Consider the following 72,089-nt stretch of genomic DNA (forward strand, 5'->3'; position numbering starts at 1 on the left):
TGCGTCCGGAGCCTGTGCTCCGCAACGGGAGAGGCCACAACAGTGAGAGGCCCGCATACCGCAAAAAAAAAAAAAAAAAAAAAAAAAAAAAAAAAAAAAAAAAAAAAAAAAAAAATCAATGCAATCATGGTGAAAACCAACAGCCTGCAGTCACAGTGTAAACTAAAAGCCTGATAACCACCAGAGTGGGAAGAATGGTAGTGGAGCTCCTTCAAAGCCTCTTTCCCAGATCAGTGTCATTATTCGACCTGCCTTATGGTTCCATGGAAAATGCTATATTCAAGGCTGTGGTTTTTTACCTGATCAGAGCTCACTCAGTGCAAAAGCTATTTCCCCAGGAGAATTTGTAAAAACAACTAGAGGCAATTAAATAACTTCATGGCTGCATGAGGCAGTGGATAACAGCTGGAGTAAACAATAAGCGAACCAAAAATTTTAAAAAGAAAGGCTGGGGAATGAGATGCCCACAGGGGTATTAAGAAGCTCCAACACATTTCTGGTAATCTAGAAGCCCACATGATACATAGGCTATGTACATGTCCAGGGCTGTGCACATGCTCAGGAAAGATCTGAGAAGGTCCTAAGTTCTCACTGTGGGCTGACCTTGAGGCTCTGCACAAGTAAGAAGGCAAAATTATTAACTGCCTAACTGAGTGTTGAAGGTTTGCTCCAACACACACACAGGACCCTTCCGCAGGACAGGGAGGTATTGATTACAGGTGTTTAAGAAAATTTACATCCAATCATTAGCTGACTACTAAGCTAACCAAATATAGGCTTTACTGACAACACTCAACAAAGAATTAGTTCAGAAAATATACTAAGCAAACAGCAACCCTGGGGAGGGAAGAGAATCTGATTTCTAGAGCTGTCACATTATATTCATTTAAATGTCCAGTTTTCAATAAAAATTACTAGACATAAAAAGAAATAAGAAAGCATGGTCCATACCCAGGAAAAAAAATCAATCAACAGAAACTGTCCCTGAAGAAGACCAGACATTGGAACTACTAGACAAAGAATTTAAAGAATCTGTTTTAATAAATATGTTTAGACAATGAAAGGAAACCATGCCTAAATAACAAAAGGGAAGTATAAGAATAATAACTTATCAAATACAGAATATCAATAAAGAGAAATTATTTTAAGCACACACACAGAAATTTCAGAGTTGAGAATACAATAAATGAAATGAAACATCTACTAATGTGACTCAGCAGCAAATTTGACCAAAAGAAAGAAAGAATCAGCAAACCTGAAGATAGGTTGATTGAAATTATTCAGTAGGAAGAATGGGAAGAAAAAAATGAGGAAAAATGAACAGAGCCTCTGAGACCTATGAGACAATATCAAGTATACCAGCACTTTGGATTAGGAGTCCAGGGAGGAGAAAAGAAAAAGAGAGGGTCAGAAAGATCATTTGAAAAATTAATGGCAAAAAACCTCCCAAATTTGATCGAGAAAAGTTAATCTGCATAAAAGCTCAATGAAATCCAAGCAGAATAAACTCAACAAGATCCACACCTAGATGAATCATAATCAAATTATTCAAAGAGAAAGACAAAGAGAGAATCTTGAAAACAGCAAGAGAGAGGTGACTCATCACATAAAAGTGATTCCAGCAAGACTAACAGCCAATTTCTCATCAGAAACCACCAGAAAGCAGTGGGAAAGGCATATTAAAAGTGCTGAAAGGAAGACTCTCAACCAAGAATTCTATACCCAGCAAAATTATCCTTCAAAACTGGAGAAATTAGGACATTTCCATATAAACAAAAACTAAGCGAATTAATCACTTGCAAACCTGTCCTACAAAAAATACTAAAGAGACTCTTTCAGGCTAAATTAAAAGTCACTAGAGAGTAACCCAAATCTACATGAAAAAAGAAAGATCACTGGTAAAGGTAATTACATAGATAAATATAAAAGTGTAAGTGTATGTTTTGTTTGTAACTCTTTTTTCTCCTATATGATTAAAAGAAAACTGTATAAAGCAATTATTACAAATCTATGTTGAGGGGCACACAGTGTAAAGATGTAATGTCTATGACAATAATAGCACAAATGAGGGAGAGGTATCAGAACTATATAGGAACAAAGTTGTTATATACTATTGTAATTAACTTGTTCTTCTACCTCATCGAGGTCATCAGACTTTTACTTCTATATTTTCTCCCTTTCTATGAATCACTTATTTAGCTTTGAAATGATATTGCTCTGGATAGAGAATAGTGAGAAGATAGGCGAGAGATGAGGTTTGGAAAATCAGGAAAGGATCCTATTATATACAGACTTTATGGACCTGAAAGGAGCTGGGACTTTATGCTATTGAAAGATTTTATTCTATTGAAATTTTATTAAAAGCCATTTTAAACAGAAAAGCCATTTAAAACAGGAAATTATAATTTTAAAAGATCACGCTGGCTCTTATAGAAGGAGAAGAGTGTAAACAGGGAGGGAAATAAAGAGAATATTATAGGAATCTGGGAAGATGACAGCATTTTGGACTTGAGTGATGATAGTGAAGATGAAACAGAATTAGTAAATTTAATATGTATCTTGGAGATATAATGAACAGGATTTGTTGATGGATTAGATATGAAGGATGAAAGGAAAGGATGTATCCTTGATGACATTTTAGTTTTTGGCTTGTGTAAGTGACTGATTAGTGATGACATTTACTGATATGGAGAAAATTTGGTAAAGACTGGTTTGGGGTGAATGATCAGGAATTCAATTTTGAGAGGATTCTGAAAGGTAGCAGTAGCAGTAGAAGCATAGTTTTTATTCTCACCAAAACCCACCCATAAAAAGAGATGAGTCCACTAGATAGCAAAACTAAATGGGCAGCAGGTAAATTAAAACTAGATGACAAGGTATCTCACAACTCTCAAAATACTAGTGGGTGGAGGCATACCACCCATATCTATGAAACCTAATGTGTATGAACATGTGTGCTAGGGGAAGCAGGGGAGTCACTTAGACATCTACCAGACTTGACAACAGGAAAACCAAAAGAGACTACAGATGCCCAGTGGAAAACATGGTGTACAATTTGAGCAAAACAGTTGAAGTGGAAAAAGTTTTCCCACTTGCAAGTGATTATGCATGGGACCTGAAGGGGATGGTATAGACCAAGTCTTATGAACTCTAAAATCTAACTAGTAATAGTTCCCTTCCAGGACAAGGCCCTGCACTGAGGAAACACAGATGAGAATAAGTTCCAAATTAAACAATACAGAGGCAATAAAAGCAAATAAAAGAATAAGTAAAAGCACAGATGAGAACAGAATTGAGAGATCTCAGAAAGTACTAGCTTATATCTTTTTACACTTCATACAAACAACAAATTCACATTATTTTTAATTATTATTAAAAATATTTTAATTATTATTAAAATAATTTACATCATTATTTTAAAATCCAGGAAAACTAACTCACACAAATGAGCAACAAAAAAGATTTTGGATATATATAGCTACTGTAAGAAAAGCGAGAATAGACACTGGAACAAATTTTTCTATGAAAACATACCAAAAAGATATTACCATGCAAAACTGATGAAAATTAGAATGTAATATTTCAAATCAAATTGTAAAAAGTAAGAAGGTTGTACAGAATGTGAAAAGGCAATATAAATAAAAGAACCTAGAAATGAGATGATAGAATCAGTGAAGCCAGAGGACAGGGAAGGCCTGGCAACATCCGCCACTGGACAGGTGAGGCCCTCAAAGCAGTAGCCAGAGAGCATCTCATCTAGGACCACTGTGAGTGGGAGGGACATTGCAGGCCTCAGGCCAGGAAGAACTCTGGAGGATGCTTTGACCACTCCTCAAGGAGGCCATGATCTGGCCAGGCCTTCCTGGAAAAGGAAGAAGGAGGAAGACTTGGGGCTCATCAATAAGGGCATCCATACCCCAGAGAGGCAAATTATCTGTGTTTTAAGGTTTCAGTGTTTTCACATTTCATCCATTTTGTAGCATGTATCAGTATTTCATTCTTTTTATTGCCAAATAAGATTCTATTGTATGGATACAACACATTTTACTTATCTATACGTCAGTTGACAGACATTTGAATGGATTATTTCCACTTTCGAGCTATTATGAATAATGCTGCTAAAAACACTGATATAAAAGTTTTTGTGTGAAACCTATTTTTCATTTCCTTGGAAGTGAAATTGCTGGATCATATGGTAACTCTGTTTAGCCTTTTGAAGAACTGCCAGACTGCTTTCAAAAATGGCTGAACCATTTTACATTCACACCAGCAATGAAAGAGGTTTTGATTTTTCCTCATACTCCCAACACTTGTTATTATCTGTTTTATTTTAGCCATCCTAGTGGGTGCAAAGTGGTTTAGTATTTTTTTCTGAGCAACTGCAATGGCATTGGTCTTTTTAAAATATATTTCTTATTTATTTTATTTTTGGCTGCATTGGGTCTTCATTCCTGTGCATGGGCTTTCTCTAGCTTAGGCAAGCAGGGACTACTCTTCGTTGCGGTGCTCAGGCTTCCCATTGTGGTGGCTTCTCTTGTTGTGGAGCATGGGCTCTAGCCATGCGGGCTTCAGTAGTTGTGGCACACAGGCTCAGTAGCCATGGCTCACGGGCTCTAGAGCACAGGCTCAGTAGTTGTGGTACATGGGCTTGGTTGCTCCATGGCATGTGGGATATTCCCAGACCAGGACTCGAATCCATGTCTCCTGTGGCAGGTGGATTCCTAACCACTGCACCACAAGGGAAGCCCATAGTATTGTATTTTAAAGTTCTGTATCTATGTGTTCATTGCTAGTATATAGGAATAGAGTTGATTTTTGTATGTTTATCTTGTATCCTGTGATCTTCTTAAACTAAATTATTAATTTTAGGAAAGGGTTTTTGTTTTCATTTTTGGCTTTTTTTGTGGATTCTTTAGAATTTTCTATGTATACAATTATATCATCTGCAAATAGGGAGAGCTTTGTTTCTTCCTTTCCAATTTGTATGGCTTTTATTTCCTTTTCTTGCCTTATAGCATAGAAATTCCAGTACTATATTGAATAAAAGTGGCAAGAACGAACATCCTTGCCTTGTTCCTGATTTTAGAAGGAAAGCATTCAGTCTATCACTATTACGTATAATGTTACCTGTAGTCTTAAGTGTGGGAAGTCCTCCTTCTATTCCCATTTTCTGGAATTTTTATAATGAATGGGTGCTAAATTTTGTCAAATGCTTTTCTGCATCAACTGATATGACCATATGATTGTTCTTCTTTAGCCTGTTAATACAGTGGATTACACTGATTGAAACACTGAAACAGCCCCACCTCCCTGGAATAAACTCCACTTGGACATGCTATATAACTCATGCAATATATTCATGAGGGATATTGGGGTTTTTTGGGTTTTTTGGTTTTGTACTATCTTCATTTGCTTTTAATATCAAGAAAATAGTAGCTTCATAGAGTGAATTAGGAAGTATTCCCTTCTCTTCCATTTTTTGGAAAAGGCTGTGTAGAATTCACGTTAATTCTTTTTTTAAACTTTTGTTTGGATTCTCCAATGGCTTAGAGATTTTCTTTTTGGAAGATTTTTAATTACAGATTTTATTTCCTTAATAGTTAAAAGCCTATACAAATTAGCTTTTTCAAATTGGGTGAGTTGTGGTAGTTTGTATATTTTTTAAGGAGTTAGTTCATTTCATTTGAGTTATCACATGTATACATGTAGAGTTTGTTGTGGCATTCCCTTGCTATCCTTTGGGGTGTTTTGTTTTATTTTGTTTTTGAAGTATAGTTGATTTACAATGTTGTGTTACTTTCAGGTGTACAGCAAAGTGATTCAGTTATACTTATACACATATTCTTTTTTTTTTAGATTCTTTTCTCATATAGATTATCACAGAATATTGAGTAGAGTTCCCTGTGCTATACAGTAGGTCCTTGTTGGCTATCTATCTTATATACAGTAGTGTGTGTGTGTTCATCCCAAGCTTCTGATTTATCCCCTCACACACACACCCACGTTTCCCCTTTGGTAACTATAAGTTTGTTTTCAATATCTCTTTTACTATCTTTTTGATATCTGCTCAGTCTGTAGTAATAGTCCCTGTTTCATTACCTCTTTGGTAGTATTGTTACTGGTTTGTTAACTTTATTGGTCTTTGCAAAAAATCAACCCTTTCTTACACTAATTTTCCTCTACTTTTTTGTTTTTAATTTTTTTATTTATGCTCTTTATTATTTCATTCTTTCTGCTTGCTTTGAGTTTATATCACTATTATTCTTCCAATGCATTAAGGTGAAAGCCTAGGTTATTTATATGAGATGTCTCCTTCTCTTATGTACATATTTAAAGACATAAATTCTTCTCTCAGTACTGTTTTAGCTATTTGCCACAATTTTCATTTTCATTCAGTTAAACATTATTTTTTATTTCCCTTGAGACTTCCTCCTTGATCCATGGATAACTTATACAACTTATAACTTATACAACTTGTATAATTTCAAATGTTTGGAGACTTTCCCATTCTTTCTATTACTGATTTCTAGGTCGATTCCATTGTAGCTGGAAAACACATTCTGTATAATTTCAATTCTTTTAAATGTGTTAAGGTTTATTTTATTGCCCAGAAAATATGTATTTTACTGTCTGTGGGTATAGTGTTAAACAAATATCAATTAGATCTTGTTGGTCAGTGGTGTAGCTGAGTTCTTATATATTCTTGCTGATTTTCTGTCTAGTATTTCTAATAATTGTTGAGAGAGGGTTTTTAAAGTCTCCAAATATAATTATAGATTTGTCTATTTCTCCTTTCATTTATATCAGTTTTGGTTTCATATATATAGCAGCTTTGTTAATAAGTACATATACATTTAGGATTGCTAGGTATTCTTGGTAAATTGACCTATTTATCATGATATAATATACTTTTCTGTCTCTGGTGGTTTTCTTTGTTCTAAAGTCAACTTTATCTGATATTAATATAGCAACTAGAGCTTTCTTTTGATTAATATTTGAATGATATACCTTTTCTATCTTTTTACTTTCAACCTGCCTATGTGGTTATGATTGAAGTGAATCTCTTATAGATAGAATATAGTTTATAATCCAAGCTGCCCATCTTTGTCTTTTAATTGGTATATTTAGACCATTTACATTTAATGTAATTACTGCTAGGGCTTAAATCTGCCATTTGAATTTACTGTTTATTCTCTCTGTTTTGGGGTTTTTTTTTCCTATTTTCTTTTGTCTGCCTTCCTGTGGGCTACATTTACATTTTTTAGAATCCATTTTGAATCACCTATACCTTTTTAGTACCTCTTTGTATAGCTTTTTTAGTGCTTGTTCTAGATATTACATTATATACCTAGATAATGTAATTATCCAGAGACATTATCTAGATATTATATTAAATATATATACATATATAATTACATACTCTATATAATCACAATTTACAGGTGTCATCATGTTACCAGTTTGTCTGAAGCATGGATACCTTACCATCCTTTATGACCCTTAACCCTCCCTCAATGATAAAATAATTGTCTTAAATAATTCCTCTACATCCATTTAGAACCACAAGTGTTGTAATTTTTGTTTCAACCTTCATAGATAATTTAGAAAATTTATGAGGAGAAGGAAAGCCTGTTTTACTTACCCATGTTTTAATTTACTGTGTTGTTATTTCCTTCCAGATTTTCTAAGGTTTCTTCTTTTATCACATTGTTTCTGTTTAGAGAACTTACATTTTAGGATAGATCTGCTGGTGAAAAATTACCTTAGTTTTCTTTCACCTGAGAATGTCTTGATTTCCCCTTTATTCCTGAATGATATTTGTGTGAAGTTTGGGATTCTGGGCTGGCAGTTCTCTTCTTTCAGCATCTGATAATATTGTGCTACTTCCTTTTGAGATGCATTGTTTCTGAAAAGAAATCCACCATTGCTTGCAATTTTTCTCTGGTGCTTCAATTTTTTTTTTGTACTGAGAAATTTACTTGTAATCATTACAGCTTAAGGTATTTATATCAACACACCACACCACACTGTACACCCTAAATATATACAATTTTTAATTGTGAATCATACCTCAATAAAGTTGGAAAAAAGATAGTTTACTTTTTCTCCTCTGTTCAGATTGGGTCATTTATATTTTTCTATCTTCCAGTTCACTGATTCTTTCCTCTGTCATATCCATTCTGCTTTGAGTCCATCCACTGAACTTTTTGTTTTGTACTGTTATTGTATTTTTCAGTTAAAATTTTTCAGTTAATATTTTACTGTATTTTAACTTATATTTTTCAGTTAAAATTATTGTACTTATTGTATTTTTATTGTATTTTTTGGTTATCGTATTCTTCAGTTAAAATTTTTCTGTGTGATTCTCCTTTATATTTTCTATTTCTTTGCTGAGGATCTCTACTTTTTCATTTGTTTCAAGTATGTTTATAATTTTTTATTATAGCATTTTTATCACAGCTGCTTTGAAATCTTTGTCAGGCTCTAACAGCTTTGTCATCTTGGTATTGGCATCTATTGATTGTCTTTTTCATTGTGAGAACTTCCTGGTTCTTGGTATGATGAACGACTGTGAATTAAGAACTTGGACATTTTCTGTTATGTTAGGAGACTGCATGCATACTATTAAGTCTTCTGTTTTAGATGACTTTCCCTAAAATTGTTCTGGAAGGGAAGGGAAAGGTGATGCTGCCTCATTTCTTCTACACAGAGGTAGAAGCCTAGGTTTCCACTTAGCCTCAATTGATACCTGCTATGGTGAGGGCAGGTCTCCTCATTACTGTAAGTAATCAGGTGGAGTTCCAGCTTCCCATGAGGTGTCCACTGACAGTACAAGGCCTTCTTACAAGATTGGAAGGATAAAAGTCCCTACTTCTCTGACACCACTCTGGTGAAATTGATGGACCACACTGTTACAGCCTTTTAAAAATAAAACTCTAGGTTCTCCACTCAGCCTTTGCTGGCATGGGTAGCAGTGGGGCCACAGTTTTTGTATGGTATTTGACTGCAGCAGAGCAGTTAATACCTGAAAGTTTTCTGATTTCCTAGGCTTCCCCATTTCCAGGTCATTTGGGTAGAAATATACTGCTTTTATAGGACTTTGTCTGTAGTCACTGGCATTTCTATGTTGCTGACTTTTCAGATTTAATTCTGAGATATGTGAGGCAAAACCAAACCCAAGAGCTCACCACCATATCATGCCTTAAGTCCCAAGTTCCCCAGCAAGTCTGTCTTTTTTTTTCTATCAGTGGCTTTTTATGTTTATTTTATATGTTAAGTCCAAGGTTTTTAGTTGTACTTAGCAGGAGGACTAGGGAAAACACATCCGGATGTGGAAGTTCTTTAACTTTATTATAAATATTTGGGCTACAGTTTTTTTCTTGAATGTCTTTGGGAATGTTACTTTGCTCATTATTCTCTTTTTTCTTATAATAATTCGTGTAAGACCTAATGACCGACCTCTTATGTTGTTCATGTTTCCGTGCACTAAGTCTTCCTGTGCTCCTAATGGGAGCCTCCTTTCTGGAGGAATGGAGTGAACCAGAACAAGTTTCTGAGTTCATGGTTGTAGGGCTGACATTTCTATCATTAATGACCAATAATTCAAAATATGCCCAGAGTTCTTTCTGAAATTTGCTTTCCCTTCTCTTCTCCCATTCTCATCTGAATCTTTTTTCTTTCCCTTTGCCCAAGTGTCAATTTGATTCTACTCCCTATAGTTTCTCTTCAGTATGGGGTTTTGTCCTGGAAGAAAATTTAAGCAGGTTGGTTTTAAGAGTTCATAGAGCCTAGGCTGGCTCAGCATTGTCAAGTATCTGTAAGTCTCCCTATACTCATATATGCACATTGGAACATAAAAAGCTCTCTCTCTGTTTGAGCTGGTTTTCCCAGATTAGCTGAGTTTCCTTTCACTCCTGAGTGAGATCCTTTCTTTTGAGCGTGAGTATTTATTATCAATTTCAGGATTTTCTTCTGCAGTTTCAACCATGGCAATATTTTACTGTAGTTTGGAGTTTGGGGGTACCTGGTCACCTAGTTTTGTTAAGATGTTACCCATGGGATTTTGGTCTTGTAATCCTTAGTTTATATGTTTGTTTTGTGGGAGGATTCAAGTAGATTCAAACACTGTACCACCACTTCCACCTGTCCTTCTTCAAACTCCTTCTTTAAAGAGGTATAAACTCCCTCCTCTATGTCATCCTGTTTCAAAGGTTCATTTGCTTTCACAGTTGAATCTACTCTTGCCAAAATCGCCAATTACATCCTTGTAATTAAACTTGCTTTCCTGTGTCTTCTCTCACCACTCCAAATAATTTATTCAATTCTTCAGCTCAACAGTAGCATTCAATTCCTTGAATACACATCAGGGCCTTTGCACATGCTGGTATTTCTGGCTGGACATACTTTACTTTCCCCCACCAGGTTCCTTCAGTCTCAGTTTTCAATAAACATTCACCCATCCTTCAAGACTAGGTTGTATCTCTCGTATGCATTTCTTACTGTGTACTCAAGCTTGTAATAGCTATTAGAATAGTGTTTCACAATTGGCCACTTACCTCTCAACCCTCACTATAAATAATTCCTTTAAAGGTTGGAACTATGTTTTGTTCATCTCCATATCCTTAGTCATAGAGTAATCCATGGTACATTCCTTCAACAAATATTGAATGAATTAATGAAAGAAAAAGTAGTTCTTTTCTGAGCCTAGACTTTTCAGTATAAGTGTATGTTTGCAAATAATCTCATTTTTATTAATGGATGTGTTGTTTTATTGAACATAATGGTAATCATCTACACTGAAGCAAATTTATAATAGCCCCAAGAAGTAAAATTAAAATCACCTGCTCTATAACCTCAATATTCAATAATAACTGCTGTTAAAAATTTTAGGTGATATTCTTCCAGTCCCTCTTCTGTGTGTGTTTATGTGTGTATAATGGGGGAAATCTTGAAAATATTAAAATAATATATTTTTCATTTTACATGAGGCAGTTTAAAAATGAGACTTTTTCAAATATGAGGCAATGTAGTGCAGTGAAAAGTGTATATACACTGTGAAGCCAGAGTGCCTCAGTTCAAATCCTGATTCTACAACTTATAAGCTTTGTAAACATGGACTAGTTACATAACTTCTCTGGGCCTCAGTTCAGTAGTTAAGTAGGGATAATCCATCCTGTGGGATTGCAATGAGGGCTAAATGAATTAATATTTGAGAAGTACTTAAAATAGTGCCTTGCACATAATCAGTGCTATAAAGGCACATGTTAAAGGCATAAAATAAATAATCATGATTCTCTACATGCTTCTCATCATAACATCTTGAAAAATAACATTATGTAGACCAAATCCCAGCCAGACTAGAAAGAAAATAAAAGAAAAAGAAAACACTTCTGTGTCTGAAAGAAAGGGGAAGTTATAGGGATAGAGCAAGGAGGTCAAATTCCAAACCTCCATGGATTAGGGGGAATAAACTGCAGAGACACTCAGATAAATATCAAAGAATAGCAGAACATCAAAGCTAGCACCCCACTCTTCCAGGTGTTGCTTGGGAGAGGACGCAAACTCTCTCGGAAGCCTTGCCTTCAGCCTGGGGCCACATTCAATATGGTTTAACAGCAGTAGCGCTGCACTATCAGAGGAAACTGTATAGAAAAGTCTCTCCCACGTTGTATGTGGTATGAAGGAAACCAAGATGTTTTCTAATACTTCTACCCAGGGGGGAAGACTGGTGCCATAAAGGAGACCTGGAATCTTAGGAAATAAATATTTCTGAGGTTCAGCAATTCAAGGCAGAGGCAAGGATGATTGATGACCAATAGTAGCAGGTGGTATCATAAGCCCAATGACTAGGTAGGACCAAGCATGTCAGTAACAGGTTCATGAGAAAGAGGCCAATGCCAAAAGCAAGTGGGATGACATCTCTTATGGTGATGAAAATGTAGGAAAATAAGCACCCTCATACCTAACAGAAGAGAATGCAAATTTATAGATTTATGGAGGGTAATTATGAAACATCTACAAAAAAACTTTAGTGTATCTATTGAACCAGGCAACACACTTAAATATACAAAGATTTTCATGCAAGGTTAGTAAAATTTTACTGTATATGCAGATACTAAAAGACTGAAACCCAAAATATTAACAATAGTGGGGCTGGGGTGAAGGGGAATTTTTTAAAATTTGAATATCCTCATATGTTCTAAGTTTTCTACAAGCAACATCTATAGCTTTTTATAATGAGGAAAAAGTCTTTATAAAAACTGTACTCTCTTACCTTTAATCAGCCTCTTCCAAGTTAAGGAAGCCATTTTTCTGGAAAGCCTCTCAAAAAAAAAGAACCAACTTTCCAAGCCTGTAAGCTGAGTGATCAGACGGTGATATTTGAAATGCAATCACACCTTAAATTCAAACCAGAAATAGCCATTAGGTTCCCGAATGTTATTATTGTACTCATTGCTTGCCATTTAACTATGCATAATTGACCATCCAGATCATTTATAAAAATGTTAATTTAGACACGTCAGAAGTAATTTATGGGACATCACACTGTCAATATCTCTTTCTTCAGAAAAACACTGTATCTCTGCCTTTTAAAAAATATTTATTTATCTATTTACTTATTTGGTTGCGCCGGGTCTTAGTTGCAGCAGGCGGGCTCCTTATTTGTGACATGCATGTGGGGGATCTAGTTCCCTGACCAGGGATTGAACCCTGGCCCCCTGCATTGGGAGCGTGGAGTCTTAACCACTGAGCCACCAGGGAAGTCCCTGTATCTCTGCCTTTTATTTCTTGACAGGAAACAGAGGCTTTATGGGGAGGAGGAACACCTCAACCAAGGATGATTTAATTTTTCTTACCACAGTTTATGAGTATTTTTCAAAAATTAAATAAATTGTTTCCTGGTTTATCTTTATTCTCATGCTCATTTGGCCTCTTCAAATAACTCTAATAGAAATTATTCTGCAGATAAATCTTAGTTTTTGTTTTAATTTCAGTTGTAATGAGGGTTTTTTCATATACACTTATGTTGATTAAACCTCTTGGGAGAGTTTGGCATAGGAGAGATCCTCTTAAATGTTTTGAATTCATTACATGAAATGAAACCATCTGTGACCTTTCCAAAGCAAAAACTCAAAGAACAGCCATCTGATAATGAAAGCAATAAAACTGGACATGAAAGTATTGGTTGTGAACATAGTCGAAGAGAATCCTCACCTGGGAAGGTTCATAGACCCAATTAGTTTCTCCCCACTTCCATTTAAGTCAAATGTGTCAAGCAAATGTAATCAGATTTGAGTGGCACTAAGAGCAAACTGCTGATTGGACCAGATTCTCAAAAGCTTTCAAGATTAGTCACCAAATAGCCAGAGACTAAAAACACTAGATATGATCAATCTGGGACAGGAAAGGAAGACCTAAGAAGTTATAATCAGTGACTTGAGCCATCTGGCCAGACTCTCCCTTCTTTTAGGTCATGGCTTGGTAACTTCATTAGAGTTAAGCTTTGAGTTATCATTTTAAATAATGTGGAACATAGTATTTCCGTCATGAACAAGACACAATAAAGGATAGCTGCAGATGTTGATTCTGCTCTTGGTATATGCTGTTGCACGTTGAGATTAAGACATGATGGAGGGCTTCCCTGGTGGCGCAGTGGTTGAGAGTCCTTCTGCCAATGCAGGGGACCTGGGTTCGTGCCCCGGTCCGGGAGGATCCCACATGCCGCGGAGCGGCTAGGCCCGTGAGCCATGGCCGCTGAGCCTGTGCGTCCGGAGCCTGTGCTCCGCAACGGGAGAGGCCACAACAGTGAGAGGCCCGCGTACCGCAAAAAAAAAAAAAAAAAAAAAGACATGATGGAGCATTTACACATATGACTTAAAGGTGACTTTGTACATAAACTTTTTAATCAATTCTGTTTGCAGACCTGCCAGTTGAAAATAAGAGTTCCCCTTTCCCCCAAAACAACACAACATTCTGAAGATTTATGCAAATTATCATCATCCAACAGCAATAAAAATAATGTATTCGTAAAGAGCTTTCTGGGTTTTGTAGCTCTTTTGTCTACAGGATTTCAGCAGTTTTAGACAGTGATCTAAAAATTTTCTCCTTCAATATCTTTCAAGTCTTGTTTCTCAAAGTTTGATCTCTGTACCATCAACAATGGAATCACCTGGAAGATTGTCAGAAATGCAGAATCTCAGGCTTACCCCAGACTTACTAAATAAGACTATGTACTTAAACAACACCCCCTGGTGATTCATATGCACATTAAATTTTTGCATGCATCAGAATCATCATAATTTAATCATTTATTAAACAGAATTCCTGGGTCTCACCTTGAGGTTTTGATTTACTAGGTCTGAAGCGGGAAAAAGAATTTGCATTTTTAACAAGTTCTCAGTGATGTTCATGCTGATGGTATGGAGACCACACTTTGAGGACAATTTCACTGGAGAATGCTTTGTGTTGACCCCAGTTTGGTAATAAAGCATTCATATTTTAAGATAAATGGTGAGTGGTAAGAATCTAAGTTTAGGCACATTCTGTTGAATAGCTAGCTACTAACTTGATTGGTTAAAATTATATTTGACCTTATGTCCACACAGAAACTTGCACACATGCTTATAGCAATTTTATTCAAAATTGAATAAAAAAATAAAGCAAGTTCATTCAAGACTTGGAAGCAACCAAAATATTCTTCAGCAGTGAATGGATAAGTAAATGATGGTGTATAGCCAGACAATGGAATTCTATTCAGCTCTAAAAAGAAATGAGGTATCAAGCCGTGAAAAGACATGGAGGAATCTTAAATTCATATTACTAAGTGCAAAAACCCAATCTGAAAAGGCTACATACTGTGTGATTCCAACTAGATGACATTCTGGAATTAGTAAAATTACAGTATGGAGATAATAAAAAGATCAGTGGTTGCCAGGGGTAGCAGGGAGAGGAGATGAATAGGCAGACCACAGAGGATTTTTAGGGCCGTGAAAATACTCTGTATGATATTATAATAATGGATATATATCATTATATATTTGTCCAAATCCACAGAATGTACAACACCAATACGGAACCCTAAGGTAAACTATGGACTTTGAGTGATTATGATCTGTCAGTGTTGGTTCATCCTTGGTAAAAAGAAAATGTACCACTCTGGTGAGTGATGTTGATAATGGGAGAGGCTATACATGTATGGGGGCAGGGGGTATATGGGAAATCTCTGTATCTTCTCAATTTTGCTGCAAACCTAAAAATTCTCTAAAACAATAAAGTCTTGATAGCTAGATGATGATAATAGTGATGATGATGATGATGAAGGCAAGAAGAAGAAGATAGATGTGTGTGTGTATGTGTATGTATATATATATAAATAACAGTGACCCACACAGGACATATATATGAGGGGGGGTGGGCTGCTCAGCTCACCAGGATTCTCCCAATCACAGCAGCTATGCTCCTTGTCCTATCTCCTGGCAATATGGATGCCAGAACCAACGTAGAGATAATAGTCTCTATCTGCTCCAGTCAAATTCTCTCACCCAGGAATTTTAAAACCTGAATAAAGACAAGGCCTCTATTTCCCAGGCCTCCCCAGCCTCAGTTGTTCAGTTCTTTCACCCATACTGTAAGCTGCCAATATTATTCCAATAATCTATTCTTTTCCAAAGTTTGCAGAATTATCAGAAATGCTTTTATTCATAATTTATTTTCAAGAGCAATTTCCTCCATGAATCAATCCTTTTTTGGTTTTGCCTACCATTTCTGAATAAAGCCTCCGTGAGCTAGTGACAGAGAGTATAAATAATGAAAACAGGCACCACTTATGCAATGCCAATGGCCAGCATCCCTGTTCCCTATTGTTTATTGTCTGTTGAATGAAGATTCCCATACCCTCTGGGAAGAGCCCAGACAGGGGTTCTGTTGGTGTCGATACAATGCCTAGAACTGACAGTCGTGGTGGAGCTCAGTTATCACGCCCCTTCCACTTTGTGGGTAGAGAACAGTCATGCGGAAAAGGGACTCCAGGAGAGCAGAGGAAGCAGTATGGAAATCAGCAAGGAAGGGGAAGGGGAAGGATTCCTGTAGCAGGAAAAATAACGCCTTGATCAAAAGGTTCAAAGGAGGCATCCTCCACATGGAGGACTATGCCAACACTCCATCTTTGACATAAGTTTTGGTGCTTGGAAAAGATATTTTACCCTGAGCAGGAACTCAGGGTATGGCGCTGCATCAATAATTGAAATTGAAAAGTCGTAGCTAGGGAATTCCGCAGCAGCCCAGTGGTTAGGACTCTGCGCTTTCACTGTCAGGGGCCGAGGTTCAATCCCTGGTTGAGGAACTAAGATCTCACATGCTGGGAGGTGCAGCAAAAAAAAAAGTGGTAACTATGTGAGGTGATGGATATGTTAATTACCTTGATTGTAGTGATCTCACAATGTATACATATATCAAAATATCAACTTGTACACCTTGAAAAGGTACCATTTTCAGTTGCCAATTATAGCTCAATAAAGTGAAAAAAAGAGAATAATCATTGAACTGTTCTATGGGGGATTGCTAGACTGTATGCAGGACTGCTACAAGCAAAAATGGTCTGATTCACCACCACGACCACCATCGCCACCATAAAAGTTTTCAATGTTTAATCTCTTAAAGTTTTCAGAACATAGCATCGTCTGGGTGAACAAGATATTGAGAAACAACACTCTCCATTCCTCTGATTAGCACCACATTGAGGTCCACCGTTAGCCTCAAATGAAATCCTCTAACTGGCTGTTTCTTCTTCTGAGGCTTGAAAACAGTCTGAACTCGTCAGTGCTGAAACCAACAGATAAATTCCTAGAAGGATGCACAAGCGTGGACCACATGGGTACCTAAGGAAGCAGGGGCTAGAAGCAGGTCTGTTTGTCTCAAATCCCAAGGTACCTGTTTCTTTCTTCCCTTCCCTCACATGCTCACAGTTTTCTGGATGAAGAGGCTTTGAAGATGAACTATAACAGGGAAGGTGTAAACCCCTAAATCTCTGAATTTCCTCACAACAGAGAAAGTGATAGGAAGTTGTAGGCATCTTCATGGGACTTCAAGATGCTCATGGGGCCCCTCAACATCTTTCTTGTTTCCCCTCAGCTGGGATGGACCTGTTTTTACAGCCCCTGTCCTCCTGGTCTCCCCCAAATGGAGACGGGGCAGTTCCTCCCTTCCCAGAAGCTGGAGAATATCCAGCCTTCATCTGGAGGTGAGAATAAAAATAACCTGCAGCATGTAGCTGTTATCTCCCTATACCATCCAAATGAATTCAAGAGAAGTCCAACCAGAGCCTCTGGAGATAGTGATTTGAAGAAGTACATTGCACTCTGCTTACCTGAAGGAAAGACTTAAGAATAAACACAGAGTAGATGAGAATTGCAAGAGAAACTAACCCGGATGTTAGCTGAGGCATCTCTGGCCCCTAGAGAACTAAATATGATTGATTCAAGCCCCCCGTTTTCATGTGCTGAGCAAGCCCCAATCTTTCTCCAAGTCAACGATAACTTCCAGTGAAGGGAAGAGGGGGAGTGCAGGAGACTAACATAACATGTTTGGATCACCCCTGGCTACAATCTACTGCTTACTTAGTTTGCTGGTCACTTTACCATTTCAAAGGTGCTCTCTCTCTTCTGCGCTGCATCAACACTTAGCAGAAAATCAGCATCTGTCTTAATTTCTTCACAAAGGCACATGTACCTTCTCTCTCTCTCTCTCTCTCTCTCTCTCTCACACACACACACACACACACACACACACACACACACACACACACACACACCTTGCTAGGAAAATGAGTGACTTTGTTATATTTTAACAATTTTCCAGATTGGAGGAGAAACTTACAAAGATCTCCAAGGACCTCTCTACCAGGCATATTTCTAGAGCCACCTTGATCTTTATCTGATCCCTCCGCCTCAAGCTATCTCGCTCATGCCACCTTGCTTCTTCCTTCTCTCTCCTCTTCACTTCCTCCCTCAAGAGCAGAAACATATTCCTTCTGCTGTCTCATGCGGAGCAGTTTGGCATTCTCCTTCACTGCATTGGCTCCTGTCTTCACCACATCCTTGGGTCCCCACTACTACTCAAGCATAGAACTTGAGGGCAGTGGTTCTTAAGTGTGGTCACCAGAAGTGTGGCAGCAGCATCACCAGGTCACTTGTTGCAAATGAAAATTCTCCAACTCCACTTCAGACCTACTGCATCAGAAACTCTGAAGGTGGGCCCAGAAATCTGTTTTAACACATCTGCCAGGCGATTCTGACGCATGCTTAAGTTTGAGAAACATTGCTTTAGGGAATAGCAGTTAAGGGACTGGTGGAGGAAGAGCTGCCAACAAAAGAGATGGAGAAAGAAAGTTTCCACAGTAGATTATTGTTTTCAATGGAACTGCCAACAAGTGCCTGGAAGGGAGGGAAGTTTCATCACCACCACCACCCCACCCCTGTAATCTCCTGACACTTTGTAGCTTGGAGACAAATGCCCCATCTCCCAATTCCCGCTAGATTGCTACACTCCTCCAACAAGTACCTTCATAAAAAAAGTCTGAACCTGCCAGTCGTTGCTCTAGGGTTGCCGTAGTTATTGCACAGGCTGATGACATAAGCTTCAAAGATAGTATATTTATAATCAGAAAATATTTGTTAAAGATTGGTCTGGCCAAAAAGTTCGTTCGGGTGTTTTGTATGATGTTATGGAAAATCCCAAACCAACTTTTGGGCAACCCAATAGATACAAAATAAGGATAGGGTGATTGAGCACAAATACTGTGGAAACCAAACAGGACAACTGACAGTGAGTGATTAGTTCTAGCTTTGTTTATATTATAAATCATAGACTCACTTCTCTTTTTTTTTTAATGTAACTAAATTGGAGCACTGAACAAATAATAGATTCAAAAGACAAACAGTTTTGGCTTAAAATTCTAACAATAAATCATCTCAGAGACTGGCCAGTGGATAATTATTTTGTGTCTCAGTCTAGCACAAAGTTTTTGGGTGACCTCCATCTATGGCCAAGGTCAGTCACTGCAAATAAACCTCACAAAAGGTACCACATAGCCAGCAGCCTCAGGGGAAAAAAAGACAAAGGAGTGTGTGGGATGGAAACTTAGAAGATCCCATGACCTAGGTTCTCCTCTACCCCAATTAGAAACAGCAAAAACAAACATCCTTCATAGTTGGGGCAACCAGTGATCTGTCTCCTGGCTTGACATTAATTGTCTCATGCCCATAATGCTGTTGTAATTATAAAATCAAAGGGGATCTGTAGGAATTTCCATGATGTTTAAAATATTCTTTTGATTTTCTAACATTTTATATGCCTTCCTACATACTGATGCTTGGATTAGTCATACATTGCTACACAGCAAATTACTGCAAAATTTAGTGGCTTAAGAAAACAAATGTATTATCTCACATTGTTTCTGGGTTCAGGAACCTGTGAGCAGCTTAGCTGGGCAATTGTGTTTCAGGCTCTCTCAAGAGATCTCAGTCAAGATGTCAGCTAAAGCCATAACAGAAAGCTTTACTGAGGCTGGAGGATTCACTTCCAAGATGGCATATTTGCATGGCTATTTGCAGGAAGCCTCAGTTTCTCAATACATGGGCTTCTCCATGTGGCTGCTCACAAGAAGGCAGCTACAGTCCACCAAGTGAGTATTCCAACTCAGAGAGTGGCGCCCTCTATGACCTAGTCTCTGAAGTTGCATACTATTACTCCCACTTTATTGTTTTTGACAGAATTAGATCACTAAGAAGAGCCCACACCCAGTAGGATGGGATGGGAAGGGAGGAGTATCAAAGAATTTTTGGACATATCTAAAACCACCACAACATTTTAAAATATTTATTGGGTTTTTCTCCATGGATATTTCACATTCCTTCAAAATTTTTTTTTTAATAAAACTCAACCATAGTCAGCAATTGTGATTGCATAAATCTACACATGTAATGAAATATCACAGAACTATCTATACATATACTGTAAAACGTCAATTTTGTGCATTTGCTTGATATTTAAGTAAAAGGTACACGTGACTATTCTGTACCATCTTTGCAACTTCTTGTGACTCTGTAACTATCATATATATGATAAAATAAAATTAGAACAGCTTGCTTAAAACCAGCCTACTTATGCAAGTGTACCTAAGACCTGAACTACCTCCATAAATTTTCTAGGCAGTCACTTTAAGCTAATTTTATCTTTAGCCTGTACAAGAGTATGTGTGTGTGTCTATTTTGTCTTTAAATCTGTCTGTCTGTCCTATGGTGTAGCTGTGTTCCTGTTTCTGGTTCTACATCAACCAGCTTGACTGCATTATTATTAATTCAGCCTTTTATTCATGTGAATTTCAACATTAACTCCTCAAGTTTCCTCTGAAAACTTTAATGTATTTTCTTTCTGGGAAACACCTGATGTTCTGATCTCTTCCTTTATATTGCTGATATTAAGAAGTTATCAGGCATAAGTTGGTTTTTTTTTTCAAATATTAGCCTGATAGCAATTATTTGCCCTTACAACTCAATATTTATAATAAGTAAGGAGAAAACAAATTAAGTTCACTTTTGTTAAAGTTTAGATAATTCAGATTTAATAAAAGCTATTGGCTGTATCACACAGGGAACTTTGCTCAATATTTTGTAATAACCTAAATGGGAAAAGAATTTGAAAAAGAATAGATACATGTATATGTATAACAGAATCACTTTGCTGTACATCCGAAACTAACACAACATTGTTAATCAACTATACTCCAATATAAAATAAAAATTAAAAATGATAATAATAAAAAGTTATGAGTCTATAGTAAATAAATCCATAAAACAGAAAAAAAGAAAATAAAGCTATCAGGTAAAGTTGTTGATATTTCTTATCCAGAGTATTATTAGAACTTTTAAGAAATGCTTATTTTTAAGTAATCTTTTGCATGTAAAAAACATTATAAAGAAATAAGTTAAATATTTAAAGTGATTATTTCAGGTGACACAATTTACTTTAATTTTCTTCTTTATCAAAAATATCTTACTTTCCAAATTTGCTAGAGCAAGCATGTATTACTTTTCAAATCAGAAAATATATTCTTGAAAACACTGATGAATTTAGTTTTATGTGATAATAGTCATATAAAAATAACATGCTCAGCAAAATTATTGAAAGGAAATACACCCAAATGCCAACAGTGACACATTTGTGTTCAGTTACTGGTGATATTGTCTTCTATTTTTCCAATGTATTACATTTTACATAATGAGCATTTATTAATTTTGTAACAACGAGGTAATATAAAACATACCACTGCCTCCCATGCTTTATGCTTCTCAAATACCGGATTAGCAGTAGTTCCATTTTATGAAATCTTGGCTCTGGCTGTCAACAGAAGAGTTTGCCAGCAGACAGAGGTTTACAAGATTTTAGTCACTGAACAAGGAGAAAGGAGCGAATAAGCTAACCCATAAAGAACTTTAGCAACTACAAAAGAAATCAAGTCAAGCATACACTAGTTTACAAGTGACAATATATGACTCTCCACAGAGATTATTCATAACACAAATAGTTCCTCTTACTTTATTCCAATATCAATACAAGCAGCTCAGAGCAAAGAGAAGGAGCTGACATGGAGGTGGTTAAAGAGAAGGATGACTTTTTAAAAAATACTGGTTACCGTAGACTCAGGATCAATGAGTATTCACCTTTCAGACAGTGCAATTTATACAAAAAAACTACAAGGGCTCTAACCCCAAAACCAGTTTTGAAAGCCTTAACACCTGCTCCCTGATGCGACACCCAAACTCAAAATGCAAAACACTATACGTAAGAAGGAAATATCATCATCAGAGGAAAGCAACTGTTGAATCAATATTGTGTGGAGAAAAAAAAAAACTGGTAATAATGGTTCAGTTTCAAAAGCATAACACTGGTTGTCAGTTCGCAAACTGGCCCCCACACAGAGAGGGTAAGGGGAGACCAAAGAAAGATGCAGATCAGAAGGTGGCAGGTTTAATAATCAAGGGAACTTACATCCGATGCTTGGCTTGGGTGGCCTCCAGATGAGCAGATCTCTGCACCCACCTGCCAGACTCTTAGAAGTTTATATAGAATGCTTAACTGGGTCCAATCACATATTTAGTCCAGATGGTCTTGACAACACCTAACTCTCTCAAGGCTGAGTCTTTGAAACAGCTGCTAATGTGGAAATGGTGGGTGGAACATACATTCCAAAGATGGGAGAGGGTGAGGAGCCTCTGATTGCCCAAGTCCAGCTTGAGGATCAACCAGCGATCACATCCTCTCCATGACCTCCTCCAACAGTGGCTAAGTTAAAACTTAGTTACAACTTTGTTTATCCTTATCTTGATTTTCTCAATCATAGTAGACCTTGATGAAAATAAAACAATTTTAAGTAAAATTAATTGAAGATAATAAGTGCTGATTTATCATTTATTGATCTCTTTCTGCCTTAGTCTGGGTTTTCCAGAAAGTACAATAGAAGGCAAAAGGCTATGCCGCTCATTTATTAGAGAGTACAATCCTAGGAAAGCAGGAGTGAGGGAAAGAAGAAAAGTCAAAGAGGAGAGAAAGGAAATGCAAGTAGATTATACAGCTTCTTGGATCATTCTATCTTCTGTAACCATCTTCCAACAGGCTATATAAATTACTATCTCAGAACAATCGATCCAAGGGGAGAAAGGAGGAAAAGTTTACCCACTGGGTAACATCTCTTACTGAACAAAGTTTTTCCCCACTGACATTGGCTCCCCTGTACCTCTGGGTTGCACATGCATGGGGACCAAGTGGGTCCTGCAGTCTCACACTTCAGTAGCAACAATAGCATTACAGGATTAGAGATGCATAGGCATAAAGCAAAGAACTGTAATACTTTTCCCTTGTGAAATCAGTGGTTGCAACAGTTCATTGCAACAAGGGCCCAAAGACTCTAGAAAGAGGCGAAACCAAAAGATCTGAGATACATAAAAGGTGTCTGATACATCCCACCCCCTTGCACTGCTCAATATTCTCACATAATATACAACTCCTATATGATAATTTAGGTTTCCATTATTGATAAAACAAAATGTCCTCACTTGTTATCTGAGTGAAAGATACAAACCTAATTAGTCACAGAGTCCTTTTCCAAATGGTGACCACTTTGGAACTGAATAAAAATGAAAACACAACATAGAAAAAGTGTGGGATCCAGCGAAGAGGATTTAGAGGGAAATTTATAGCAGTAAAGGCCTATACTAGAAAAGAAGAAAGCTCTCAAATCACTACACTCAATTTCTACCTTAAGAAACTGGGGGCAGGGGGGACATTATATCTAAAGTAAAGAGAGGAGTGGAAATCAACAGAACTGAAAAACAATAGAGAAAATTCTAAAAAACAAACACTGGGTCTGTGAGAAGATAAGTAAAATTGATGAACAACTGGCCATACTGATCAGGAAATAAATGAGAGAAGGCACAAATTATTAATATCAGGAATGAGAGTGGTGACACAGCTATAAAAGTCACAAATATTAAAATGATTAAAGAGAATATTTTAAACAACATTTTGCCATTAAAGTTAAAACTTTGATGAAATGGACAATGTTCATTCAAGAAGTAACAGATAGTCTGAATATTTATTAAATTTGTAGTTACAAACACTCTCACAATGAAAACTCCTGGCCCAGATGGGCTCACTGCTGAATTCTCCAAACATTTAAGGAAAAAGGAATACTAACTAAACAAAAACTTTTCCAGAAAATAACGAATAAGGAAGATGTCAAACTCAGTCTGTGAAGCCAGCCTTAATCAGATATCAAAACCAGACAAAGATATTATAATAAAAGATAACTACAAACCAATATTCTTCATGGATATAGATGTAAAATTTTTTTTAATTTTTGCAAATTAACTCTGTCAATACATAAAAGGGATAATATGTTATGATTAAGGGGTGTTTATCCCAGGAATACAAGGTTGGTTTAATAGCCAAAAACCAGTCAATGTAATTAACCACATTAGTAGACTAAAAAGAAAAATCATGTGATTCCCTCAATAGATACAGAAAAAGCATTTGACAAAATCCAACCTCATTCTTGATTTAAAAAAAAAAAAAATCCCTCAGGTATCTAAGACTAGAACTGAACATTCTCAACCTGTTAAAGGGCATCTACAAAAAATCTACAGCTACCATCATACTATTTTTCACCTAAGATAGGTAACAAGGTAAGACTGTCCACTCTCATTACTTCTATTCACATATTAGAAGTTCCAGTCAGTGCAACAAGGCAAGAAAAAGAAACAAAAAAGTTAAATAATTTGGAAGGAAACCTATGTTTGTTCACAAACATAAATGTTTATGTAGAAAATCCTATAGAAGCTACAAAATAACTGTTAGAACTAATAAATAAATTTAGCAATGTTGCAGGGTATGAAGTCAATATACAAAAATCAGCAGTATTTCTAAGTAATACCAACAATCATAACTGATATTAGAATATATGTCTTTACAGTAATAGCAAAATATGAAATATGGAGGGATAAATCTGAAAATAGATGTGTGTGACTTGTACACTGAAAACTACAATAAAATACTGAGGGAAATTTTTTTAAATAAATGAAGAAATATACCACATTTAAGGATTAGAAGACTCTATTCTGACATCAGTTCTCACCAAATTGATCTATAGCTTCAATGTAATCCCAATCAAAATCCAAGTGGCCTTTTCTTTAGAAATTGACAAGCTTATTATTATTTATATGGGAAATCAAAGTACCTAAAATAGTAAAAAAAAAAAAAAAAACTTTGAAAAAATACAACTTTGGAATATTTCCACACTGCTACTTATTTCAAGACAGATAATGTAGCAATAATCAAGACAGATTATAAAGAAAGATATATAAATCAATGGAATAAGATTCAGAAATATCTCCACACATACACGGTCAATTCATTTTGAACAAAAACAATTCATTGAGGAAAGAAACATTATTTCAACGAATAGTGCTAGAATTATGGGAGAGCCTTATGTAAAAAACAAAAATAACCTTGACTTTTCACACTATTTAGAAAATTTGAATTAAAATAGATCAAAGAATAAAAGTAAAAGCTAAAACTATACAACTTCTCCAAAAAAATGTAAGGAAAGATCTTCGTGACCTTGAGTTTGGCAAAGATTTCTTAAGTATGACACAAAAAGCACAAACAATAAGAGAAAAACATATCAGTAAATTTGCCTCCATCAAAACTTAAATCTATCCCTACTTTACCTCCCCACCACAAGGAAAATAAGCGTTGTGTGTTGGGATTTGGGGTACAGGTATTTCCAACGATGAACAGGTTAGTTGTATTATGCTTCAGGTACCTGTGCATGGAGAAGAGAGGAACACAAGCCTTATTCTCATTCTAACCCCCCTGGTCTTCTCAGCACATGCCATGCTATAATCCAGGTTAAAATGATTAGGTTTCTGCCTACTCACTGCAAGCAGTTTAAAGTCACACATTAAGAAGATTTTCCTCCTGTCAACAAAGCATTATTTTTTGTGCCAGGATTTATTTTGATATTCCCGAAGTTCCCAATTCTGCATGTTTTCCAACTATTGCCTCCCTTCCTGAAATAGTGCTAATTTGACACAGGAGTCTGTTCCTGTCAGTCATCGAATGACAAGCTTTTTATGATGTATTGTACATCATTTGTACAATATTTGTACAACTGTCACACTAGGACAGCAAGGAGGGTCACGTAAGTGTCATGTCAGCAGTGCCCCTCTCACTCCTTGACCATTTCAACTAACATTATACATGCTTTTCAGCTCTTATTACTTTCTTTAAGCAAAGACATCACACACCAATATGCATTTTTTTTATTTTTAAATCTCATTTAATTATTATTTTTTGACTGCCTGAAACAACATCCACTACAAAATGTAATTCCATGTACACACCAAACAACAACAAAAATCTAGTAATTAGTTCCCTGGCTTTCACTCATTTCTATTTTGTGTACATGTGGATATATAAGAACACTTTCTTGAATTCCTCTTGCCATACATATTGAACATTAATCCAGAATGTCTTCGATGTTCTTTACAGTTAGTTAATATTTGTTCTATATTAAAGAGAAAAGCGTTGTGGAGAGTTTTAGGGTAACTCAGTTGCACAGCTTAGATCTCTGAGGACTACAAAATCAAAGAGAAAGAGTCAACCAAGCCTAAAGCAGAAGACCTGATTTGCAGTCTTATTCAACCAGTAGAAATATTTGCTTTTGCAGAAAAATCTATGTACATTGCTTAGATATTTGTGGTTTGACCCTACTTCATCCATTGAATCACCAGGCTTATTTTTTATCTTCATGTTTTCCAAGTCTTTTTTTAATCTGTTAAATGAATTTTTCTTTTATCATTCAAGGAAGGTGAGAACAAGCTCTTTGTGTAAATACTTCTGTTCTTTGGAATAGATTAAATTAAATGTGCATTAAAATTTGAGGATATGCACTTACTGTACTATTTAGAACAGTGTACTTTTTACACACCACTTTAGAGTTGTGATTACATTTTGATAGGGTAGATAGGAAAAACACAAAACGAGATAGAAAAATTGTGTTCCTCCAGAGCATAAAACAGTTCTCCATCTTGTTTAGTATTCCACCCAGAATGATTATAGAATATGAGAAACACAGAGAATTAGATTTAATCATTAAAAACAAAACATTTTATACTTCCTAGGTCATTTTTACATATGACAATGCTCCAAACCAAGAAATTTCACACAGTTGAAATCAAAATATACGGAGATCAAAATGCTTCACAGTCCTATCTTTGTTTTTCAAAATCATTCATAATTGCTTGCTCACTTGCTTTTAGATGATTCATAAATGTGGATTGCCAAATAGGCCAAAAGCACAGGAGGAGGCTCCAAAGTAATTAAACCCATGGTGAAGACTGAAATAAGGTTTTTTCATCTTTTATTTCTTCCAGAAAGAAAAGTTAAATGTTTACGTTCTCTCAAAGGGGAATACATACTTTCGAGCCTTTTCGAATTGTGGATTTTCAGTCGTTATAAATAACTTTGAAATGAAAGGGAATATGTTTTCCTCACTTACGTCTCTGTATTGTCCGCATGAGCTGAGACAAAACCAGAGGCATTCGTGATGAATTCCAACCCTCAGAGGTGTGGAAACTTCCTTCCAACCATCTACAAATGAGAGTCAATCGTGCAGCTCAAGTGACTTCTCGGTTAATCACCATCTTTCAAGGACACGATGGGACTCTCCATAGCCAGCCTTCTCACTATTCTATGCAGGAAGAAATGGCTCCTGTTAACAGCTCTCCCTTCTTGGGACACTAGACAGTGAGGAGCCCACAATGAGTGATTCGTAGAGGACAGCTTTCTATGACCATGAAGCTATGAAAACACTTCTGAAGGTATTCAGCCCAGGCTAGAAAATAAATTTTTACTATTAGCATAAAGATTCATATTGGACACAGATCTTTAACTGTTCATCAGGACAATCTACTCTGAAAGAAGTTCTAAGTTCTAAAGAGCATCCTGCAGTGGTTTGAATGAATCATGATGAAAAACATATGTTCCCTTTACAAAACAAACTACTGAAAAACATCAAATTCATGAATATGAGATAGGAATGTTTAGGGGAGCAAACAGAAAAGGGCTAAGACCCAGTGCAACCCCTTAAGACTTCTGATTTTCATTTTACAGGGTTCTGTCACTGTTTCCCATGAAACTGAGATGTTTAACTGTGAATGTGTGTAACCATCTTTTATTGCCAAGTTTAGTTCCTACATTTGAAGGCCTATCTAACAAGTTACCAGATAATGCCCACAATACTGGTCAAACGATCACATTCTGTATTACCCTAGAGGAACTTTCTGGGTGACAGTGTATTTTGCAACAATTTCCCTGACTCCTAGACATCTTTATAGAAGAGGTACCCGAGCAGTAGATGGCAGATGCGGGCTAGTGTAGATTGGAAGGCAGAGCGTATAGTGCAAAAGAAGGGTTGGTGGGTAGAAACCAAGTAGGAAGAGAAGAGAAAACATCTTAGGCACATAGAACAAAGTGGGGAAGTAGAAAGAACACTTATGTTTTTAGTCACTTGGAAATAGCTTCATGTTCAAATCTCATCTCTTGTGCTATGCATTGTGCTATTTGGTGCAAGTTATATATTATGAACTCTTTTCTCATCTACAAATGGGGATAGTGATGCTTTTCTCATGGGATTGTTGAGTGCATTCAAGGTGGAAAATATATTGCACAGAGTAAGAAGCAATAAAATAATACAAAAGTTTCTTGTATACAGGTGCGTGAATTTTAGAGCATAGAAGGAAAAGCTTGGATCATTTTCTCAAATTTCTGTTGTCTTTTTTCTGGTAAGTAGCATGATCTTCTTGACCAAGGAGAAGGAAGTCAGCATGTCCTGACCAGATTTCCAGTGACATGCAGTTCTCAAGTACAGTAAGCTGTATTTCTCTTTCTGGATTTCATTCCCATTCCTACATGTACATGATTATGGAATCATTTCAATTATTATAAGAGGCAGCAGCATTTCATTTCACGTGAATGATGATCAATTACAGTTTAAACCAGTTTCAATTTTTTTTAAAAAAAGATGCCAGAAGATAAATTAATGAGTTACATTTTTATTTTGAGAGAGTAGAATCAAAGAAGTGCCGAGTTGCTTTTCATGCTTTTCGTATTGTTCTTTCATCTAGGCAAACCTTCATCTGTGTGTTTTGGTTTTCGTACACATTTTTTTTCTCCTAGACCTAAAACTATCGAGATGAATTATCACTTTCTGTTTTGCTATTTATAGCTGTAATAATTTTACTCTCATGGAATCCTACTTGACTCTTAAATGTATTAATATTATACCACATTTAAAATAAACCCAATAATATTTAAATATAAGTAGATGCTATGTTTATTGAGATTGTCACAGTCGACAACAGCAATTGACTGAAAGTCTCCTTTGTGCCAGACATTACACATGTGCCTTCTATTCATTCTTTCATTTCCTTGTAAGAGATCTGGGGACATCCTTCCACAGTCATCAAGGTTCAAAGGGGCCAAACTGAAAGTCACCTCTTCATCAAAGTTGACTTGCACTAATTCTTTCTCATGACAGATCACGTTCACAGGCCATAAATCACATTAGTTAAACCTATGGTTGTTATCAGCAACTGAGTCCACACCCAGAAGGTAATCATTGATAAACATGGGCTGCCAGGATCCCAGTGGCCCTTGTCACTCCACCCCACATCTACTCCTGACTGCCTCACCAGCCAGGAGGCACAGAGGCAGCTCTATAGGGAAGTGATGACAACAGTGTCCTATACACAGCCTTCCCTGAAGGAATGTGCAAAAGTGAAAGAGCATGACCTTTCACCTTTTTAATCTCTACTGGCTTCTTGGCTTCACCCAAATATGCTCTTACACTGTTTTCCTTCTTTCACTGTTTATAAAGGTACTCCTACATTTTATTGGCCTCCAATTATGAATGAGGTATTTGCCACATATTTAACTCACAAAAACTTGTAATGATGATTTAAAAAAACACAGTTCTGGCAATTTCACTACTAGGGTTTAAACTCCACATCTGTCTGATGCCAGGGCCTGTGTACTGTTTCCCACACCATCGTGTAACCTCCTAATGATATCCAAACCAGCTCAATCCCTTTCTCAACAGATCAAAATACAGGCTAGTCTTCTCTTGTAAATTGGTATTTGTAATTTTCATATAATGTTGGGTTAGGAAATGCAATTATCTTTTGCATGTGGCTTTCATGTGGCTAGAAGTGTCTTCATATAAGGATATAAGGTGTCAGGCCCATCTTGTGGAATTTACTTTAGGGGACAAGGCCATGGTCATTTAATTCTGATTCTCTAGTCTCCTTGATGGGATATCTATAAGAAGAAGAAAACTTTAAACAGAGGATAGCTCCACGAACAAGTCTGGGAGACAAGAAAAAAAGAGTGGAGGAGGAAGAGGAGCAGAGGAAGATGAGGAGAAGTCAGGAGTTAGGAGGGGCCTCTATTTCCAAGCCTAGTAAATAAGCATTTTTAATTGGTGGATAATTAGGTCCACTTGGTTAACCCCAAACAAGTATATTCTGCCTAACCTTAAAGATCCAGATCGCTTGCCTCTGACAGGCTAGGTACTCTCTACCTCAGGACATTTGCACATACTTTTCTCTGCCTGGACTTCTCTTTCCATATATCCACATAACTCTCTCCTCTCTCAGGACCTTACTCAAATCTTACTTTCTCAGTGAGAACCTCCTTGATTTCTATTTTTTAAATTACAGCAACATCTACCTCCCTGCCACCTTCCTCTTCTCCTTTGCTGCTTTATTTTTCTCTATTGCACTTATCACTATCTTACATACTATACACTTCACTTTATTTTACTTTTTGTCACCTCTTCCCACAAGAATACAGTCTCCACGAGGATAAGGATTTCTGTTCACTGCTATATCCCCAATACCCAAACAAGAGCTGGCATACAGTAGGGGATCCAAAATGTTTGTTGAATGAATGGATGCATTAGAAGATAAGCCTACCTCTATCCAAGTCCCTTCACTGTACAACTACTCGGTAATGTGATACATTCTGGGCAAAGATGGGTTTTTCTTGTAGTGGCTAAGCCCCATCTCAGTCCCGTGGGACCTCTTTTCCTTGGTCCTGGGCCCGTGGGTAATCAGGAAGATGTTTATTCCAGAGTTACACATTACCCCTGGGCCGGAAGCTGGTTCTTACCAGGACATCTCTTCCCAGGCACTGAGAGTAATGCTCAGGACAAGAATAATGTTCACGATTCTCATACTATGAATGGTAGAGATGTCCAGAACAGCTGCTTAAGTCACCAGTGCTTAAAGTCAACTTCTCAGAATCCAGGATAAAGGGCTGAAATAGCTATTCTCAATCTGCCTTATCATTTTCAGATTACAAAATTTTAGTCCCACAGGCCATAAATTATAAGGTTGACTGCTTCAGAAGGGCCCAGGATATCATTACATTGCCATTTTAATTAGTGAACACCCTAACTCTTTCAAAAGCCAATTTCCATTACTGTATATTTGGTGCTATTTAGTGAACATACCCATTTTGCCCTAAAAACCTAAGGACTCTAACAATATGGTTTTGTTTTTCTCTTCTTTACTTTTCTTTTTTTTTTTTTTTTTTTGATACTTGTTTGTATACTTGGCTTGAAACTCAAAGAAATGAAACAAAGATTTACAAAGTGTCATTCCCCGTTGGCCTTTCCCAAGAATAAGTTATACTGGAGTTAGCTGCAGGGGTTAAACACAGAGTATGCTCACAGCTCAGATTTCATAACAAGGGAAATACATGGTGTGTCTCCAAGGAATGGCAAACTCAAGAAGCTGAAAGGAGACTTGAGAAAAATTCAACAAGCGCAAATTTTAGTTGTATTTTATTACAAAGCAAACAGGAAATCCAACATTAAATGTAACAGCATCACATGAGACTCATCAGAAAAGATTTCATTTAATGAAAGCTTGGAGCTTGGTAAACCTATAGAGATCTCAGTAGATGGTTGAAAACCTAAAAGATAATTATGGTAAAAGCTTATTTTCAAAGTTTAATAAAATTGATTAAAACAATGGGCTGAACCCCAAGGGGCAAATCCACCCATGCCAACAGACACAGTCTCTGGAAACCTTCCCAGGCCCATCTCCACAAGTCAGCGGCAGGCCCTTGCCTCTTGTCTGATGAATTAAGGCAGCTTCACAGTGGGTCACAAAAAGCTAACCCAAAACTGGGGTGCTAATTTAAAATTTTACCACACATCTGAAAGCAAGCTCTAGTTCCTTATATGGCATCTTGGAAGAGACCGAATAATGTATATTGATGAGATTTTTACTCTGGGTTAGAACCTTATGAATTTAAAATGGGATCACTCTAAATGGTTTACCAGTCAACACCACTGTTTCCCAATGTGCGGTCCTAAGGCTACTCAGTCAGCCTCCCCAAGGCGAAGAGAATATAGTGGGCTCTTGTTAAAAATGAAAATCCACAGGTCTTAACCTAGACCCACTGAATACAGAATCTCTGAGCATACGGCCCTAGAACCACCAGTTTCCCTGTAATCCTGAGATTTGCCAAAGTGTAGGGCCAAAGCTAGAGTGAGTTCCAATTTTAACTGCATATAGAAACACCTGGGGAACTTTCAGAGTAAAGCCTGGTCCCACACCCAGAAATTCTGTTGAATTGTTTGGGGTGCAGCCTGGACATTGGGATTTTTAAGAATCATCTTTGGATGATTCTAACAGACAGGCAAAGTTAAGATTTACTGTAGTATCACAGATGTAGAAAACACACATGGTTATCAGGGGATGGGGGAAGGGGAGGGATAAATTGGGAGACTGGGATTGACATATACACACTGCTATATATAAAATAGATAACTAATAAGAACCTACTGTATAGTACAGGGAACCCTACTAAATACTCTGTAGTGGCCTATATGGGAAAAGAATCTTAAAAAATAACGGCAACTAACACAACATCGTTACTACAAATCAGCTCTCAGACGAATCCCATAATTTGAAGAAATGAAGACTTTGTTCCGAAAGTGGAAAGGAAAACTCGAAGATACAAGATGACATGTTAGAGGTCGTTTACCTACTCTGTGGGAGTTCCAGGTCTTGAGCACTCACATGCCTAGGTGTTTAATGACCTGCATGATACTTAGTTGTTCCCACTGCTGAAATGGACCTTTGTCTTATTAAATACTTAGAAGAGAGATTTCTTTTTAATGCTATTTCACAAGTGGATTTTCCTGTAGAATGTATTGTCAGGTCACTTCTTTGAATTTTTAAATGGCACAAGAGGACTACACTTGCAATACTTTAAAAAAACAAAAATGCCGGTGCACAGTGGACCAATGGCCCTCTTCAATCATCTTGAGGAAAGGAGAAACTCCCCACGGCAACTCTATCAAATGAAAGTACTATGGGTAAGGAGGAGATGAGTGGGAGAAACAAAAGCATTTGCTGAATTCTGGAGTCACTTCCTGACATCTTTTCATCAGCTAAGATATTTTTAGCCCAAGAAGGAAAGCCAGGAATTCTGATTTTTTTTGTCCCTTTTCTACATCTGACTCACAGTGGCCTGAGCAAATTGCTGCCTGCCTGGGCTCATTCCTTCCTCTCAAAAATGGAGATAATGATACAGGGTTTCAGCCACTTAATCCCAGGGATGGTGCTAGGATTAATGATAGTGTTTTGGAAAGAAAAGGAAAAACAAGCCTTTGATCAAAGATGTGGGGTAAGTATAATATTTTATTATAAACACTAATAATGGGCCTTATGTTCCTGACGCCTGGGGAGCAATCCATTTCCCTCTTGGCTGCATTAATACCTGGACCCAAGGGTGTTAATTAGAGCACAAATGTATGTACGGAATGGCACCCTAGGGGCCTAAAGGAGTTAATCCATCTCCAAAAGGTGACTAATTTACCTTCTACCCCGCACCCTTCCCACACTAGGCTCCTGTCCATTATTATTAGTGTAGAATAACTGCACCCTCCTTACAGGTCTATTGGGCCCCATGTGCTTCCTCCAATTTACTTAATAGAACATCTGAAAGTCCTACTGGAATAATTACCTTCTATTTGAATATTTGCTCTTAACTCATTGGTGGGAACAGCCCCAAACTAGTACTGGTTACCCGTGACAGTTTATAAGTTGTGCTATTTCCTGTCTCATCATCAAGATAAAGTTTTTCACAGTGCACAGAAGAAGTCTGTTCTCTTTAGGTGCCCTACTTTTTAAAATCTTCCTCATCCTCCTTAGCCCTTCTCCAATGCCTTTTGCGTTTTGGTTGACATCTCATGCTTCCTTCTCCCTTCACTGAACCAAACCTCTCACAACTTAGAACAGAAGCCACCAAGATGCTAGCCAAGTCACCTGGATTCTGGCCTCTACCTACCAATCTTCTTTTAAGCAGAACAAAAAGCAAATAGGCACTTAGGACATGGTGGTGATGATCATAAAAATCATGATTTTAACGTAACACTGTCATTTAACTTGGAATAATCCTTCCCTTGAAAGCCATCCTGCTCCCTCATTTTTCTTTTTTTTTTTTTCTTTTTTTTTTTTTTCGGTATGCGGGCCTCTCACTGCTGTGGCCTCTCCCGTTGCGGAGCACAGGCTCCGGACACGCAGGCCCAGCGGCCATGGCTCACGGGCTTAGTTGCTCCGCGGCACGTGGGATCCTCCCGGACCAGGGCACGAACCCGTGTCTCCTGCATCGGCAGGCGGACTCTCAACCACTGCGCCACCAGGGAAGCCCCCCTCATTTTTCATCATAATTATCAGCATCAGTGTTAAGTAGAAGGCAGAGAATCCTGAGGAACTCTTGCACAGTTAGTAAACCGTCTGACCTTTACCAAACAAATATGTCTCAGAGATCATCTTATTTATTTTTACACATTGTGACTGATATCTGGGCTTAAGCACATAACCAGCATATACATCACGTTGAAAACCCTAATAATGAACGTAAGTGTGGTGCTTATTTAGGGGAAACACTGACCGAAGCCACCCGCCCTGGCCAGGCACCACAGTAAACCACTTGCGTGAATTATCTTACAACAGGAGGTCCTGGTAGGGAACGCGGAACTAACAGGGTACCACCCACCGTAAGAATTCGGGAAAGGTCAAAAGGAGAGAGGAGACGCCAGTCCATATGTCCTACTAACCTCCCAGAATCCTCGCTGGAATCCATCTTGCCTGAGTGATGTGCGCACCACCAGGAAGGGCCCTGAGTCAGCGTGATTGGCCAGAGACAACCCGGAAACTAACCCCATTCCCATAAAACCCGAGACGGTGAGCCACATGGTAGAGCAATTCCCCCAGGTTCCCTTACCCTGCCGCTCTCTGCCCAGACACCCCTTTCCAGTAAAGTCTCTTGCTTTGTCAGCACGTGTGTCTCCTTGGACAATTCATTTCCGAGTGTTAGACAAGAGCCCACTCTCAGACCCTGGAAGGGGTCCCCCTTCCTGCAACGCTTACAGAGAATCTGAAATGGTGATTTATGAAGCCCAGACAGCTGGATGGGATCAGCTTAGCAATCATCTAATCCAAACCTTTACCTTAAAATAGAGTAACCAAAGCCCAGAAAGATGAAGTGGCTTCCTCAAAGATCACACCTCCCCGTTCATGGCTTTCTCCACTAGTAAAGGCGAGGTGTGGAAAAGGAAAGTACTTGATTTAAAGACAACTGCAGTCAGTTAGGAAGATTTCTAGAGATTTGATAGGAAAATCACCTTGGGGTAACACCAACTTTTTCCAAATCAAATTGAAATATTACTCCGAACCACAGTATCAGCCCTAGTCTCATGTGGAGTTGAATTTTATTTTTCTTTAACACAAACTAATCTCATAGAGAGAGATAATTAAGGACTTAGGTAAATAAATAAGATAGAAGAGAGAAAAGCTGGCACGAATGGATTTTAAATGTGTATACAAGCACGTGTTTATGTTAGCCTGACTGACTCTACACCTACCCTGCATTCCTGACACCAGCAGATAAAGAAAACCTCTCATAGATCAATTTGATAACAAGGAATTCCCAAACTCTCCCTAAAGTATTAATCTTGAGTTCCTGAGAGGCAGAGCTTGTCAGGGAGGCTTGCAGGGGATCTTAATGACCTGGCAAGAAAGGAGCTGTTATAGGATGATGACTAGACAGGGAAATAACTAGACAGATGATAACTTTTGAGAGCAGGAAGTGCAATGGAGACTCGCCTCCGCCACCTCATGTATAACAAGGTTACACTGAGACTCCTCCAATTCTTGATCGCTTTTCTGCTCATCCTCCGCTCGCTTCCTGAAGCAAATGTAAAAGGGAATATGAGTAGTTCTTTAAAAAAAAAAAAAAAAACAACACTCTTCAGGAAAGTTTCCAAAAGTAATTCTACCTTTGCTAAAAGCAAAGAATTATATGTTCTTTTGACTGAATCGTAAGGCTTCAGAAAATACTTAGGAGAGTTGATAAAGAACCTTTTTAATATACGTGACTAAACAAACTTTTAAGCTGCAATTTTTTATTCTTTATTTCTTCTCTTTCTCATAACTATCTTTAACCTCCAAAGACTGCCTTTTTGTATTTATAGCCTGTCAGTACATTTTTTTTGCAGGGAATGATCTTTCAGGAACTCTGAAATAAGCACTGAGGTACTGCCATCAACTGTGACTGACTCCAACCCTAATGAAGAATTTAAACCAAGAAGTGAACATATAAGACTACTGACTTGTAGTTAAGAGAATTTAAAATAAACTATTTCAAGGTTTTTTTTCTTCATTATATCTGAAACCAAACAGGACCCTGTGGGGCTCCTGGACACAGAAGCCTTTTTGTCTCCCATTTCTTGCAGGCAAGTCTCCAGCATCCAAGACCTTCCTGGAGTGCCAAAGGGCAGATTCCACACTTGCTAACAAAGGAGGAGCAGCCAAGAATCTGCCTGAGGCCAGATTAAAGGGACCAGAGAGGCTCATCAAGATTAGGAGACCGACAACCTGAGACCTTGCACGCACCTTAATCTTGTCAGTAACTCCACCCTTGAACTATTGCTATAAAACTCCTCATCAAATCCTTCCGGGTGGGGACACATAGTTTTTGAGAGCAGGAGCCTGCCTGTGGCCCCCTTTACCTGGCAAAGCAATAAAGCTATTCTTCTCTATTCACCCAAAACTCAGTCTCCGAGATTCAATTTGGCACCGGTGTACAGAGAAGCTGAGCTTTCAGCATCATATCCACAAAATTTCTGTGGCGCTTCTTTACCATTTAAGTCCACATTACTTTCTATTACATTAAATAGATTGCCAGCTTTACCCCTTAGCGTATTACAGGTAAATTAAGATAAGTAAAGCATGTCTTCAAATTTAAAAAAAATCCTTCATGATTCAAAATGAAGCACCAAATTGGGCTACATACTTTAGAGCAATAGCTTAAAATATGGTCTGCAGCCTAAATGCTAAGACACTGTTTAAATTTTACCCCATGAAATAATATGATGTTGGGCAGTAGTTGGTTACCTAGTGCTCACTTCACAAATATTCCAATTAATTGACAAAGATTTTCTTTTTGAAGCTCCAAGAGATTTTACTGATGCTTTTTCATAGAAATTCTCCCTAGGAGGACTAATTATTATGGTCAAATCTGTGCTTTTTGAAATAAGGTTGTGGTATATGATCAAATTCACAATCAGGTACATTTCTATACACTAACAATAAACTGTCTGAAAAAGAGTTAAACAATCCCATTTACAATAGCATCAAAGGAACAAAATACTTAAAAATAAATTTAACCAAGGAAATGAAAGATCCATACACTGAAAACTATCAGACACTAATGAAAGAAACTGAAGAAGACACAAATAAATAAATGGAAAGATATCCTGTGTTCATGGATCAGAGGAGTTAATATTGTTAAAATGTGCTACTACCCCAAGCCATCTACAGATTCAGTGCAATCCCTATCAAAATTCCAGTGGCATTTTTCAAAGAAATAGAAAAAAAATCTATAAATTTGCATAGACTCACAGGAGACCACAAATGGACAAAGTAATCTTGAAAAAGAACAAAGCTGGAGGCATCATGCTCGCTAATTTCAAACTATATTACAAAGCTGTATTAATCAAAAGAGTATGGTACTGGCATTAAAATAGACACGTAGACCAATGAAACAGAATTGAGAGCCCAGAAATAAGCCCACACATATATGGTCAGCTAAGATTTGATAAGGCAGCTAAGAATACTCAATAAGGAAAGAACAGTCTCTTCAATAAATGGTGTTGGGAAAAATGGATATCCATGTGCAAAAGAATTAAATTGGACCCCTTTCTTAAACCAATCACAAAAATGGATTAAGACCTTAAATATAAGACCTGAAACTATAAAATTCCTAGAAGAAAGCATAGCAGGGTAGCTCCTTGACATCAGTCTTCGCATGTACTTTTTTGGATATGACACCAAAAGCATAAGCAGCAAAAGCAAAAATCAACAAGTGGGACTAAACCAAACTAAAAAGCTTCTGCACAGCAAAAGAAACCACCAACAAAATGAAAAGGCAACCTACAGAATGACAGAAAAGATTGCAAATCATACATCTGACAAGGAGTTAATATTTATAACATATAAGGAACTCAACTCAATAGCAAAAACAAATAAACAAAAAACAAAATCAACTCATTTTAAAAAATGGGTAGGGCTTCCCTGGTGGCACAGTGGTTGAGAGTCCACCTGCCAATGCAGGGGACACGGGTTCATGCCCTGGTCCGGGAAGATCCCACATGCCACGGAGCGGCTGGGCCCGTGAGCCATGGCCGCTGAGCCTCCGCGTCCGGAGCCTGTGCTCCGCAACGGAAGAGGCCACAACAGGGAGAGGCCTGCGTACTGCAAAAAAAAAAAAAAAATGGGTAGAGGACCTAAATAGAATTTTTCCAAAGTACATGAAAAGATGCTCAACATCACTAATCATCAGGGAAATGCAAATCAAAACCACAATGAGGTATCACCTCACATCTGATAGAGTGGTATTATCAAAAAAGAGAGAGAGAGAGAGATGCTAGCAAGGATATAGAGAAAAGGGAACCCTCTGGCACTGTTGATAGAAATGTAATATGGTGCCATCATTATGGAAAACAGTAAGGAGGTTCCTCAAAAACTTAAAAATAAAACTACCATATGGTCCAGTAATCCTGCTTCTGAGTACATAACCATAGGAAATGAAATCGGGACCTCAAAGGGATATCTGTACCCCCATGTTCATTATTATGAACATGGAACATTAATCACAATAGCCAAGATATGGAAATAACCTAAATGTCCATCAACAGAGGACTGGGTAAAGAAGATGGATAAAGAAGATGCCAGATGCAAAGGGGTGGGGAATATGGGGAGATATTGGCCAAAGGATACAAACTTTCTAAGATGAATAAGTTCCAGGAATTTAATACATAGTATGGTGACTATAGTCAACAATACTATATTGCATACTTGAAAGCTGCTATGAGAATAAAGCTTTAATGTTCTACCATAACAACATGGTATGTGAGGTGAAGGATGTGTTAACTTTCCTTATTGTGGTACACATTTCACAATATTTTTGTGTATCAAATCATCACATTGTACACCTTAAACTTACCCAATGTTATATGTCAATTATATCTCAAGAAAGCTGGAAAAACAAAGTTTAAAAATTCACGAGCTGATCTTGATCAAAATCACAAGATGATGACAGGACCAAAATTGTATGAAACTTTTTAAAAAATGAAAACAGTAATTGTCACTTGGCTCTCATCTAGCTCTCATATAGCTAAGAAAAAGTCATGTAATCAAAAACCTGAAATAAACTAGCAACACCTCCAAAAAGCCAAACTACATAGATGTAACTTCTTGCATTGATATGTGAGCACTTCATTTGTAAAAATGCACATAAAAGTAACTCCGAGCCAATTTTTCTTATTTTGGGCACAATTTTATTTGGCTCAGTAATCTGTTTCTCTGAGACATAATATAATAAAAGCAGAAAACTAGAAAGGGGCAGTAGAGTTTGGGAGAGTCATTGAAAGCAATAAAAGATATTAGCTGATATAGCTTAACAGGGAAGAATAGATTTTTTAATAGAACTATAAGAAAAAATCTTAGAACCCAAAATGCAGCATGGAATAATTTAGCGAAAGGACAGAGATCCTCAGAAGTCCCAGAGAACATTTTTATATTAGACCATAATAACAATTATATATACTAATGGCCCTGGGTCATCAAGAAATGGTTCGTTTATTATTATAAATGCTATCTTCTAAGGTGTACAAGTGCAAAATATATTCTTATCAAAAGAAATAAAAATATTAAGGTTTCAGGACTTTTCATGATTCCCTGAAAATACTAAACATTGTTGTAAAGTGGATTACTATGTCAACAAAAACAAAAACTAAATGATCATGGCACTCAGCTTATATTAAATTGAAACACAGTCAAAAATCTAGCAAACTGAGAATTCCGAAAGACACGTAAAGATCTGAGAAGGAGCATTCCAGGCAGCAGGGAGCAAATGCCATGACTCCAAGACAGAAACAAACCCAAGCCAGTTGTCAGGGCTGCCACGATGTGACCAAAGGGACAGTGGTATGAGAAAGATTGGATAACTAATAAGGGGTCGCATCACATACAGAGTTTGGATTTCATTCTAATTGCAAAGAGAAAACATTGTAAAGTTTTAAGGCAAGCAAAAATGCGAACAGATGTATTTTTTTGTTTTTTCAAGTTCTATGACTGCTGCATGAAGAATGCATTGTAGCGGAGTGAAATAGCAAATGGGAAGTGAGTTAAGAGGCTATTGGATCATTCCAAGTAGAAGATAATGGTGCCCGATAAAGACAGCAAGCTATCCTTTAAATAAACAAAGCAATAGTTTGAGTACTGATATTAACACAATTGCACACCCTTCACATATTATCACTGGTCATCTAAAGCACATATTTCATTTCCCTTAAAATATATTAATTCATCAATAATTTCTAAAGGCTGAAGTCACCATTCATGAAGATAACCTACAGAGGTGTTTGAGATACTGCTCCAGGCAGAAACTTACCAATTTGGGGGCAGAAGGTATTTTCCAAAGGAGAATTTTCTACCTAGTTTTCATCTTTCACTCCACTGACTCTTTCAGAGTTTGATTTTAGAAATGTGACTGATCTAAAACGTAATACAGGCACAATTTAAGAACTTAACAATTCTTGAGTTACTACTCTTTCAATCTATGAACTATTTTCTGGCAGAGACCTGAGACCAGATTGTTTAGTACTAAAATAGGAGTTCTGAAATTCCTTCAAGTCCTTGACCTTTAGGTATAAGACCAACAGTAAGACATTTCTAGCTAAATATTGTATGAATTAAAGGGTGATCTCTTTCACTGTCCTGGGTTTCAATCCCCACTTGAATCCCCAGGTTTAAGGCAATATCACTTTTCTAGCTGAGTGAATGGCTTGAAAAAGAGAAAACAACTTGGATTTTCTTACTCTCTTTGTAGATTCCCTTAGGAAGAACTCCAGTGAAAGCTGAACTGGAAGCAATGTGATCAGTTTGCCAAAAGAATATGACTAGCTTGCCAACTTGATGGGGATGAAGGTATTATGTTCCCGCTGTCATAGTAAGATTTTAGTTTCTAGAGTCCTTCTAAGGGCTCCCAAGCTCTTCAAGAAGGCCAAGGAAGATTTTACAAGTATCAAAGTGTTCACACACACAGGGGCACTAAGGATGGCCAAAGAGTAGATGAGTCTTTATTTCTCCAAGTGTAATATGGTGGGGCATAGATGAACTGGCCACCGTCCTGCTTCCAACACACAAGCAAGATCTGGAAGAATCAAGAAGCACATGGCTGCATTTCGTCAGTAGATGCATCGTTACAGCTACTAAGTTAAATTTAGAGCTATGTTCACATATCTATGAAAATAGAAGTTAACAAATATCGCAAATTCCTAAATTGCCAACTCCAAATTATCTAAGAGATGGTTCCCTGTGCTGTGCACCCCATGGGATGTTTGTAACAAAGGAAAACTGTATTCCTTTATTCAAATTTTTCCAAAGCACCTCCCAAGAGAGATAAGACCCCCTGGCCACTGGTTCCAGTGCTCATTCTCCTCATACAGACCCTTGAAATTAACTTCCATTCCCCTCATAAACAGCAAAGCATGTCAGCCCTGGTCACCGCTGCCTGGCTTCACATCCTGGCTCTATCTTACCAGCTGTTTATCCTTGGGCAAGTGACTCAGTTTACTCATCTGTAAAAGGGAGTAATAATAGTACCTACCTCAAAGGGTTGTCAGGAAGATTATATGAGTTTATATATGTAACACAGATGAAAAGAGTCTCTGGCATATAGTAAATCTAATAAATGTTCATTAATATCTACCCTACTTTCATCAGTCACCACCAAAATTGTAGCACCCACAAAATCAAACAAATGCGTTCCCTGAGACCTTGAGAAAGTAGATGTCTGGGACCAACAGCATTGACATCATCCAGGAGCTTGTTAGAAATGTTAGAATCTCTATCCTCACCCGAGACTTACTGAATAACAATCTGCATTTGAACAAGGCCATTTAGATACACATTATAATTTGAGAAGTGCTACTCTGGCACACTATCTGCCCATAATAGCTATACTTCCTTCCCCAGAGCTGCCCTCCCACTATGCCCTCTAGAATTATTGTTCCAAAATCAACAAACTCTCTATAACCTTCTCTAGATGTTCCCCCATTCCCTTACCACACCTGAACCCCAGCTTTCCCTTAAACATACAATTTTCTCTGCAAACTTCTGCTTCTTCTTCCACACTTCAAGGACATCAGGGTTAGGAAGTGAAGTTACCATCTTCCTTCTTTCCCAGCTTCTCCGGTCCTTCTCCTTTGCTAGCAAAACACTCTGTTCTTTTGGGGCCATGCCATTTGATGCTAACTCCTTGTTCCTCTGGGCTTCAAATTTTTCATCCACTCCCTTTCACCCACCAGCCTTTGCCACCTTTTCTTCCCAAGGTGTTGCCATCTCTTTGGAGAATGACAGCAACCACAGGGACAATCTAACAAGTGGCCTCTCAGCTTCTTAACCACTTGTTTCCAGTAACCTTCTCCAACATTTTTCACATCAGCACATGTTTCTCGGTTCCATCTGGAACCTTGTCATCATCTGGAATTGCTCCAGTCCCAAACGCTCTAATTGAAACACCCCACTTTCTGATTATAACCTCTTTTTCATCTAAAAGAGGTTATGCTTGCTGCGACTATTCTTCCACAACTTCACTGATCTTTCTAACCTCTCTCCTTACCAAATTTAAATTCTGTGGTCTATCCTATTCCAATAATATTGCTGCCAATTGCCTAGCGATGCATTACCAATATCCAAGTCTCCTTACAGCTATTCTCATCTTCCTTCCTGTGACAGTGAAGGAGTTGACCTTGGCATTGTATAAGGCCAGTCCCTCCACTTTGCTCTGAATGCTATGCTCGTCACCTTCTCAGGACCCTCAAGAACGACTGATTAACTTTCTTCTCTCTTTAATATTCAATTCCCCTCATCAAATGGATCTTTGTCATTGGCTTTTAAGCACGCTCAAGTTTTTTCCATTAAAAAGCAGACAAAACTTTTCTTAACCTACACCTCTTTCTCATCTCCTTTCTAGATATCTTTTCTCCTTTACAAAAATATTCTCAAAAGATTTTTTACTCATTGGTTCCATTTAGTTGCCACTGGCATATTCCTCAGCCCGCTTCAATCTGACCATGACCGCTAAGTGCTCTGATGTCTTACAGTCCTAACGAAGAATTTTTGACTTTGTCTTCCTTGCTCTATTATCTTCAAGACTGTTGGCCAGTCTCTTTAACTTAAAGCACCCTTTTCCCTTGGCTCTAATGATGCTCACTCTTCTGGCTTTCCTTCTATCTGACTAATCCTTCTCCACCTCCTTTGCACAACTGTGCAAGAGAGAGAGATACTGTTACTGTTATTGACATTTTTAGAGCTGGAAGAGATTGTAAATATACATTATCTTCTGTATTTATATTTGTTTTAAAATCAGCTGTATGCTTAAATTAATATCATTTAGGTTGTCTTATTATAATCATTTTCAATTCTTATTATATGACAAATCTTCTGCACGACTTATCGTATCTATAAATTCCCCCTTAACAAATCCAAATTTCGTTCACCCTGACAAACCCAAAGTTAGCATGCCCCTTTTATCACCTTGTAGTATAAGTTTGCAATTTTGTGTTTTGACCACAGACATATTGATCACTCAAATCAATAGCTAGTGGGAAGCAGCCGCATAGCACAAAGAGATCAGCTTGGTGCTTTGTGACCACCTAGAGGTGTGGGATCGGGAGGGTGGGAGGGAGAGAGATGCAAGAGGGAAGAGATATGGGGACATATGTATATGCTTAGCTGATTCACTTTGTTATAAAGCAGAAACTAACACACCATTGTAAAGCAATTATACTCCAATAAAGAAGTTAAAAAACGAAAATAAAAAAGTTTAAAAAATAAAATAAATTAAATTTAAAAAAATATTTGAATACCCTTTCATTCACATGGACTGTTTATATATGCTCCCTCTTAAGTTAAAATGGCACACTGTAATACCTAAAGGTGATAGGGAACTGGATATTGGACATTTTGGAGAAGATTAAATGAAAAACAACAGTAAGGAGATACTTTTGAACTTTCCTTCCAATAAGAAGCAATAATTCCTTAGAAAATTAGCTCTGAATGCTACCCCTCCAACTGTGGATTCTCTAAGTCATAATGACCTTTTCCCACAGTATTTGTATGACAAATGTTCTCCCAGGAACAATGTGAAATTCAGGTAGTTTACTTCCCTTCGAATAGACAAAAGGAAAGAATATAAATTTTTAAAGCTGAGATTCCTTTGGTAACTAGAATTATATGTTTGTCTTAGTAACACAATGAAATCCATTATTTTAATAAGCTGAACATCATTGTCAAAGCAACTCTTAAGTATTCATCAGTCATGAGAATTTCCCACACTACAAGAGAAGCTTCTCCATGAGTTGCATGTCCTCAGCGACAAGATCAATGTCTGACCTGTGGGGCCTCTCTGTTCCCTTTCTCTGTGACATAGAGGACAGAGGACCTAGGTTTGAATCATTCTGCTTCCATCTAGGAGTGGCTGGCATTGGGCATGAGATCCTTTGTTAAAGCTTTCATTTTATCACTTGTGAAATGGAGAGAGCAGTGTTTTCCTCACGTAGTGGCCATAAATATTACATTAACTATTTTAGCAGAGATGAGGCGTAGACCCAAATATTTGGGGAAAATATTTAAAGATCATTAAAAGCCAAAATGCAGGTGGCAAGGAGGATTGTAGGCTTGCCTAGAAAACGTGCCACGTGGGGATAATCTAGTAGGCGCTCTGTGAAGTAGAAAATACGTATATTGGTTTCTGTCTCCAAATCCCGCAAAGACCTCCTAAAACCCTTGTCATTTCCTAAGTGATAAGAGCACCGGAAGCATCTTTTTTTCTAATATTTGGTCTTTGACCTTGGTTCCTGCCACCAAGTTCCTAAATCCCTTGGAATTGCCTGGGTGATAGGAGTGTCTTGTTCTAAAGAGGTGACTCTGGGTGGGCTCTAAGCAGGGCTGCTCACCAGAAAGACCAAGCCATGAAGAGATTCTTGGAATTTTCAGCCCCTCCCCCCCATTCTCCAGAGAGGGGACAGGGGCTGGAAATGGATTTTATGATCCATCCTGCCCATGTGATGAAGCCTCCATAAAAATCCCCAAAGTTTGAGGTTTGGAGAGCTTGTTGTTGAACACGTGGAGGTGCTGGGGAAGTGCTATGCCCAGAGAGGGCGTGGAAGTCTTGCACCCCTTCCCACATATCTTGCCCTGTGCATCTCTTCATCTGGCTGTTTATCTGTATCCTTCATCACGTCATTTATTACATCATAAAATGATACATGGAAGTGTTTCCCTGAGTTCTGTGAGCTCTTCTAGCAAATAATCGAATCCGAGGGGGAGGAGGTCATGGAAAACTCCACTTTGCAGCCAAGTTGAACAGAAGCTGTGGGTAAGCTGGGGACCTACCGCTTGTGACCGGCATCTGAAGTGGGGGGCATGCTCAGGTCAGCCTTTGACCTGTAGGATCTGATGCTACTTTCTGTAGGGAGTGTCAGAATTGAGTTGAATTGTTGGACATTCAGCTGGTATCACAGAGACTTGCCTGGTGTGGGAACCACCGACCCCCCAATCTGGTGTCAGAGTGTGGCAGGAGTGTGAGAGGGAGAGAGACGCACAAGAGGGAGAGTCAGTGTTTCCTAACTCAGGCTCCAAAAGGCCATGTGTTCAAACAGGTGGAGTGAGTGGTAGAGAGAGTAAAAGGGACAGGCAGGTAGAAAACATAATGTAAATCTTGGGCAGGATCCCATGTGACAGGCATTAGCAATGCAATGTTGGTGCCTACGGGCTATTCAGGAAAGGACCCAGGTATGGGGAACTGGGTTAGTGATTCAAGGTACAAGAGGAAAAGGAAGGCGAGAGGAAAACAGATATGCTCCATAAGAAGACAAATCTCTACAATGAAGAACACAAGGACCTGGAATCTGACAGTCTCAATGAGGAGGAAGAATAGCTTTACATAAAACACATAAATAAAAATTAAGTACTAGGGTGTGACTACAATACCACTCACTGGGTGGTAGAATCGCTTAAAAAGGCTTCATGAAGGTTATAAGATCCCACTGGGAGCCTTCAGGGCTTAGAGGGAAGGCAGGTATTCTGGTATTCAGCTTCACAAGATAATACAGAGTCAGGAAAAGAAATAACTGAGGACGCTACCTGTTAAAGAGATAGGAAATGTAAGCATGGAGCACTCCGTTTCCACAGAAATGTTCCTTGCCCTCTCCTTCAGAAATGAAAGAGAAATGAAAGGGGGAAAAGGAACAGGGCAAGTGGTTATTCAAAACAGGTGTCTTTGGTTGCACTTTTTTTTTTTTTAAATAAAAAGATTAACTTGGTTGCTTCCATGACCTGGCTATTGTAATTAGTGCTGCAATGATCATTGGGGTGCATGTGTCTTTTTGAATTATGGTTTTCTCAGTGTATATGCCCAGTAGTGGGATTGCTGGGTCATGCGGTGGTTCTATTTTCAGTTTTTTAAGGAACCTCCATACTGTTCTCCATACTGGCTGTATCAGTTTACATTCCCATCAACAGGAGGATTCCCTTTTCTCCACATCTTCTCCAGCATTTGTTGTTTGTAGATTTTTTTGATGATGGCCATTCTGAATGGTGTGAGGTGATACCTTATGGTAGTTTTGATTTGTATTTCTCTAATAATTAGTGGCCAAGAAGCACAGCTTTTCATGTGCCTCTTGGCCATCTGTATGTCTTCCTTGGAGAAATGTCTATTTAGGTCTTCCACCCATTTTTTGATTGGGTTGTTTTTTGGGGTTTTTTTTTTATATTGAGCTGCATGAGCTGTTTGTATGTTCTGGAAATTATGGGAACTCTACTTGATGCTCTGTGGTGACCTGGATGGGAGGGAAATCCAGAAGGGAGGGGATATGTGTATACATATGGCTGATTTACTTTGCTGTGCAGCAGGAGCTGGCACAACATTGTGAAGCAACTATACCCCAATTTAAAAAAAAAAAAAAGGAAGAAAGAAAAAGATTAACTTGGGAATTCCCTATTGAAATAAGGCTTTTCCTCTCCACAGTTTCCTGCTGATTATCAGTTTCCTGGTTGTACTATTATATTTTACGTTCAAGAAACTCTCTCTAGGTTATTACATACATCAGTCAGAAGAGTCAATTTATGGTTAGTATTTTTGGTAAATTAAGTTTCAGATGATTATAGAAGCAATTTCTCACAAATTCTCTGTATCCTGATCTTGACTAATAAAGCACAGAAATACAAAAATCTCACACATTTTTCTCATTCACTAAACCTATTCTCATGTGAATAGAGTTAAAAGCCTTCACTACCTATTTATAAGACACACCTCAAATCACTCCCCCCAACCCCATTCCCAGATCCCCAAGCCCTCTTCCCCTCACAGGAGCTTGTGGCTGGATTTTTGTCTCAGCCTCTGAGACCCATCAGTCCTTAAAAACCACACTTTAGTTCAAGTTTACTGCCACTTCCGAAAACTAAGGCTTCACTTCCACAACCTCGTTGACGCCTAACTGCCTGCCTTGCTCCTTTTTACCTGTGACTCAATAAATGACTCAGAATTCAGATCTTCCAGAACTAGGAACCTGTCTTGCCTTTGCCAATCCCAGCCCCAGGGTATGTGCCCAGTTCCTGGCTGGTCTTTCCTATCCCTCTGCAGTTAACCTGCCCAGAACCCACCATGTCCCAGGAAGCGACACCCCCAGGCTACTGACCTATTTTCACTGGGCAAGAATTAAACCACGGCCACGATGCATGCTGATCTTTCAAACAAAATGCGATTGCCTCTTCCCTCTTCTTCGTCAGTGGCCCAAGAATTTGTCCTACAGTCTATATTTTGTCACTGATTACTTTGTTCACTGCTATAGGTTAGTGCTTGAGACAATGGCATAGAATATGTTGACCCTTTACTAGCCTTTGTTAGGGGGAATAAAGACCAGGAGAGAACTGGCTCAGTCCCTCCATGTTGCTGGAATTATAATATATAAACACGTGAGCAACAGAGGTACCAAAAATTTGCCTGGCGAGTTCACAGCTTTGCGGAGATAGTACATCCGCTAATGCAAACCAGGAGCAGAGGCAAAGCAGAAAGTCCCCCATTGTGGACCAAACCTTGCTTGCCTTGTCTTCTTATGGTTGCGTGTCTCCCTTTGGGACTAACTGGATCTCTGTAATAAACTTCCTTGAGTTGCCTTCTGTTCTAAAGTACCATAACCAATTCCCGTAATTTGTGATATACGTAAGGAGGGATGTGCAGTGGCCAGCCGATCATGTGGGTCTGAGCTCTGGAGAGAGATTCAGAGTCAGAAGCACAACGCGTCTCAACATTTTAAAAAAGGAACGACTGCTACACATGATTACCTCTTCATAGAATTACCACCACCCTAATCACTAACTCCAAAGTTACTCCTGGCCTCAAATGTCAGCAGGTAGAAAGAGCCTCTCCCCTCTCTAATTTCCACTCTAATCACTTCAAAAAGGTATAGTATAGTTTTTATGCTGTTTTTTTTAAAAAAACAACATGGGGTAGAGGTGGCAAATTTAAGTGTACAAGTGACAGTTTGTCCCAAATAGGATTGCTGAGCCATCTTCCACGGGTGGTTTAGTCACGGTAGACCTGCTATTCAGATCACGGTTACTCAGATACCTCCCCTCTTTGGGAAGCCCAGAAGTTTTCACTTTTCCTTATAGATCATGGACACAGATCCCCACCTGAAGCCCATGAGCCTTTTGGTGTGTCTGTGTCAAGAAACGCCTGGCTTCAGGAAAACAGATGGTTTCACTATGTGAAACGCCTGCACCTAAAAAAACAACATTGTCAGAAAAATCCTGGAACCAAGGCATGCACATTTCCCATAACATAAAATAGGATTATTCTACGTGTAAATCACTTCACTTCCATCTGCTTTCCATAAATGGCAATGATTGAGAAATGGGAGGCAGGGAAGAGAAAGTGAGATGGGAAATTAAACGGACATCTATCCCACTGTCTCCTCCAGAGGAATGTACTATTTTCCCATTCTCTTCCCCATGACAAAGAAAACACTTCTTTCCCTATTGCACTGAGAAGCAATACATTTCAGAACTCCCACAATCAAATTGGAAAGTTTTGCTATCTTTATATTAACTTAAAAATAGTGAATGTCATATGAAAATAAAAATTATGTAATACTTCATTTCTGAGTTATACAGTCACGGAATTGTCACTTGATGCGGCCTGGGTGAAAGACTCTGTTTTCTATTTTATAAACTTGTTTTATTTTACCGATATATAATATGCATGTTGTTCTTTTTTCAGTCTATGAAAACAATAAAAATACATCTATTTTTGTAAGAAAGTTCCTGAAATTATTCTTAATAAGCCAGTGATGTGATACAGAATAACACATTATAAGTTATTAAGAGCTAAATTTCTTATTAATCATTTAATGTGAATAGTTACACATCAAGATATTACAGAGGGCTTCTACTATGTTGGTATGCTTGAAGTGACATACTGAATTGTTAGAATTTAATGTTCTTTTTGTTACTGAGCAAAGAGAGATGCAGTACTAGACCTGTCCAACATAAATAATACAGTTCCCTAAGAAGATAAACAGAAGTTTAGATAATGAAGAGTTATAAGGTCTTTAATGTTTAAATCTCTTTTGAAAACACTTCAAAGTGAAACCTAATGATTCTGAAGAATGGCCAAATGGATACTGGTTGTTGAGAGCATCAGATCTTAAGGTCCACACCATGAGCAAGAGAAATATTATAAACCTAAGCGAACCTCATTCCCAGATCTGATGGACATTAAGCTAACACACTACCAAGAACAACGTTTTACATTCGCCATCCTGAATCAGAGTCCCTCCTACGTCCATGGGAGGAAGTCGTTTGCCAGATGTCTCTGTTTTACACGTCTCCCTTTGACTTCTGCTTATTTTCTCTTGACCTCCCCAATGTCTCCCATGCACACCATGTGGAGAAAAATCAAGACTCAGGAAACCTTGCTAAGAAATGCCTAGCTGTTCCAGTCAATTCCTCAGCCTCAACATGTGTTCCTGTTTATGGGTCCAGCCTAATTGCTGACAGAGATTGAACGATCAGGCTTCCCTCATTCAGTGCTATCTGGACATCCATCAGAAAAACAGACAGTTTTACAACTTGGCATCACCCAAGACATCTATGATGGAAACTTTCTCTTTTATGATAAAAACAAACCTATTGGTGATAAATCAAGAAAATAAGAGGACATCAAAATGAAAAGAAAAAAATAGTATGTGATTTTTCTAAAGGCATTCTCCATCTTTAGAACTTCCCACAGATCATGCAGTGGAATGTCAGAGGATACACTTTACCAAATAGGATTCTAGCAGGAATTTCACTGTAGTCTTTGCCTTCTCCTTCTAGATAGAGAATCAAACTGGCTGATTGAGGGTTAAAATTTTGATGATTGGGGTTTTTTTTTTTTGCTGATTTACTGTTAGTTTTATTTTTTTTATATGAACTAGAGTTGATTTACCATGTTGTGGCAGTCTCTGCTGTACAGCAAAGTGACTCAGTTATACACATGTAGACATTCTTTTTTTTATGCTCTTGTCCATTATGGTTTATCACAGGAAATTGAATATAGTTCCCTGTGCTCTATAGTAGTACCGTGTTATTTATCTGGATTTCAATGTTACACATATGTTGCTAACTTTATGCTGAAATGACATTGGTGCTCACGTAGGTCACCGTGTCCCCAGGGGTCTCATACCAACCACACCTACTTGCCTAGTTGCCAAAGCCAATTACTTTTGTGGTGGAGACTGCCCCTGGAGGTATGTCCCAGCTTTAACTTTTACTTTCTTCTGTGAGTCCCATTGTCTTGTCTGACTTGCTATCTTCTTGGTCCATTCAAAAAGTAGGAGCAGAGAAAGCTGGGGTGACAGATAATGAGGCCAGGAAAACAGATAAGGCAGGAATGAAATCTAGTCCGCTATGAACATTTTGCAAATGTGCTCAGTGGGCCTGAGTTCCTCGAGGGTTACTCAAGGAACTCGAAGGGCTTGGATTTAAATCATCTCTAAGAATGTTTGTATGTGTACAGACAACCCCTTATATTATTCTTGAAGCATTTCATGATATGCAGGGAATGACCCTGGGCACTTACTCAGTGCTCAATGGCCACTGGATGAATGAATGGTTATACAGTAATTCCTTGTGTGAGAGACGGAGGAAACATACCCTCATGATATCTTTGTTAAGATATTCAACTATTAGGCTAGTTAGTAGGGCCTGCCTTCTCCCAAATTTTTGGCAAAACTTCTCATTTGGAATTAAGCAAAAATTGCCACGTGATTGCAAATCTCCAGAATCCTTTCAATTCTGTTCACCTAGTTGACCGAGGGTTGAAAAATACATAACGCTATAATTTGCATATTTTAATCTGGTATTTTATACTCAATTTGTTTTAAAAAAATTTTTTTCAATTCAGTAACAAACCTGACTTGCTTGTGGTTTAGCACAGTGTTCCCAAACAATCTGTGGTAGAAGACCAGTTTGTTTATTTGTTTTTAATTTTCAATCCAAAATAGACATTTTTGGAAAATAAAACAGAGATGAATTACCAAAAAAAGAGAATGAAAACACTTATGTTTATTACCCACAATAGCCAACATATGAAAACAACCTAAGTGTTCATTGGATGGATCAGGAAGATGTGAGATGGATAGATAGATAGGCGGATAGACAGATAACATACAACAATCGAATATTATTCAATCATGAGAAAACAGAAATGCTGCCATTTGCAACACCCTGGATGAATCTAGAGGACATTATGCTAAGTGAAAGAAGCCAGACAGAGAAAAGACTAATAGTGTACAATCTCACTTATATGTGGAATAATCTAAAAAAAAAAAAGTCAAATTCATAGAAACAGAGTAGAATGGTGATTACCAGGACTCAAGGGTGAGGGAGATGGGGAGATACTTGTCAAAGGGTACAAGTTATAAGATGGTAAGTTCTGGGGAATCTAACGTGAAGCATGGTAACTGTAGTCAGTAATACTATATTGCATACTTGAAATTTGCTAAGAGAGCATATCTTAAGTGTTCTCGCTACCAAAAAAAAAGATAACTACATGAGGTGATGGGTTTGTTAATTAACCTGATTATGTAATCTTTCAAAATGTAATATATGCATATGTCAAATCATCATTGTAGAAATCATCAGTTTTACACTTTAAATATACACAGTTTCATTTGTCAATTATACCACAATAAAGCTGGTGCAGGGGGTGGAGAAAAGAAAAACAAAAATATACAAAATACAAACACCCTTGTTTTTATCATTAGTTTCAGCAGACATATTGCACTGTCACATTTCTTTCAGTTAGCCACAAAGTTGCTAAGCACTCTCAATTTTTGTATCTATCTGGTCACAGACTGTTCATAATCAGTCTGGTTAGCAGTACCAATCTGTGAATGCCACGAAGGGTCCCATTGGTTTAGGACCAATCTTGTTTCTTGTCCTGAATTGACCAGATATAGGGCAGTCACTGAGTATGTTCTTGTTTCATAGCACCTCCTGCCCATAACACTTAGCACTAAGATCTTTGCAGAGGGGAAAGATCATTCTGTGTTGTTGAAATTAGTTGCCCATATTTTTCAAGCATAAAAGAGGTCATTTTTTTAAAATACTGAAGATTAAAATATTTGTCAAAAGTCAGAAAATATAGGTCACTGAGAAAATGTCTCTTTTTCAGAAAGAGTGATTATTCTCACTTACACATCTATGTTCTCCCATTGAAATGCTACCAAGCCATATATTCTTGGCATTAGGCAATAATGAAGATATATGTCTAGGCAGCACAGAGCTCATACAGAAGACAGAGATAAGCGTGAATCCCAAAGTGCTGCCCTCTGTAAGGACTGGGAGAAGGAAGACCATGTCTTAGGTGTTCTTTTAATCTCTCTCTCTCTCTCTCTGTCTCACACACACACACACACAGCACATATTACAATGGCTTAGCAGTTAAGCGTGTGGCTTTGTAACCAAATAGACTTCATGTAAGTCCTGACCATGGTACTTACTAACTCTGAGATCTTGGGCAAGTCACTTACTCTTCTGTGTCCAGGCTTCACAGTAAGTTCTCCATAAATATTTTTTGAATGAGCAAAGGCAGAAAGAGTGTTGAGGAGGATTATAGTAGAAGATGGACAAACAGCATCACATTTTTCCATTTGTGCCCGTTTCATAGAGTTAGGGGGAAAAAAAACCAAACCAAAACAACAACAAAAAATATATAGATAGATAGATAGATTTAGAGAATAAATAGTGGTTACCAGTGGGGAGAGGGAAAGGGGGAGGGGCAAGATAGGGGTAAGGGATACAAACTATTATGTATAAAATAAATAAGCTACAAGGATATATTGTATAACACAGGACATATAGCCAATATTTTACAATAAGTATAAATGGACTATAACCTTTAAAAATTGTGAATCATTATATGTTGTACACCTGTAACCTATACAATATTGTACATCAACTATATCTCAATTTTAAAAAATCATGATGAAACAAACATTCAGCAATTACTGACTCATGTCACAGGCTAAAGAACACTATTAAGGACAGAAACCTTGGAGTGTCCTATGAAAACTACTAACAAACTGCAGAGCTTTCTTTCAGTGTAAATGCCCTCCTTTCTGATGGCTAAAAATCACCTAAGTAGGCAGGTAGAAAACTTGAGTTAAGAATGCCACTATTCTATGTTATTAAGTCTGTGCTCACACATGCACTATTTTTTAAAAATGAATCAAATCAGAACAGACAGATATTTCTAACAAAAACCACTATTTGAACTCAACCACCATTTTATAATTATTTCCAGGGTTTAAACAAAGTAAACTGAACTGAATCTACCAAAAAACACTATCTCAAGAGAAATTTTTAAAGTTATCATTGCTCTATTACTCCTTCCCTCACTGAGAAAGATGCAAAGATGGAGACTCATGCAAGCAATGAAGTACAATTTCAGAACAGCTGTGTTACACAAAGTGCAAAAGTTTTAGTGAATTTTTGTCCTGTAAATGGAATGGGGCCCCTAGAGCAGAGGGCCCGTAAATCATAGAGGATGGGGGAAAGGACATGGAATTTGAGATTGGAGATCACAAGACCATGCTGAACTGCAAATTTTTAGCTGCAATCAGGAGGGTTTTTTTTTTTCATCTTTAAAATATGAAAAATGAGACCTCCCTGGTGGCCCAATGGTTAAGACTTCACCTTCCAATGCAGGGGGTGCAGGTTCGATCCCTGGTCAGGGAGCTAAGATCCCACATGTCTCTCAGCCAAAAAACCAAAACATAAAACAGAAGCAGTATTGTAACAAATTCAATAAAGACTTTTAAAAATGGTCCACATCAAAAAAAAATCTTTAAAATAAAATATGAAAAATGATACATACTCCCAAAGGTGTGTTAGACAAATTCAATACATGATACAACATATCTGAAGAGCATTTTTGTAAGTTTGTGAGTTTTGAAATGTTTTTAGAGGTGGTATAAACACTCCACTTTATTTTCATTCACAAAGCTTCTCTGAGGGCAGAAATGCAGAGAGCATTGTTTAAGACCATAACATAAAAATATATAACTTTACAACCATTGCTATAGTCTTGGCATCAATTGCACAAGTCCCAAGGCTGAGTAGTCTCCCAAGAAACTGCCAAACATAAAGCAATGTCACATTTCCCTTAATAAATATTCTTCTTATTCTCCACCTCCTAGAGATAGAAAATGCAAACTTTCTTCCAACTAGCCAAAATAATTGTCCTGCGGTAAGGAATTTTTTTTTGGAAGCAGTAATAAACAGAGCTGCCCCAAAATGGTGTTAACAACATGAACAAAAATGGAAGCATGAAAACGTGCCCTACTGCAGAGGGGGAAAAGCTAGATGGGGAGCTATTTCCCACAAGGTCTCTTTATTAGCTGCATGTGGATGTTTGCATTTTTGTAAATATCCTTTCCCAAGTTCACTTCCTATTCCCCAGTACAAACAGCGCACGGTCATTGTCTGCAAGCACGATGTTCAAGTGATTCATGTTGGAAAGAGAGCCTCCCCAGCAATGAAGACTTCTAAATGGCTTTGGTGGTACAATTACCAGTGCGTGTTAGTTCTGGCAGAGCATACATATGGAAAACTGCTCTTCTCATATTCTTTAGCTCTTAGACTTTGCATGTCAGATGAAACAGCAGTACAAAACTGAAACTGTTCCAGACCAAAGAAGACTCTGAATTTAGGTTGGCTCTTGGGAGACACAGTCATGGTGGGAAGGACGCTCTAATGGAGGGCTGGAGGTGGATGTTCTAGACTCAGCACTGTCACTCAAAGTGGCAAATCACTCTGCTTTCTATCAATGTCTACATCTCTGACCTGAAGAATTTATCCTGGATTAAGTTTTGATGATCACCAGTACACCATATCAGATTAAAGTCTTCAACAATTTCATTTATATTTACATTAAGAAAGGGCTTTATTTAAAACTATATTTTCTGTTGTCAGAGACAGAACTGGAAAGTGAAATTACTTAAAGTAAGAAGCTGGATGTCAACTGAATTATTTCAATCATTCAGTTACTCATTAAATATGTATTAGTCTGTACATTTCTAATGAAATTAGGTGAATTCAATATTACTTTTATTTATATATCTTTTTTTCTTCTCTATTTCTCCCAATGACCAACATTGGGTATCATTAGATACCCATTAGATAATAATGATTAGGTTGCTTTGATTAAAAGGTAAGGTACTGAATTTTTATTTCTACTATTAGAGTGATACCATCTCAATTACAGAAAATTTGAAAACAAAGTGGGAAAGAGGAAATTGCCATTGGTTTCATCACTCTTTATCAACCATGACTTAGTAATTTTCTTTCAGACTTTTTCTAAGCATACATTTTTTAGAAGGACGCAGTGCTCTTTTTTTACTTAGCTCTGGTCATAGTGTATATACAATTTTGCATCCTGCTTTTCTCACTTAATAGGCAGGTTAACAAAAGCATTATTCCAAGTCACACCAAACTCTATATTTTTATTGGCTGCATACTCTTCAACAAACGTATACCAAAATTTACAGAGCCACCCCCAGATCGATAAGCATTTTAAGTAGTAAGTTGTAAAACAATTTTAATATTTGTGTGTAAAGCACATAAAGCTTTCATCACTGGAAGGAACTGCGATATATGGAGATGGAACTGGAACAACAAAGAGCAGCAAATAAATTCCAACTCTATTTGGAATAGATGCAAATAGGAGTCCCAGGGAAAAGTCTCACAGTCTACCTCAATGGAGACACGGTCGTCAAGAAAAAATGGGCCTTTTGGTAAGTAAGTTAGAGGTCCCACCCATTCCACAGCCAGGCAGAAATGCTTCTCAGGGAAAACCTGATTTCCTACAACAGCAGAAAATGGCTTACAAAGTAGGGTAAGTTTAAGAGCCAAGTAGCAGTGACAAATTCTGCCGTCCCAAAGTGTTGAAATGCAGTAAAGTGAGTGAGCCATCTTCTGCAGCCTGGGAGTTGTACGAAAAAGGAAAAGTAGTGGGTTTTCAATCCCAGTATTGAAGTATAAGGAAATTTTTGTAACTGCTCACCAGGGTCAGTTATATAATATTTTCATTTATATTGCTTACAGGAGTTGCATAAACAAATTTCTTTTTTAAAATTATTTTCCATTATGTAGCACTGGAATTGCAGAGATAAATACAGAATTCATCCTTTTGTTACTGAGCTACCTTAGCTGAATTCTTTTTTTTTTTAGGTTTTATTTATTTATTTATTTGGTTGTGCTGCGTCTTAGTTGCGGCAGGCAGGCTCCCTAGTTGTGCATGCGGCCTCCTTAGTTGTGGCATGTGAACTCTTAGTTGTCGCATATATGTGGGACCTAGTTCCCTGAGCAGGGATGGAACCCAGGCCCCCTGCACTGGGAGCATGGAGTCTTAACCACTGCACCACCAGGGAAGTCTCATCTTAGCTGAATTCTATGTTTGAACTTTTCATAACTACCGTGAAAGAGGTGTGGAAGACATAAAACAATTTTACTAGGAAATTTTTCCCAATAGTAGTTTAAAATGTGTCAATGACAGTAAAGATAGCTCTGCTGCTGACTTAAGAGAAATACCATGGTTAAATTAACACATGACTTGAAATTTTAAGGCAAAGGGTAGTGATTTTGCAAAGTGTCTTAGAATTTAAAATAATTTTGACCAAATTTTTTTTAATGGGCAGAAAAATAAACTATACAAATCCAAAATGTAAAATGACTGAGTCTATAGGACCTAAGAAAACACAAATTACAATTAGAGACATTTAAAAAAATATTTTAAAAAAATTTGTTTTGATGATGAAGTTTTAATTAGATGCTGAACTTATTATTCAGAGTTCCTTAATTCCCTTTCCTTCAAAGCACTTAAGAATATGGCAGAGAATTTTCTCTCTAAAAAATGTCAGGAGAAGTTCTGTAGAAGAGAAAGATGGCCTAGAGTCTAGACAGTCTCTTAGAGGCCCTTCCTGTGTACTAATCCCAAATTTCATTCATTACTCATCTCCTTAGAGATAATCCAAACGAATTAAGAAATAAAATGCTTTTTTCTTCCCTCTTCTTTTTGGCTTTGGGAACTATTTTTAAATTAATACTTCCTGCTTCCTCCCAAGAACCCTAGAACCTTTGTAAACAGTTGTTAAATAGCTATAATTCCTTCCCTTATTCATTCAACTTCCACACCACTCCCAAGATAAGCAACATCCACTTTAAGGTATCACAGTGTCCAACTCTGTAATAAAGAAAAAGTGATTTACAGCAGCTGGTAAACATAGGTTTCTAATTCAAGAAAACACTGCAAAAGAGAAGATTTTTGCTTTAGGCAAGGATTGTGAGAATTGTAAATTCTGTTTGTACTTCAAAGCCTCATTCTATTACACCATATACAACTCAACTCATAACTTAGTTTTCATTTTTCCTTGGGGCTGAACTATACTTAAAACAATGACCAGATCTGCCAATTTTTTTTTAATCGTATGTTCATTTTGTTGTGTAATTCAAGTTTGTTGGAGTCAACTGCAGCAAAGATTTATGATTTACTCTGGTAAATTTCCACTGCTTTTTGTAAAGAAAAACTCAAAGAATTTTAGGAAAAGAATGATGTGCTACAAAACATACAATTCATACAGCAAGTTCAGAATGTTGGGAGAAAGCACCAAAGGAAAAATTGCTCCCACCATCTTTCAGAAAGAAATCTTTGCAAATGTGTCTAACCAAGAATTTATATAATCTAGTATTTTTAAAGGTATTTGTTTTTCAGTTTAGAAATACTGAGTAACTGTAATTAAACTGAGTAACACTCAAAGGAGAGAAAACAAAACCCATCAGGCTCTGGATTTAAGCCATTCAAACCATGGCTTTGCCAAATAGCAGTAGCAGTCCTATCCACACAACTCACATCTCCCCACTGTTCACTGATATACTTGATTCCATATACTATTGGTATACATTTAAAATAAAAACTCATAATATTGTAAATCAACTATACTTCAATAAAAATAAATAAAATAAAAACTCTTTTAAGGTTTAAAGATCCCTAGTTCACTAGTCAATGGTGCAAGGGTCCAAACTCAGGCCCTAATTGCAGTGTTTGAAAAACAACAAATGAAAATATTTCACAGTGTTTCCCAATTAGTCAAAGGAACACTTGATCTAAAATTGAACACAGCACCCATAGTCATATACAACTTCCCTAGTTCACATAATCTACTAAGGAACAAGAATTTACAATGTAACTTTTGTGACTTTTTGTTGTTTTGTTTTACAGATTTTCAGAAATAAAAGGATTCTACTTAAGGCACCATAGAAAGTTGCTCTCTCACCCAATGACTCTGGAAATCTTTGAGAAAGTATGGCAGGCAGTTCATCACCAAATGGATTTTAACAATTGGGTGAGCGGTTCTCAAATCTCAATATGTATTAGAATTGCTGTAGTTGAGTAGAAGTATCTATCAGTCTGGTTTCACAGATGATTCAGATGCCCGCTCAAGCTTCAGAATCATGACATAGATTGCACATTCAAGACCTCTTCCATTTTGTCCTAGAAATTAATTTTTAATGTATCTTGCCTTATCAAATCTGGATCACAATATGGTCCTTAATTTCTAAAGACTGTCCATAGCCTTTGTCTTCTCGTACATGATTCTTCTCTGGTCTTTAGCAACAACTCACTATGGCTGGCTGAGTTTCCCCTGATCCTAGGGAGAGGAGAGAGGGCTCAGCCCTACCAGAGGAACTGGTGTGGTTGAGTGAGAAGTGAATTCAAGTAGCTTAATTCAATGCTATCTCCATTTCCTTCCAGAAAATGAACATTTCTAGCCTTCAAATAAACTGCTGGAACAGCTGGCTCTCAATGAAATACATGACACTGCTTCCTCTTTGGAAGAGCCTAGTGCTTCAGAAAACACCGTGGGAAATCTGTTGCCAGTTTCCTGTAGGCTGACAACACTAATTCTCAGTGATGTCAACCATCTCCTTTCCATGAGGTTTTGCAAAGCCCTTTGCCATGGCAAAATTTGTTCTTGAAGAGAACATGCTAAGCTATATTTTGTTCTTGCTATATCTCGTATGCCTGGAGAAGGGCCTGGGACATAGTAGGCATTCAATAAATAGCTGTTGAATCAATGGTTTCTTGACACATAAAGTGTGTGATCTTTAAAATTGTGAAGGACATCATAAACTTAGTGTACAGCCCTTTGCAAAATATCAAAGGAGCTATCTTTGTGCATTATTGATCTACCACAACGTTGACTTCTGTGGCTGAAAAATGTTGCCTGCCGTACGGGAAAACAAAGGATGTTGCGGGCCATCAAGTCTTCGGTCACTGCAGCCACCTGACTGTGCACCCTGAGGGGACTCAGGATGGAAAAAAACAGGATACTAGTCCTAGATAATTAAGGTGCATATCAAAGGAATGATTTCAATGAGCCCAGACTCTTGCATATTTCCACATACAGAAAAGCAGTAAATTCACTAACTTGAGATGTCTGGTTTTCTTTAACTAACAGTAATCTTTTGATGTTCCGACTACCCGGTTTTTGATGCAAAAACTTCTATACATCCTGGCTCCTTCCTTACCGCTTCAGAGCCATCCCTCAGAGCTGAGAGGCTGTCTTCTGGGCTCAAGTCCTCAGATTTGTTCACCAAATAAAACAATTCTCAACTTTTAGGTTGTGCATTTTTTTTTCAGTCAACACTTCCATTTTGCAAACATATTCATCAAAAAAAACCACCTTGTTTTAAATACAACATTATTCAGAGGTTTCTTACCTATACCATAATGCAATTCTGACACAATTCCAGATTTTGGGTATGAGTTGACAAACTTAGGCCATTTGATGCCAATACAAGATGGTCCTAGACTTTACCCTAATATATTTTGAAGCATGATCTCATTCATAAATAACTCTCCATCCCTAAGTATACAAGCAGAATTCTGATATGACCTGCTGCCACCTGAAGAGTGTTGCAGTGTCTGAAATGGTTAGAAGATTTCCTAGGATGGACACCTCCTGTTTCCTAATGACTCATTGATAGAGTGTTCTTTCAACATATATTAGAAGCAAAAGTCTATTTTTTATCCCAGTAGAGCTTAGATTACAAGAGTTGAAACTACAAGTTTTACTTAAGCAGGGGTAGAATCTACGCAAAAGAGATGATCTCTAATAGTTGTCTGTCGAGCTCATTTTGTAAACTGAATTATAATCTAAATTACTGGGGCAGCTTGTCAGTAGTTGTGAGCCTATGATATTGCCTTTTGCAAATGACAGAAAGTAAATATAAAAGTAAATTCTTCTACTACCAAAAAATCTGTCATTTGTGTTATTAAAGTAATGCTTTCTTTCAGCAGCCCGAGGAGGCCCTTTTGGAAATGATTCATGTTTTAAAGGGACACATTAAGGCATTTTAAAATAATAACACAGAAAATCCTCAGCCAAGTGGATTTTGCCCAGGTAAATTCTTTCATTCAATGTATTGAAATGTTCTCTAAGCCAAACATTAAGCAATAGAGAACAAGATGGTCACCGTCCCTGCCCTCATAGAGTCTACACACAAGAGGGAAACATAAACATTAGGAAAATATTTACAAGTGCAATAGGTGTTAAGAAAAGAGAAGTTCACTTTGATATGAGGATATTTCAAGTGACATCTTCAAGGTCTTCCTGGGTATGCAGTTTTTAGGCTGAGACCTGAGCAAAGAGTGACAACTGGCCAGGCAAAAGTAAGAAGAAACAGCATGCGCTTGGTTTGGAGGCAACAGAGAGACTGTCACATAAAAGGAATTGAACAAAGTCCAAGGAGGCCAAGCTAGAGAAGACCCGGGACCACCTGATAGGAGAGGAAGCTGAATGTGCGGGCAGGACTCAAGTTTGTGGAGGCCGCTGCCACCACGTGAGATGTTGGAGACTTTGTCCTCAGAACAGTGGGAAACTAGTGCAGAGAGTAAACCAGGTATCACGGTAATGGTTTCATGAACACACATCAGGAAAACAACACTCAGCCAACTCTTATTAGAGCCATCTGTCTTGGCCTAAGTTTACCTCCAAGGAATGGAGCCAGAGACATGCAGGGCTGGCGAGCTCTTGGTTTATTTTAGGCAGTGAGCCCAAGGAGAAGGCGTGGGGGAGTAGGAGGAGTGAGACAAAGGATAGAAAGCCAATCTGAAGATGCACCATTGCACAGATCTCTGCCGTGGGCAGTAGGTCTCCACCCCCCAGGGGACATCTCCTAGGAGCCATGCAGAAGGTGCCTTAGAATCATCCAGCCAAGGGATGAAAAGGGGAGTATTCACCCACCACCTCCCACTCCTAATGGGTCCAGGTTTGCACATGCATCCAAATGGTTGCAAGGGCCCATGTGGGTGTGCCACGAGGCAGCGCCACGATGGAGCAAGAGGCACCCATGCAGCTGAGGCAGGTGCCATCAGGCTAACACTGCCCTGCAGCTGGTTGCCACAGAAAGGCTGAAATTAAAAAGTAGGATAAGAGCTTCTGAGGTGGGACACAAGAAGTACCAGATATGCCACTCCATTTACCACTCACTCAGGATCCTACTATAAATCTGGGATTCTTCATCAACTACACGCAGAGCCCGTATAAAGCATTTGGAGTCCAGGTGCTGGAGAGGAGAACTCGTCATCTGGTGTCAAGTTCCATCCATAACCAGTGCTTTTATCTTTCTGAATAACACTAGCTACGTGCCAGGCTCTGTGCAAACCCTTCATCGTTGCATTTACTCCTCCTCATAATCCTACGAGGGGGGTACAATCATTATAATGATATCAGTTATCTATCACTGAATCACAGATTATCCCAAGCTCAGCAGCTCAACACAACCATAAACATCTATTATCTCACTCAGTTCCTACAGGTCAGGAATTTACCAGCAGCTTGACTGGGTGTTTCTAGCCCAGGATCTCTCATGAGGTTGCAGTCAAGACATCAGCCGGGGCTGCAGACAACTGAAGACTTCACTGGAGCTGGAGGATGCGCTTCTAAGATGGCCCACCCCTACGGTGCTGACTGTCGGCAGGAAACCTCCGTTCCCGCCAAGGGAGCCTTTCCTCGGACTGCTTGACTATCCTTATAACATGGCCCCTGGCTTCCCCAAGACTGAATCCAAGAGAAGGGGCAAAGCAGATACCACAATGTCTTTGATTACCTAGGTTCAGAAGTCACACACCATCAATTCCACAAGGCCCTATTGCTTACAGTACAAGTCAACCCAACTCAGCATGGGAGGAGACTACACACAGGCATGAACACCTGGAGGCCAGGATCGCTGGGGCCGTCTTGGAGGCTGGCTACCACAATCACCATTTTATAACTGAGGTTACTGGGTCCCAGAGAGGTAAAGTTACTTTCCTAAGGTCACACAGTAAGTTGTGAACTTGATATTTGAGCCTGGTTCTCTCTGACTCTTAAGTCCTATGTGTTTATCACTATACTATACTTTCTCTGTAAATAACCTGAAACTTAAAGCGGAAGATAATTTATCCACACGGGGAAACTTTAATATAAAATCATACCAAGAAGAAAAAAAAGTGAATTTGGCACACATTTCTGACTCCAGCTTCCTTCATCTGCAAACTAAATGGTCAGATTTATAGACACAGGTGTACTCGTGCCAGAATTAATCACATGTTACATGGCATCGTGTAAAGAAAAAGGGCACAATCTAGGAAAGTTTAATTTAGTAAAATAAACTGACTTCAAAGCAGCCCAGATGGTTTCAATACTACCTTAAAAAATTTTTAAAAGGAAGATGAAAGGCGCGATAATAAGCCATGAATAACCATTCTGTCCTCTCAAGGATGGGATGGGGGCAGGGACTGCTTTCTTCCACTTCACATTTACAAGACATGAAACCCAAACGCCAGATGATTCAATGTTGCTGTAAATCATCCAGGATGCCCTGCTCGAGTACTCTGCCAGGAGGCTGGGGTCACAGTTAGCAGTGCCGGGCTGCCTGATTACAGCAAAAACGTGAAAACTGAAGAGCCGGTCACTCTTCTGGTAAAAGAATCTGTGTACTAAAGGATGCTCTCCTCCTGTATTGATGGGCACTGCTATGGGACTCCATTATATTCACTGACTGAACCATCAGCACCGGAGCAGAAAGATAAAAGAAGAAACGACAGCCACCATTCTTCAATCCAGTCAGTATCAAACACATTGATATTTAAGTCACGCAGCGCAAATCTAGGGACAGTATTCTTGGAGTAGAGCGTGAAACTATATTCTCATGACCTCCTTATTCATCACACCAAGTCCTAGGTCTGGTGGTCCCAGGGCATCCCCAGGCCCTCCTGCCCATGGAGGAAGCCATCTGATAGGGCACGATCCATCTGAGTTCTCACTAATATGTCAGTCTAACTCAACCGTACTCCCCACCACCTGCCCCCCTCCTCTCCCGTGCCTCCAGAACAATGCCCCATTGTTTAATGTAAATAAGCACCTTAGGGCTTCAAGCACTGGTTCTTTTCAAGTACAGCCTTTCCCAAAGCTATTGCTTTCTGTATTTCTTTCTCTTCTATAAAAGTTAACCAAAAGCAGGCATATCATGGGCTGGCTGATATCCACGCTGTAAATTAAAGCCATTCTGCGCTCGGTGGTTGCCAGCAGTTTTTCGTATCTGCAGACCAGGCCCGACAAACTCAATTGTTTTCATTCATTTCAACTTTTGCTACAAAGCGTTTGGAATGGAATAAGTCAGCCAGCGCATCTTTCCCTCCATTTCATAAAAAAAAAAAACCAGAGTACTATTTCTGTAGAGAGAGCATTTCAGGGAATAGACCCCATTTCCAGCAGTAAAACTGCTTGACAAATAGGGTAAGAGATACGCAACAGTGTTCAATAAGATTTCAAAGGAGACAGGAATGTGGAACAAAAGAAAAGGCAGGGGCTCTGACTCAATAAAGCACTTTTCCAGGATCTTTGATCTTAAAAAGTGAAGCTTTGGAACATCACTGTAACAGTGTCCTGGAATATTTCCAGTAATTTTTTTTTTTTTTTTTTTTTTTCAGGAAATGGAACCTCTGAAACGTGACTCTTACCGTACATGAATCTCATCATCTTTTCTCCATCCCATCTCCCGGTCTCATACTATTTCAGATACCCACTCATGCTATCCCTCAGAGGATACTATTAGAAAGGATGTATACACGTGTGTGGAAGGATGAAATAGTTCAACAGAAAAACTCCAAATCAATTCTAAAACAACCACAAAAGCAAGAGTTTTTAATCTGAGCTGCTGAAGTCTGAGGGCATTGGATGATGGGGTGCAAGAGGGGGAAAAAGAAGAAGGGATAAAAAAGGACAGGGCTTCTGAAGAATGGTGTTTCAAGCCACTCTCAAGCTTGATAATTGACTTTGGTTACCACCTAAAGCCAGGAATATCTATGAAACCCTTTGCATGATACCAGAAGTGAGTAGATACATCGTGACATGATGAATGAAGCTTAAGCTCCAGAGCCCCTCACTTGCATGGGGCCCTTCCAAGGACAACTCTATCCCTCATTTTATATTTGTAATTCTCAGTTCTGTTTCTTAAAGAGGCCCTCCCAAACTGTTTAAGATTGGGGGCCCCCCAGATTGGGGTTCATTTCTGCACCACACATTTGTGGAAGTATCCTTCATCATTTCTACAAATACAAGCAAAAGCAAAGAGAAACACAAATAACTCAAGTATTTTAAAACACGTCGAGCTGGTTATCCAGCAGCTATGCTTGAAATCCTTCAAAGGCTTCCCCTGATACTCTGAATTAAACCCAAACTCCCTCGTGTGGTTTGCAAAGCCCTCCATGATCTTCTCCAAATCCAAGTCCTCCCTTTCTCGGACCTTCTGTGTGACCTTCTCCTGCCACACCACCCTGCTGGCCGCTCCTCTGCCTTGCCAGCCTCTTACTATCTCAATCCCTTGCCCGTTGTTTCTGTTTCCTCCCCCTTTTCACAGTCCTGCCTTCCTCCTGTTTGGGGGATTTTCTGGCCCTCCCTGGTGACTCTAAATGAACAATCATGTTCTATACCTCCTCATTCCCACCCCTGGGGTGCTCTATTACAACCCACGTTCTTTTCTCTTCTAGCCTTTTACACAAGTTAAATTACATGTTGTTGTTTTCGGAGGTTTGCCTGTTTAATAACTGTCTGTCCTGCAGGCTCCACCCAGACGACAGTGGCATGTGTTTTGTCCACCACTAAGGATCCAGCTCCTAGTTCAGTGCCTGGCATATAGCACCATTAAAATGTGAGCCAAGGCTGACGACTGAGTCACAAAATACAGTGAATGTTCCCATTAATTGAACTTCAGACTTTAAAGCACAGAGACTAATTATTAGTATTATTATAAAAACTTGATGGAAATATTTCCATGTCTCTTTAAATTGACTACTTGAATACAGCATAACATTTTTCTGGTAACTCAGGGCCACAGTAATGAACAGTAAATTGTGTGCCTTAGAGAATGGAACGCTGTCCTGGGAGATTAATGCTACTACAGGGTTATTTGTGATCATGTTCATTGCCTGAGGCCACCGAAATGTGTGAGGGTTTTTCCCCACCGAGCGGTTCTCTAATTCTCTACAGACCAGCTGGGTGTCCTGCAATTCAACTCAATTCTGACACCATCTACCTGCAGTTCACGTCAGATCCCAAGGTTAAGGGCTCTGTCCACAAACTGCCCCCTTGCCCACACTCCGACTTCAGATGCCAATCGCAGGTCCGGGTTGTCACCTGTGCTTCTGACTGACCAACTGTGAATGGGAGGTTCCCACAGTCCACTAGTTCAATAATTTGCTGGAATGGCTCACAGAACTCTGGAAAGCAGTTTCCTTTGTGAAAGGATTTCAATCTAAAATGGAACCGAAGCATGTGAAATGGAGAATCTCACGCATGCGCCCTAACGAAACGAAGCTTAAGAGATGAGACTGATACGCTGTAAACGTCTTAAAACCAAGACTTGTCTCCTGTCCAATGAACTTCCGCCAAGAATTTCTCCCCATCCTCTTAGCCAATGAAATCACTCCTTGGTCTCTGGCTGGACTTCCTCCTCTTTGCACTCCTTGCCTATAAATACAGCCTGCCCCAGATCCTCAAAGGACCCTCCTGGAGCTTGCTACAGCATTTGTTTCCGAATCGCAATTCCTCTGCTATTCCCGAATAAAGTCAGTTTCAGGTAATTTGACTTTGTATTTAGGTTGACCACCTACTAGATTACTGGTTTATCATAAAGGATACAACTCAGAAACAGTCAGATGGATCAGACAAAGAGGGCAATGTGTGGAGGAAGGGGTACAGAGCTTCCATGCCCTCCCCAGTCTCCCCATCCGCCCAGCAGTTCCCCGTGTTCATCAACCCAGAAGCTCTTGAAACCCGGTACGACAGGGATTATCAAGGAGGCTTTATTACATAGGCGTGACTGATTGAATCATCGGCCATTGGTGATTAATTCAACCTCCAGTCCCTTCCCTCCCTGGAAGTGGGGTGAGGGGGTGGGTGAAAGTTCCAACTCTCTAGTCACAAGGTTGTTTCCCCTGGCAACTAGCTCCATCCTATGGTAATCTAGGTGCTTTCCAAAAATCCCCTCATTAACATAAACTCAGATGTGGTTGAAAGGGGCTTATGAAAAACAAAAGACATTCTTTTCATCTTATCTCTCTGGAGCTATATCAGGATCTGAGGACAAAAGACCAAATATTAAACAGAAAACGCTCCCGTGCTCTTATCCTTTAAGAAATCATAAAGGTTTTAGGAGCTGTGTGCCAAGAAGACCAAATGTGTGTGTGTGTGTGTGTGTGTGTGTGTGTGTGTGTGTGTGTGTGTATTAATATATATATGTTTCTTATTTTTTATTGAAGTATAGTTGATTTATAATATTGTGTTAGTTTCCAGTGCACAGCAAAGTGATTCAGTTGTATTTTTTTGCAGATTATTTTCTATTATAGATTATTACAAGATATTAAATATTGTTCCCTGTACTATACAGTAGGTCCTTGTTGCTTATCTATTTTAAATACAGCAGTGTGTATCTGTTAATCCCATATTCCTGATTTCTCCCTCCCACCTCCTCCCTTTCTCCTTTGGTAACCATAAGTTTGTTTTCTATGTCTGTGAGTCTGTTTCTGTTTTGTAAATAAATGCATTTGTATTATTTTTTAGATTCCATATATAAGTGACAAATCTTATAATATTTGTGTTTCTCTGTCTGACTTATTTCATTTAGTATGATAATCTCTAGGTTCATCCATGTTGCTGCAAATGGCAATATTACATCCTTTTTTATGGCTGAGTAATATTTTATATATATATATATATATATATATATATATATATATATATATATATACCACATTTTCTTTACCTATTCATCTGTTGATGGACTCTTGGAAAACAGTATGGCAGTTACATAAAAAACTAAAAATAGAGCTAATATATGATCCAGCAATCCCACTGCTGGGCAAATACCCAGAAAAGATGAAGACTCTAATTCAAAAAGATACATCTCAATGTTCATAACAGCACTACATTTCTTACTATAAATCACAATATTCCCCTCACCCCCGTACCCATTTGAATTCTTTGCATTTCCATTCTAAAAGGGGTGAGAGAATGCACATTTAAATATAAATGGCAATGTTACATGGAAAAACATATTGGGATCGATTCTTTGAAGAGAAAAAGAAAATCAAAGAAAAATATTATGTGCCAAAAGTATGAATTGTGAGTTGATAACTCAGAAAACATACCTGAAAGTAATGTCAAGGATCAAAGCTGAAAAAAAAAATCTCTGCTTAAGGAAACTTATTATATGTGAGATAATAATCTAATATTGACCAATAACCAAATTAATGATATTTTCCTCCATGAAGACTCCTTTCTGAGTTAGAAAGGAGAATGGGGTTAATTGGAGAGCAGATTGAAAATGGGGATATGAAGTCTATGACTGTTTTTTAAGGATGACTCACCATGAGCTCTTATAGATGACTGACTGAAGAGTGAGAAAACCAATCCATTAAACCATAGGCATTTGAGCCCAGTAGCTCTCTGGGGAACTTGCCTTCACTATTTGAACTATTTTATTGCATAAACTAACCTTACAAATCTCACAATGTGAAATAATCGTAACGTGGTTCTCCAGTCTTTCTAGAATACATTAACATCACTCTCTGAAGTGAAACTACAAAAAGCACATTCATGTATTTTTAAATGTTTGGATTGCACCTTGTCTCATTTCAAAAATGACTGAAGTAGCTTATAAGAAATACATGGACACAATAGGGAAGTTAAAAACAAAAGGAAACTAATTCTAAGCAGAAAATAATTACATCTAAGCTAATATCAAAAATGAGTGATGACATTTAGGTTCAACTCTGAACTTTTGGCTACTTTCTAGAAGCCAAAGTAAACAAAGGTCAGTGATGAATTATGCATTTCTTTTTTGAACAAAAGAAATATTTATTTAGGAGTTAAGCAACCTCTAAGAAGTATTATTGCAGAAATCCTTTTACAAATTACTTTGGACAACATAATAAACAATCCACAGACAACTCCTGTCCAGATGTTGTTTATACATTCACCAAAATATACCTACATATCAGTAAATTATATTCATGTACATTATAAGTAAATTTCCGAGTTACAGCACACATATATACATATACATTCACATACAGTGCAATGGACTAAATGTTTCTGTCCCCTCAAAATTCATATGTTGAAATCCTAACACCCGATATGATGGTTTTAGGAGAGGCAGCCTTTGGGAGCTGATTCATGAGGGTGGAGCCCTCATGAATGAGATTTGTGTCCTTATAAAAGAGACCACAGAGAGCTCTCTTGCCCTCTTTCCACCACATGAGGATGCAAGAGGACCTTTACCAAAGCCCAACCATACTGGCATCCTGATCTCAAACTTCCATCCTCCAGAATTATGAGAAATAAATTTCTGTGTTTACAAGCCACCCAGTCTATGGCATTTTGTTATAGCAGCCCAACTTGACTAAGACATACATATACAGGTATATATACACATGAAGTAACACAGAGAAAGTATTTCTCTAAGGAAGTAAAGTACTGGGGCTGTATAGGTTGTGGGCACTGATGGCCACAACAATTCCTCCCATCCCTGTATGCTAGCACTTGGCAGTGTGACTTTCCACTCCCTCATCAAGAGGTGGAGTAAATTTCTCCTCCCCTTGAATCTGGGCTGGCCCTGTGACCAGCTCAGACCAATAGAAGTGATGTGTGTGACTTCCTCGCCTGGGCTTCCAGAGGCCTTGCAGCTTCTGCTCTCATGTTCTAGTTACAGGACTGCCCCCACATGCAGAAGCACAGGCTGGCCTTCATGAGGATAAGAAGCCAGCTGGAGAAGAGGCCCAGCTGACGGTCAGCGCTAGTTGCCAGACACGTGAGTGAGGCCAGTGGAGCTCACCCTGCTCTAGTCAAGACATCAGATAAGTGCAGCCTCAGGAGTGACCCCAGGAGAGTCCAGAAGAACTGCCCAACTGTGAGCAACCAAAACTGGTAACCACCAGGATGGTGAGGTTAATACATGGTGGTTTTAGCCACTGAGCTTTGGGGTGGATTGTTATACAGCAAAGGCTGATATAAGAGTCAAGGTATATAATCTCCTTAACACCAGAGCAAAATGGAAAAGTCAAGGGAATTACGGTTGTTCACACTGCACTTCCCTAAGTCCTTTCAGGAATTCTGAGAAAAGGGAGATGGAGCCTAGACTTAGAACAGTTCCATTTTTACCTCTTGGGTAGAATAGGCTTTAAGCTTGCTTTCTCTAAAATAAGTGTTCTTATTCTGACTTTTAAAAGGAGCACGTTATAGTTCAAGTAGAGGATTCCTGGCAACAGCCCAGTGCACACATAGTTCTTGCCTATGAGGCAGGAAACTTGTTGGCCTAGACTAACACAGGTTAGTCCTGTGTTCAAATTTTCTCATCAAACTGTGTATTATTAGGGTAAATCTTCTGATTTGAGGTTGGAACAATATGGATGCTATGTCTATATATTTGGGGACCATGTTTTCACAAAAGCATATTATCCTTTTGATGCACACATATCTAAAAGCATGGACATTAAAGTACATGGTCATCACTGCTATAAAGGATAAGAGTCATGCAGGGTGTGCCACAAGTAGAAATGGAGAGACCAAAAACTAGGTCTATTCTAATAGTCCATGTCAGAGATGGTGACTTGGATTCAAGTTTTGACAACAGAATTGGGGAAAAGGATGAATTCAAGATTTGTTTTGGATGTAGAACTGACAGGACTCATGAGATAACTATAAGAAAGAGAGGAAACAAGAGTACATACAAGTAACTCATGTCAAAAGTATATAGTTGGATAGATGGGTCCAGAATATAGATGAAAATTTTTTCTTTTTTTAAATTGAAGTACAGTTAATTTACAATGTTGTGTTAGTTTCAAGTGTACAGCAAAGTGAGTAAGTTATACATATATGTATTCTTTCCCAGATTCTTTTCCATTATAGGTTATTACAAGATATTGAGTATAGTTCCCTGTACTGTACAGTAGCTCCTTGTTGTTTACTTATTTTATATATAGTAGTATGTATATGTTGATCCCACACTTCTAATTTATCTCTCCCCTTCCCCCACTATCCCCTTTGGTAACCATAAGTTTGTTTTCTATGTCTGTGAGCCTATATCTGTTTTGTAGTTAAGTTCATTTGCATCACTTTTTTAGATTCCACATAAGTGACATCATATGATATTTGTCTTTGTCTGACTTACTTCACTTAATATGATCATCTCTAGGTCCATCCATGTTGCTGCAAATTGCATTATTTCATGCTTTTTTATGGCCGAGTAATATTCCATTCTATATACCACATCTTCTTTATCCATTCATCTATCAATGGACATTTAGATTGCTTCCATGTCTTGGCTATTGTAAATAGTGCTGCAGTGAACATTGGGGTGCATGTATCTTTCCAAATTAGAGTTTTCTCCTGATACATACCCTGGACTGGGATTTCAGAATCATATGGTAGTTCTATTTTTATTTTTTTATGGCATCTCCACAATGTTCTCCATAGTGGCTGTACCAATTTACATTCCCTTTTCTCCACACCCTCTCCAGCATTTATTATTTGTAGACTTTTTAACGTTGGCCATTTTGACTGGTGTGAAGTGATACCTCATTGTACTTTTGATTTCCATTTCTCTAATAATTAGCGATATTGAGCATCTTTTCATGCAGCTGTTGGCCATCTGTGTGTCTTCTTTGCAGAAAGAAGA

Source organism: Kogia breviceps, chromosome 6 (assembly GCF_026419965.1).
Source record: "Kogia breviceps isolate mKogBre1 chromosome 6, mKogBre1 haplotype 1, whole genome shotgun sequence".
NCBI classification, from domain to species: Eukaryota; Metazoa; Chordata; class Mammalia; order Artiodactyla; family Physeteridae; genus Kogia; species Kogia breviceps.